The following is a 62951-nucleotide window of genomic DNA, read 5'->3' on the forward strand; positions in this document are numbered from 1 at the left end:
GTCACGGACCAAGCTGCAGCGTGGTGAGCGTTTTGAATGTCGCCAACAAAAACAAGAAACAACAAAAACGACCGTGAAGCTGACTAGGGCTATACAGGCCACAAACACAGACAATGACCCACAACTAAGGTGGAAAAACAGGCTACCTAAGTATGATTCCCAATCAGAGACAACAATAGACAGCTGTCCCTGATTGAGAACCATACCCGGCCAAAACATAGAAACAGAAAACATAGAAATAAAGAAACTAGAATGCCCACCCATGTCACACCCTGGCCTAACCAAAATAGAGAATAAAAGCCTCTCTATGGCCAGGGTGTGACAGCAACGACCATCTTTAGACCTGACGTATCCATTACAACAGACACTATCCAGAGCCGCGGAGAAAGCTACAACCACAAAGGACATTGTGACTTCTGGGGAAGTTAACCAGAGACTCTCTGATGAACTGACTCTCAAGCAGACGGACCGGCGATTCCAACAGAGAAGACAACAACGGCATATGGGCGTAAATATATACATTGCAATTATTTTCGAATGAGTGGCTGTTCATGGGCAAAGGATTAGCATTTCAATGAATATAATTCTCAATTGTGTCATTTAGTCTTTCCCGCTCTTTCTCAGGCCCCACCCCTTTCCTTTGTTGACCAAACTGTCATATCGGCTTCATCCGCTGGGGTCTTTTTCTTTGTGTCATGTAGTAACCCAAATATCTACTGTTTGTTTGTTATATATTTCTGTGCTTTGGTTAGCTAGTAAATAAATAATTAATCCGATTTGCATATCGCTGATTCATCATTTAGGCTAGCGTTCGTGCAGATATCCAAGGGTTTGCAACGTTCAGTAATGAGAACTGATGAGGTAATAATAATTCATTAATAAGCGACTGTTTTGATAAGATATGAAAATATCTGAAGAGTCGATTCAGGAAATAGAGTTTCTAAATATTTTCCCGTGGTGCCCCGACTTCCTAGTTAATTAAATTTGACATGATTAGGTTAATCATGTAATAATAATTACACATTGAGAATGGATTTGATAAAAGACATGACAATGCTCTTAGAAGTCTGTTCCCATGCAGCAGTATGGAGTAGCCTGAGTATTACAGAGGAAATATTCACTACATGACCAAAAGTATGTGGACACCTGCTCGTCGAACTTCTCATTCCAAAATCCTGGGCATTAATATGGAGTTGGTCTCCCCTTTGCTGCTATAATAGCCTCCACTCTTCTGGGAAGGCTTTCCACTATATGTTGAAACATTGCTGCAGGGACTTGCTTCCATTCAGCCACAAAAACATTAGTGAGGTTGTGCACTGATGTCGGGCGATTAGGCCTGGCTCGCAGTCGGCGTTCCAATTCATCCCAAAGGTATTCGATGGGGTTGAGGTCATGTGCAGGCCAGTCAAGTTCTTCCACAATCGATCTCGACAAACCATTTCTGTAGGGACCTCACTTTCTGCATGGGGGCATTGTCATGTTGAAACAGGAAAGGGGCTTCCCAAACTGTTGTCACAAAGTTGGAAGCACAGAATCGTCTAGAATGTCATTGTATGCTGTAGCGTTAAGATCTCTTTTCACTGGAACTAAGGGGTATAACCCGAACCATGAAAAACAGCCCCAGACCATTATTCCTCCTCCACCAAACTTTACAGTTGTCACTATGCATTGGGGCAGGTACCGTTCTCCTGGCATCTGCCAAACCCAGTTTGGCGAGCTTTACACCACTCTAGCCGATGCTTGGCATCGCACATGGTGATCTCAGGCTTGTGTACTGCTGCTCAGCCATGGAAACCCATTTTATGAAGCTCCCGACGAACAGTTGTTGTCCTGACTTTGCTTCCAGAGGCAGTTTGGAACTCGGTAGTGAGTGTTGCAACCGAGGACAGACAATTTTTACGCGCTACGTGCTTCAGCACAAGAAGCCGTTGTTCCCAGACATTTCCACTTTACAGTAACATCACTTACAGTTGACCTGCTCTAGCAGGGCAGAAACTTGGCGACCTGATTTGTTGGAAAGGTGGCATCCTTTGACAGTGCCACGTTTAACGTCACTGAGCTCTTCAGTAAGGCCATTCTACTGGAAATGTTTGTCTATGGAGATTCATGGCTGTGTGTTCGATTTTATACATCTGTCAGCAACGGGTGTGGCTGAAATAGCAGAATCCACTAATTTGAATGGGTGTCCACGTATTAAACTGCAGCATTGAGGACAACAGATTGGATATTTACTGTGGTTGTAGGGGTGGAAACTTTCAAATGTGTGTGGGGTGTTTTAGAATGTGTGTGTGTGTTTGGGGGGTCTAGGACATTCAAACAGTGGGAACAAGAGCTAGATGTTGCATCCAGGAAACTTTTATAGTGTCTCTGCAATGCAAATCCCATGAATCAATCCCACAGCTCTGTGCACTGCAAATAATTAAATAATGACATCTCTAAAAGGTTTACACAGGGACAGATACGCCATTCTCCCTTCCTCCAGGAAATACATGTAAGTGCCTGTGTAATCCTGATGATGGTGGATAGGCCCATAACTGCAGTGTTGCACTTGATAATTGCTGCCACTGCACAAGTGGTCGTTAATGCAACATTGGCTGCCATCTTTCCCTCTCTCTCTCTTAGTGGTGGTGGAGTGAAAGTAATTATGGTGAATATTTATCCGAGAGCTCCTGCTCCTCTCTCTGTTTCTGTGAGAGAAGGCAGGCAAGGCAACCAAACCGACTGCGAATGCCGCACATTAGAAGAGTAGCAGACGTATTGTTGTGGGCTTTAACAAAAAGGAGAACAACGCCAGATCAGGTTCTGCTTCGTCTCTTCTCTCTCAAGAGCGCTGGGATTCTTTTAATGCCTCTCCTGGAAGACATACAGTACCAGTCAAAGGTTTGGACACACCTACTCATTCAAGGCTTTTTCTTTATTTTTTACTATTTTCTACATTGCAGAATAATTGTGAAGACATCAAAACTATGAAATAACACATACGGAATCATGTAGTAACCAAAAAAGTGTTTACATTTTAGATTCTTCAATGTCGCCACCCCTTTGCCTTGATGACAGCTTTTCATTTTCTCAACCAGCTTCATGAGGTAGTCACCTGGAATGCTTTTCCAACAGTTTTGTAGGAGTTCCCAAATATGCTGAGCACTTGTTGGCTGCTTTTCCTTCACTCTGCGGTCCAACTCATCCCAAACCATCTCAATTGTGTTGAGGTCGGGTGATTGTGGAGGCCAGGTCATCTGATGCAGCACTCCATCACTCTCCTTCTTGGTCAAATAGCCCTTACACAGCCTGGAGGTTTGTTTTCGGTCATTGTCCTGTTGAAAAACAAATGATAGTACCACTAACCGCAAACCAGATGGGATGGCATATCGCTGCAGAATGCTGTGGTAGCCATGCTGGTTAAGTGTGCCTTGAATTCTAAATAAATCACCAACAGTGTCACCAGCAAAGCAACCCCCACACCATCACACCTCCTCCTCCAGATTTCCACCGATCTAATGTCAATTGTTTGTGTTTCTTAGCCCAAGCAAGTCTCTTCTTATTGTTGGTGTCCTTTGGTAGTGGTTTCTTTGCATCAATTCAACCATGAAGGCCTGATTCACCCAGTCTCCTCTGAACAGTTGATGTTGAGATGTGTCTGTTATATGAACTCTGTGAGGTGCAATATGATGTGCAGTTAATTGCCCATTTCTCTGAGGCTGGTAACTCCAATGAACTTATTCTCTGCGGCAGAGGTAACTCTGGGTCTTCCTTTCCTGTGGCAGTCCTCTTGAGAGCCAGTTTCATCATAGCGCTTGATAGTTTTTGCGACTGCATTTGAAGAAACTTTCAAATTTCTTGAAATGTTCCGGATTGACTGACCTTCATGACTTAAAGTAATGATGGACTGTCATTTCTCTTTGCTTATTTGAGCTGTTCTTGCCATAATATGGACTTGGTCTTTTACCAAATTGAAATGCATTCCAGGCGACTACCTGATTATGCTGGTTGAGGGAATGCCAAGAGTGTTCAACGCTGGCAACAATGCAAAGGGTGGCTACTTTGAAGAATCTCAAATATAAAATATATTTTGATTTGTTCAACACTTTTTTGGTTACTATTTGATTTCTTGTGCTATTTCAAAGTTTTGATAACTTCAATTTTACAATGTAGAAAATAAAAAATAAAGAAAACCCTGGAGTAGTTGTCTAAACTTTTGACTGGTACTGTATGTTTAAAAGCATAGAAGTTTGAGATTCATGTTGAGCAGACAGGCAGGCTGTTTTCCTGCATATTCTGATTCACCCCCTCCACTGGCTGGCAAATTAACTATTGAGGGGGATAAGGTGGGGAAAATGACAAGAATTTAGACAGAATATTTCACGCTATTGTAGACTGGTGTTGCCAACTGTAGGCTACTTTGCTGGGTCTGATATCTCGTTTTCAGCACAGTACCAGCTAGTTGCTGGAACTGTCCTGAAAATAGAGCCAGCAAAGCAGACTGCAGTTGGCAATAGTAGTCTATGATTGTGAATGCATTTCCGGGTACAGCTTGGCTTAGAAGTGTGGAAAGGGTATTGAAATAGCATACTACTACCAGATAGTATAAGATGAGCTCATTGGAATTATCCATTAGTTGCAAGAATTTAGATGCTGATGACAATGGCCTACACCTGTCTATGAAAACAATGTGGTACAGTACTCTATGAAACAATGTCAATAAAGAGCTTTTATAGATTGACCACAGGGTGGCACACAAACAATATGATATGGCATGGCACTCAGTAGACTCAGCTCAACTTCAGTAGGCCTAGAGCTGATATTATACATTAATAATATTAGGCACCCAAAATCCCCATTACACATCCACATAGAATTGCCTTCCCAGATGTATTTCTTCAGTTGAGTAAACTATTTATTGGAGAATGTAAAATAATTCACTGTACAAAAGCACAGAGGTGTATTCATGCTGTGCTAACACGTCCTGGTCACCTGTGTACTTATATGTACAAACGTGACCAGTGACCAGACCCCATGTGAGAGTGCCCCTAGTTTACAAATGACAAAGTTAAAACAGCCCTAGACAGACAATATATTCACAACACTTGATTAAATGAGCACATAAGCCATCGACATAAGCAGACGGAAATGGCCCCTATAACATGCACAGTAGGGGACTCTCTTTTCATGCCGAGACCCAAATGCAGACAGGAGGCAGATGGTTGGAGTCTTACAATGTTTATTACTCCAAAGGGGTTGGCAAGAGAATGGTTGTGTACAGGCAAAAATTCAAAACCAGATCAAAGTCCATGGGTACAGAGTGGCAGACAGGCTCGTGGTCAAGGCAGGCAGAATGGTCAGGCAGGCGGGTACAAAGTCCAGAAACAGGCAAGGGTCAAAACCGGGAGGACTAGAAAAAGGAGAATGAGAAAAAAACGCAGGTTGACTTGGAAACATACAAGACAAACTGGCACAGAGGGACAGAAGACAATGAACAGTGAGACACGGGCTAAATCTTAGACACATGGAAGGTAGGGTGAATACGGAGGGTACGGGGTAACACAAGGCGGACAGCAGTGGAACTCAGGACTCTGGAGATGCGAAATGGACCAATGAAATGAGGGGACAGTTTGCGGGGCTCTACCCGAAGGGCCAGGTCCTGTGTGGACAGCCATACCCTCTGCCCAATGCGATAGCAGGGAGCTGGGGTCCGGCGACGGTCCGCTTGTCGACAATACCTGGAGTTGGTTTTGAGAATAACCGCCCTGGCTCTTCTCCAGGTACGTCTACAGCGGTGGACAAACATCTGGGCCAAGGGTATGCTGACCTCCTGCTCTTGTTCAGTGAAGAGTGGAGGCTGATTCCCATTTTGAGTTCTCAGTGGGGTGAGTCCCGTGGCAGAACTGGGAAGAGTGTTCCGGGCATACACCACTCAGACCAGTTGACGGCTCCAGGTAGTGGGGTTGGTTGAGACCAGGCGGTGGTCTCCAGGTCTTGGTTGGCTCGCTCTGACTGACCTTGAGTTTGGGTATGAAATCCGGATGACAGACTGGCCGGCGACCCAATAAGGGTGCAGAATGACTTCCAGAACTGAGACAAGAACCCCGATCTGAGACCATGTCTACTGGGAGTCCATGGATCCGGAAGACATGCTGCACCAAAAGCTGGGCCGTCTCCTTGGCAGAAGGTAGTTTGGGGAGAGGGATGAAATGGACGGCCTTGGAGAACCAGTCGACTACAGTCAGAATGGCAGTGTTGCCATAAGACGGAGGGAGCCCAGTGACAAAGTCCAGAGATATAGGAGACCAGGGACGATGAGTGGCTGCAGGAGGCCAGTGGGGGCTTGCTGTGGAGTCTTGTTTTGAACACACAGTGCATGCGGTGACGAAGACAGAGATGTCAGGGACCATTGTGGGCCGCCAGAAACATTGTCGAAGGAAGGCTAGTGTACGACGGGACCCTGGATGACAGGTCAGCCTGGAGGAATGAGCCCATTCCAGGACTGGACTGGATTAGGGATAAACAGCCGGTTAGCCAGGCCCCTTCAGGTCCAGGCTGGGAGCATTGTGCCTCGTGGACGAGGTTCTCAATACCCCAATCCACAGCGGCAGCAAGGCATGAGGTAGGGAGAATGGTTTCAGAGGTCAAGGGTGTGGCAGAGGAACTGTATAAGCGGGAGAGGGCATGAGGCTTCACATTCTTTGACCCTGGGCAGCAGGAGATGGAGTTGAGGTCGCTTGGCTGTACAGAGATATTCAAGGTTTTTATGGTCGGTCCAGACCAGGAATGGCTCTTCTGCTCCTTCCAACCAGTGCCTCCTCTCTTCCAACGCCATCTTCACCGCCAGGAGTTCTCGGTTGCCATCATCGTAGTTCCTTTCAGCAGGATTGAGACGATGGGACAGGAAGGCACAGGGATAAAGCTTCTGGTCCTGGGCAGATCGATGGGACAGCCCCCACTCCAACATCCAAAGCATCAACTTCCACCACAAATTGATGCGAGGAGTCTGGATGGAAGAGGATGGGTGCTGTTGTGAACCGATGCTTCAGGTCCACAAAGGCTTTGTCGACAGCTGGAGACCATTTGAACGATGCCTTGGGAGAGGTGAGTGCCGAGAGGGGGACTGCCAGGGGGCTGTAATCCCGAATGAAACAGCGGTAGAAGTTTGCAAACCCAAGAAATCGTTGCAACTGCACCCTGGACGTTGGTTGAGGCCAATCCACCACTGCTTTCACCTTTCCAGGATCTATCTGAACATTGCCCTCAGCAATGACTTATCCCAGAAAGGTGATAGTAGAGAGGTGGACCTCACACTTCTCGGCTTTCACATACAGTTGGTTCTCCAGGAGGCGCTGAAGGACCTGTCTGACATAAAGGCCATGTTCTTTGCAGATCGGGAAAAAAAACAGGATGTCGTCAAGGTACACAAACAGGTTTAGCATGTCCCGAAGCACATCATTGACCAAAGCCTGGAAAACAGCAGGGGCATTGGTGAGTCCAAAGGGCATGACCTGGTACTCATAATGTCCACTGGCTGTGTTGAAGGCTATCTTCCACTCATCCCCCTCGCGTATCCAAACCAGGTGGTAGGCATTTCGAAGGTCCAACTTGGAAAATATGGTGGCCCCCATGAGTGTGCCTGAGACCATAACTCCTCTCACTCTTGCGTTCCCTTAGGCGTCCATCAATTCTCATGGTTAAGGCGATAAGTAAGTCGAGGTCCCCCGGCAGTTCCTGAGCAGCTAGCTCATCCTTAACCTCCTCAGATAATCTGTGCAGAAAAGTATCAAAAAGAGACTCCGGATTTCAAGTCAGTCTCAGCGGCCAACGTGCGAAAGCCCACCACGTAGTCTGCCACACTAAGTGAGTTTTGACGTAAGTCAAGCAGTTGGCTGGCTGCCTTTCTCCTGGATACCGGAGACTCAAACTTCTCACCTCTGCCATGAATTCCTCCAGATGGCAGATTGTTGTTCCCAAACTGCTGTAGCCCAGAAGAGCACCCTTCCCGACATTAGCGTAATTATATACGAATATCGCTCTGTAGGTGGTAAGCAGGGATCACAGGGAGTCGGGATAGGCTGTACCAACTCACCACAGATAGGTACATGTATGCTCTCGTTGGCTGGCCTTCACTTCATATTCGTCGCCAAGCCCACTGGCTCCAGGTCCTCTATAAGTCTTTTCTTGGTAAAGCCCCGCCTTATCTCAGCTCACTGGTCGCCATAGCAGCACCCACCCGTAGCACACGCTCCAGCAGGTATATTTCACTGGTCATCTTCAAAGCCAACTCCTCCGTTGACCGCCTTTCCTTTCAGTTCTCTGCTGCCAATGACTGGAACGAATTGCAAAAATCACTGGAGCTGGAGTCTTTTCTCCCTCACTAACTTTAAGCATCAGCTGTCAGAGCAGCTTACCGATCATTGCACCTGTACACACACAGCCTATCTGTAAATAGCCCACCCAACTACCTCATCCCTATATTGTTTTTTTTTTTTGCTCCTTTGCACCCCAGGAACTCTATTTGCACACTCATCTTCTGCACATCTATCACTCCAGTGTTTAATTGCTAAATTGTAATTATTTCACCACTATGGCCTTATCTCCCTAATCTTACTACATTTGCACACGCAGTAAATATATTTTTCTATTGTGTTATTGACTGTACGTTTGTTTATCCCTTGTGTAACTCTATGTTGTTTGTGTCGCACTGTTTTGCTTTATCTTGGCTAGGTCGCAGTTGTAAATGAGAACTTGTTCTCAACTGGCCTACCTGGTTAAATAAAGATGAAATAAAAATAATTTAAAAAAAGTTATCTTATGAAGGTATTATTACATTTCTTATCCGGCAGGGGGCAATCTTCTACCATAAAATGTGCATCTATCTTGACATGTTCTCCAAAACACAAAACACAAATTATATTAAATTAATTCAGTAAGTCCTGAAGGTATTGCTTTGCATATATAATTACATTCTTTATAATGTATTGTGAAGTTATATGTTTCTAAGAACTTTCTGTGAGAGAGTATATTTCCTTATTTATCAATAGAAACTGCTACTACCTAGTGGCTACTAGTACACTGCATGCGAAGGGAGAGAGCCCCATGAAGTGGGCAGGGCATGTCGTGTTGACAAACGTTAGCTTCTAGCTAGACTACGTCACCGTCTTGATTTGGGGCGGGGGCTTGCAGGAGATTTAATAGGAAGGTGGCAAAGACGCTGTGAATGTTTACTGTTTTTAATCGAATTGAGAGACATTTAACCACACAACCAATATATATATTACAATACAGAAGGGTTTCACGTATATTTGAGAGATTATATCACCAGACGAAGATGGGTAGCTGCCTTACAGTTGGACCAAATGAAGCCGTGGTTGTCTCTGGTAGGTGTCCCCCCTTCCTGCCATGCTACTGTAGCTAGGAAGCTAACGTAGATAGCTTTCTATCATACAAGCTTAATTGTTAATATACGGTTATTTTAACCTATTCGTTTACCAACGGTTCAGTTAATGTATAGTGCTTCTTCGCCTGCATTGCTTGCTGTTTGGAGTTTTAGGCTGGGTTTCTGTACAGTACTTTGACATCCGCTGATGTAAGAAGGGCTTTATAAATAAATGTGATTGATTGATTGTATAACGTAAACTCGTACATCGCCTTGGTCCGTACAATTGCCTTTATTTTAGCGCCCCAAAAACGTAATACTTCTAGATCAACTGTAATGTCAATACCATTGTAAAGCACAATTTATCCCCTTTCCAACAGAATCAATTACATTACCTAAACGTTGCCCGTTTCTGCATAATTCAAGCAGGCAATAAGCCCCGTCGGTCTTTTTAAAAATTGCTTTTTAAAAGCGAAACTAATGCAGAAGGAGAGATGTGTGTGTAACAGTATAAATTTAGACCGTCCCCTCGCGCGACCCAGGGACCCTCTACACACATCAACAACAGTCACCCACGAAGCATCGTTACCAATCGCTCCACAAAAGTCTCGGGTCTTGCAGAGCAAGGGGAACCACTACCTCAAGGTCTCAGAGGAAGTGACGTCACCGATTGAAACGCTATTTAGCGCGCACCGCTAACTAAGCTAGCCGTTTCACATCCGTTACATGTGGGAAAAGTTTTTTTTTTTTCACTCGATCTGTCCAACTTTTCACCTCAAATGTAAATAAAACACTATAAAGAGTTTATATAATGTGTCATTACATACCTATTTGAAGGTTTGTGTCGGATTTGAATCAGGGTTTTAAGTGATCTTAAACGGAGGGTCCGTTATCGATCAACGCTTGAATAGAAACAGTTCACACCCCAGATTTTGAAGTCAACACAGTCGCTACATTCCCATTCCTTTTCTTTGTAGCCTCCTTTGAATGTTGCGGTTGCGCACATTTGTACGGAATGGGGTGAGTTTACGTTAACTAGTTAATGAAACGGTCATTGCATTGATTTTGCTCGACGGATATTTTATTAAAAAAAATATTTCACCTTTATTTAATCAGGTAGGCAAGTTGAGAACAAGTTCTCATTTACAATTGCGACCTGGCCAAGATAAAGCAAAGCAGTTCGACACATACAACGACACAGAGTTACACATGGAGTAAAACAAACATACAGTCAATAATACAGTATAAACAAGTCTATATACGATGTGAGCAAATGAGGTGAGATAAGGGAGGTAAAGGCAAAAAAAGGCCATGGTGGCAAAAAGGCCATGGTGGCAAAGTAAATACAAAGTAAAACACTGGAATGGTAGATTTGCAATGGAAGAATGTGCAAAGTAGAAATAAAAATAATGGGGTGCAAAGGAGCAAAATAAATAAATAAAATGCAGTAGGGAAAGAGGTAGTTGTTTGGGCTAAATTATAGGTGGGCTATGTACAGGTGCAGTAATCTGTGAGCTGCTCTGACAGTTGGTGCTTAAAGCTAGTGAGGGAGATAAGTGTTTCCAGTTTCAGAGATTTTTGTAGTTCGTTCCAGTCATTTGCCTACCTGGTTAAATAAAGGTGAAATAAATCAATAAAAATTGGCAGCAGAGAACTGGAAGGAGAGGCGACCAAAGAAAGAATTTGTTTTGGGGGTGACTAGAGAGATATACCTGCTGGAGCGTGTGCTACAGGTGGGAGATGCTATGGTGACCAGCGAGCTGAGATAAGGGGGGACTTTACCTAGCAGGGGTCTGCCAGAGGTCCGGACAGCAGACCCTCCGATTTGACACACTGAACTCTATCAGAGAAGTAGTTGGTGAACCAGGCGAGGCAATCATTTGAGAAACCAAGGCTGTCGCTGTCGATGAGGATGTGGTGATTGACAGAGTCGAAAGCCTTGGCCAGATCAATGAATACGGCTGCACAGTAATGTTTCTTATCGATGGCGGTTAAGATATCGTTTAGGATCTTGAGCGTGGCTGAGGTGCACCCATGACCAGCTCTGAAACCAGATTGCATAGCAGAGAAGGTATGGTGAGATTCGAAATGGTCGGTAATCTGTTTGTTGACTTTGCTTTCGAAGACCTTAGAAAGGCATGGTAGGATAGATATAGGTCTGTAGCAGTTTGGGTCAAGAGTGTCCCCCCCTTTGAAGAGGGGGATGACCGCAGCTGCTTTCCAATCTTTGGGAATCTCAGACGACACGAAAGAGAGGTTGAACAGGCTAGTAATAGGGGTGGCAACAATTTCGGCAGATAATTTTAGAAAGAAATGGTCCAGATTGTCTAGCCCGGCTGATTTGTAGGGGTCCAGATTTTGCAGCTCTTTCAGAACATCAATTGAACGGATTTGGGAGAAGGAGAAATGGGGAATGCTTGGGCGAGTTGCTGTGGGGGGTGCAGTGCTGTTGACCGGGGTAGGAGTAGCCAGGTGGAAAGCATGGCCAGCCTTAGAAAAATGCTTATTGAAATTCTCAATTATGGTAAACAACATAACAAGTCATATCGCTTCACTAACGTAGTTAGCTAGGTTGTTACTAGTCCTTGATCATGTCTCTCAGTTCTATTACATTACACATAAGAGTCATTGGAGGAAGGCGTCTTCTGTGGGGAGTTTTGTTGAAAGCAACTCTGTCTGAACATTAACACGCTTTGATTGTGGTAGGATTTTAGAAGCATAAGGACTTGATCTTTCATATCAAAGAAACTATTTTCAAAAAGGAAAATGTTAAGTTGATACACACCTTTTTTATAGGGTTATTGTTCCCACACAGTCATATCTCTATGTTAAAACACGTGTTTACTGTTTACGGAAGACAGAGGGACAACCTGTACTAATTAACTAACTCGCGTGCTCTGAACACCTGTGTGTAACCGAAGAAGGTCGCCAGAAACATATTGTCATTGAAAAATATTGTCGGCTGCAACTATGGTAAAGCCGGTTAAAACAGTGTACATTAAGTGTGTATTTTGCATTTGTGAAATGTAGATGTGATATGAAAGTAAAGGTATTTGTTTCTAGAACTGGATCGCATTTGTGAATCGATAGATTGATTATTTGATTGATTTAGCTGCCAGGGCCAGTCTACCTGTGAATATAGCAGTGGTGTAAAGTCCTGAGGTAAAAATACATTAAAGTACTACTTAAGTCGTTTTGGGGGGTATCTGTACATTACTATTTATTTTTTTGACAACTTTTACTTCACTACATTCCTAAAGAAAATATTGTACTTTTTACTCCATACATTTTCCCTGACAACCAAAAGTACATTTTGAATGCTTAGCAGGATATTTCTTGAACTGCATTGTTGGTTGAGGGCTTGAGGGTAAGCATTTCACGGTAAGGTCTACACCTGTTTTATTCAGAGCATGTGACAAATACAATCTGTCTCAACATCCTCACACTTGGTTTGGAGCATCATAATCTCCGGTGTAATCCAAATGAGGGACAAAAATATTTCAGGTCAAAACTATAGTTTTGAATGAGCTAAGTCATACCAACACTTCCATGTTTTGATTGTTTGAGTTACTACATCCTTAGCTATGTACACTGTAATATGATCCTCACTTAGCTACCAAGTGCAAGGCCAATGGATTTCTAAGCTTGCAGGGAAATTATACACAAGGCTATGTAATCATGTAGCCTACCCTTATAGAAGTCTATGAGTAGCTTATACCTACACATGTTTTACATTTGGCCCTGTAGTAACCTAGCTATTGCATGGCACCAAGACAAAGGAATTGTTGTGGTAACAACTAAAAAGGGTGTTAACTGAGCATCTGTAATGAGTGCTGATGAATGATAGTCATTCCCTGATGGAAATCTTGTGCCACTGCTCACTCACGCCTTGTCTGTTTAATTTCTCAGGTGCCTGTTGTGGCTCAGATGAGAAGACCTACATGGTGGGGGGCTGGGCCTGGGCCTGGTGGCTCATCACTGACATTCAAAGGTGAGACCGTCGGTGACGATGCCATGTTATGCTATAGAATTGTCTTCATCAGTCTATCAGCAATCATGGGTTGTTTTGCAAATGGTCTGGAGGAGGCTTGTTTTATTTATTCAATGGATAAATAAGACCAAATGTTTCCATACAAATACTAAATTGGATAAAAGGGCTGCCTGAGGTTTAGAAACCCACAATAATTTATGGACACAGCTCCAACAGGTTTTTCAGCTATCGTAGATTTCCACAATCATAGCCTATAATTCAGTAAACGCACCAATCATCTGCGGACTAAGAATCAGCCAGGAGGTGTGTGCGTGGAAGACTATTATTTATTTTATTTTATTATTATTTTATTGCCACACTTTCCTGACTGACCTACATTGTGTTAATGAATTCTGGATGTTTCAAATGGAAACATGGCAAAGGGCACTTGGCCCCACCTTAAACTACAGTACACATTCACTATTCTGCCTTTTTTCCCCGTGTGTCACTTGGCCCCATTCTTACCCTTTTTCACAGTAGGTTAGGTGCTGTCCTCTGTTTATTAACTGACTGTAAGGCATTCTCCCCTGGGTTTACATGAAAGCATGCAATGTTTTGTTTAGGGTTTCTTCAGGGTATTTTTGCTCAATAGCCAGTAACTAGTCGTTTGGGGCGTGTCAAGTAAGTGGTGGCAATAGAAGTAGTAAATCTCCAGAAACAATAAACATTCCACTACAGAAATATTCCATCACTGAAATGTTGCCATTGTGAAACTCCTCATGTGACTTCTCAATGATATTTATTCAATGATGAAATAAGATAACAATATTTCAGCTGAGCCTCCAAATTATTCCATTACTTCTGCTCCTGATGTGTTGTCAGTGACATTGTCACATAATACTGATGCAGAGTGTTTTTCTCTTCTCCCTCTGTTATTGTGCTGTTAAAGGGACAATCTGCAGTTGCTATATCCATTTTTGGTTAATGATATGTAACCATTGATTCTTGAATAATTTTACTTATAAAGGCCGCATGAGCTTTGTTCAACTGTCGTACTCCATCAGAACGCAAAATATAAGCTTGTTTTACTATGTTTGTAAACAAAGCGAATGTAAACAAACACTGTATACTATAGCCTCACAAGATGGTTAAAACTATCATTTTGAAATCATGGATGGTCACTCCTTGTATCCATAGCTCTGTCTATGTATTTGAGTGGTTGCATTTTTACAGCCACATCCCTTAGCTTTTTTCCTGAAACAGTGGGGAGAGAACGTGTCGTTATTGTTTCAAATGCAGGTTGCCCCTTTAAGGTCTGCATTAACAAAATACTTTTTTTCCCCTCATATAGGATTACACTGGAGATTATGACACTCCAACCCAAGTGTGAGGATGTTGAGACTGCAGAGGGGGTCGCCATCACTGTCACTGGGGTGGCACAGGTAAAAAAATATATATTTCGTCAGTTGTATGAAACCGACACCATTGAATTGGAAAATGTCTTACCTATTTATAATTTTAATTTGTTATTGATTTTAATATATTTTAATTACAACCTGCAGCTGTAGCGAGCTCTTTGTGTGAACTAACTTATAGCCGTAGATCAAGTTTTTAAATCACAGTGATTCATATTTGCGTATGCAACCAGGCCACAGTCTGTCTTTCCGAATCTCTCCTTCATCTCTTCTCCAGATCAAAGTGATGACAGATCATGATCTTTTGGCAATTGCTTGCGAGCAGTTTTTGGGCAAATCCGTCCCTGAAATCAAAGGAGTGGTTTTGCAAACCTTGGAGGGACATTTACGCTCAATTCTAGGTGAGGAGAATCTCTCCAAAGGAAAATATATATATTTTTATATTATGGTCTTCTGTTGATTTCAGTTGGTTGTTGTCAGCTTTGTTCTCTGTTAGCTGATGTAAATCAGTGGCTAAACCTCAGCGTCACACATACACATAGGTTTTGCTGATGGGTAGTTTTTCAACAACAAAGAATTGCAGATGGGTAGCTTTTCAAACAGTTTGTTCAAGCTTTGTACTAAATATAGCCTGTCTAAATTAAAATAATTTAGAAAAAAGTAGAAATTACAGTCAATGTAATGAGAGCCTGAATGTGTGAAAGGGAAACTTCTAAAACCACAAAACTGAAATCTGAGAATATAGACTGCACTATTGAAAAGTAAACATTATATGTTCTGTATTATGAGATTTTCATGTTTTACTTTATGATGATAATGACTTTAGAGATCTATGTGTTTTTATCAATGCATTTTATCTTTGTAAATACCCATGAATTTTGGTGATTATTTGACTACCATGTGGGATAGCCTTAATTAAGTGAAGTAGGTCTATATCCAGTGTTGTAGAGACTGACAGGCTCTTCTGCTCTTCCCTCTCCCCAGGTACACTGACGGTGGAGCAAATCTACCAGGACAGGGACAAGTTTGCCCAGCTGGTGAGGGAGGTGGCAGCACCTGACGTTGGCAGGATGGGCATTGAGATCCTCAGCTTCACTATCAAGGTGAGTCAATTGGTGGTGCCATGAAGTGTGGAGGGTAAATGCAGTTAAACACATGTTTTTATTTGAATGTTTTTGTTTTATTGGTGTGTTTTATCCTATGGCATTTAATGGATGATGTAAACCTGTTGATTGGGAGGCGACTCCACTTAACTAGTCTTCACCGTTGTTGATTAGGATTGAGTAATGGATTATTAGTAGTTCTAATAGCTGTGAGTTAGCCTAGACCGTCACAGTCCCCGTCAATGAGATCCACTTTTTATTATCAGCTTGTCGTGTCTCTAGTATGGTTAAATGAGATTACATGCTATTTTCAAATCAATTCCATATGTGTAATTATTGTTACGTGATTAAACTAATCATGCAAACTTAATTAACTAGGAAGTTGGAGCACCACTGAAGCATTAGTTTATATAGAGCGGCTATCTCCCGAATCCACTCTTAAAGATCTGAAGATCTTTTATATCAATAGCAATCAATCATTAATTATTCTTTACATTATATCAGTCTCATCTGAACGTCGTAAAATTCTTGGTTATCTGCACGAACACTAGAATAAATTATGAAACAGCGATATACAAATTGGCATTAATTATTTACTAACTAATCAAATCACAGAAATACATAACAAACAGTAGATATTGTTTACTGGATAAGAGCGTCTGCTAAATGACGTAAATGTAAATGTACTAACAATGATAGGAAAGTCCCTAGTGGGTAAAGGCGATATGACAGTTTGGTAGACAAAAGGGAAGGGTGAGACTGAGAGCAGGAAAGACAAAATAGATTAATTACACAGTATATATTTATATTAATTGAAATGCTAATCCTTGCACATGAACGGCTGCTCATTCGAGAATAATTGCAAGTATATATTTACGCCCGTATGTCGTTGTTGTCTTCTCTGTTGTAATCTCTCTGAAACCAGAGTCTCTCTGGTTGCGTTTCCCTGAAGATTAAAGTATTTTGTGGTTGTTAGAATGGATACTAAAGAGTACCATTTGGGAATGTTCTCATAGGATAGATGTTTCGGCGGTTGTTGGTATTCTCGTTCCAGGTTTACATCATTTTTAGCTCCGGACTAGTAATTATATACATCTAAGATTTGCTCTTATTCTGTAGGGATCGATAGTCTCAGAGTTTAACCATTCCCAGCCATGTAGCCAATGCTCCATGTGGTATAGTCCTGTCCTTTGGTAGAGTTGTAGTTTAAACCACTTCACACACCAGCATCTCTAAGACATGTTTTGGTCTTAGAGATTCAGCCATTTGCAACCTTAGCTTACACTGGGGTTTGCGTGGTCTTAACCATTTGCAGCTGGGGTTTGCTTAGTCTGATGTGAATTTCATCAGGAGTTAGTTTTATACGTAACAGTAGAAAAGGGCGGTCCATGGCGCGTAATGTGATGTCTAGGCTCATGGGGGTGTGGCTACTGACTAGTTCATCTTTAGATGTTAACCTGGCAGCTGGGAAATGTACACTTTAAGAGATACCGTTATGTGTGAAACACACTCGTCATAACTGTCCTTTAAGTGTCCACGGATTATTCTCAAAAGTAGCAATATGTTTTAATTCTCTTTTGGGGATTAGGAGTTTGGCCAAGTCTCTGTTCTGGGAGACACTCTCCCTCAATACTGCATGGTAGTTTCTACCCGGTATTTACGCCCGGGGGTGATAAACCTGGGTTAGGAGAGAGTGTGAGAGAGGGTAGAAGCCATAATCTACACCCAGAAAGGGCCACGTCATAACAAGCTCTTTACTGCAAGTGCGACAATCAATTAGATGTTATTACATGTTGATGTTGGACATTTTATTTACGTTTTTGTTCCCTCAAGTATCTCTGGTAGTGTATGGTAATCTGAGCTACTGTGTGTGTGTGTTGTAGGATGTCTATGATAAAGTGGACTACCTGAGCTCACTGGGGAAGACTCAGACAGCAGCAGTCCAGAGGGATGCAGACATCGGTGTGGCAGAGGCAGAAAGGGATGCTGGGATAAGAGTAAGATTCAATTCAATAAATGTAATAATTTCAGAGGGGCAATTATTTTTAGGGTTATGTTTGTCTGTATTAATGTACATACATTTCATTTGAAAGGTTTGTAAGCTCATTTTATTAATTTCCCCTTTTCCTCTCCTCATACGCTTCCACTCTGTTTCTCTCTCCTCATCCTTTCGCCCTATCTCTCTCTCATGTACATTCAAACCTCTCTTTCTCTCTCTCGTTGTCTCACTCTCTCTCACCAGGAAGCAGAGTGCAAGAAGGAGATGATGGATGTTAAGTTCCTGGCCGACACAAAGATGGCAGACTCCAAACGAGAACTTGAACTGCAGAAGGCTGCTTTCAACCAAGAAGTCAACACCAAGGTCTGCATGAACTCCATACTCCACTTTTGAATGTCAGTTAAATGAGTACAGTGCGATAGAAATTCCAGTCTACTAACTTATTCTATGATGTTGGTCCATCTGAGTCTAAATTATCAGTAGGCGTTAGTAATTTAGTAAATGCGACATTTTACGCGATCAGAGAGCCCGGAATTAACATTAAATATAGCCCTAAGCAGCCAAACGCTCCCTCCAGCCAACCCCAACATTAAAAACTCCTCTATCAACATAGACGGCCATGTCATGATCCTGTCTCTCTGTCTGTGTGCTTCAACATGGACGTCTTGGTCATGTCTCTCTCTGTCCCTGTGTCTCCAGAAAGCGGAAGCCCAGCTGGCCTATGAGCTGCAGGCAGCTAAAGAACAGCAGAAGATCAGGCTGGAGGAGATGGAGATTGAGGTGGTTCAGAGGAAGAAGCAGATCACCATTGAGGAGAAGGAGATTTTCCGCACAGAGAAGGAGCTCATCGCCATGGTGAAGAGGCCTGCCGAGGCAGAGGCATACAAGATGCAACAGCTGGCTGAGGGACAGAAGTGGGAACAGCTTTTATATCATAACAGAGCATATCCACAGTACCGTTATACGCTTACCTAGCTGTAACATACAAACTGTCGTTCACTAGTGATTCCACTCAACTTTATGTGCATTGTCTTCTATCACAAAAACATTTTCTACACATGTAGATTGGTAGCACTTCATTTAACTGTAAAAAAAAAGCTTGTTTTTTTAACAAGTGAGCAGTTAAAATGGTAATTACACAATAATAGCATATGAATTAAATTGTTTCTTTTGGAAACTAGCGGATACTTTTTTGTCTCTTTTGGAAAACAATCTAGTTTCCCAGTTGTTCTGATACAAGTGTGTTGTGTCTTTCAGGATGAAGAAGGTTCTGACGGCCCAGGCAGAGGCAGAGAAGATCCGGAGAATAGGCGAGGCAGAGGCTGGCTCCATTGAGGCTATAGGGAAGGCTGAGGCTGAGAAGATGAGACTGAAGGCTGAGGCTTACCAGCAGTATGGAGAGGCAGCCAAGACTGCTCTTGTCCTGGAGGCCCTGCCCAAGGTAACATACTATGGAATTAATTGGTTGTTTTAAATGCAGTGTATTCATGCGTGCATTCGAATGGTTTAGATTTGATCAAATTAAATCACTACTGCCTTGACGAGACCTTCATACAGATGTATTCATATTGAGGTAGTAATGTGTAGATGTACAGTAGACATACTCATTAACATGCCCCCAGATAAACCTAGTAATATTGATACTAATAAAGCAGTAATAAACAGTTATAATCTAGTAACCGTAATAATGCCGGTGTTTGACTTTTTATTTCTGACTCGACAAAGTACAGTAGTATGAGTCATCAGCCAGTAGTTATCTACAGTATCTTTGTCAGCCAGTGTTAAGAGGTGGTAGCCTGCATGTATAAGTGTCAGATTACACATGGTTAAAGTGACTCAGAAGTCAGATGATTTGTTGATGTAATATGCCATTATATACCATAAATGTGTCTTGTGATGTGAGCACAATAAAAACATCTCAATGTGCCCGAATCTTCCTAGATTGCAGCCAAGGTGGCGGCGCCGCTGGCCAGGACCAATGAGATAGTAATCCTGAGCGGGGAGGGAAACCATGTGACGGGGGAAGTGAACCGCCTCCTGGCTGAACTTCCTGTGTCTGTCAACGCCCTCACAGGAATTGACCTATCAAAGGTAATTAGGGGCTGGACAGGAAGTGGAACTTCACTTAGCGTCAGTATAGTATTGTTCACCAGACATGCATGGTGAAAATGGTAGGTAAAACAGATTAGTGAGTCCATAGAAATATAATTACACCCATCATGGAACTGTTCTAATAATTATATGAATTAGCCAATATGTCCTACAGAATCCTATTGGTGCTGCTGGATTGTTCTAACCTACATGCAATTTTTCAGAAATAGTGAAATGAAACGTTAGCATACAATCTCTTTCTACCCTAAATTTTTTTTTTTTTTTGTTCCCTATTCAACAGATCCCACTACTGCAGAGGATGACTGATGCTCAGGCCTGAAAACAATCTTTCCCTTCTACTCTCTGTTTTATGCACTCTCATAGACTGCCTTCAATACCCTTGAAATTATTATTTATTTATTAAATATGAACAAGTGGATTTTTTTAAACCTCTGGTGCCTTAATTTCTACAGGACCAGAATATCTGCATGTACCGCTGCTCCTTTATATACTCTATGTATCTTTTGAGTTCACAACTTTTTGAATCATGAAGCTTTTTACAATAAGTAGATCGCATGACATTGTTATCATTTAGCATGAACTGAGCCTTTTTGATTTTACTCATAAACCTCTCTAGTCTCTACCTTACCATATCATGTCAGTGAACAGCTGTCAAGAAGAGCAACCTCTATGATTTTCTTTCAAAGTTGCAACTCACCGTGCCTATTATATACTTCATTATTACTCAGTAATTATCTCTTCTTGCTCTCATGTGACTATTTTATAGATTATGGAAGTTACTGTACTCTAATGTATATAACTTTTAATTGAACTGATTTAATTTGTGTCCTTTATGATGAGTTATGGGTTTTCACAATCAGGTGACAAGTTGTATCAAGTGCTACATGAAACAAGGTGCTCACTGCTTACTATCCTCAAATAATTTATTTAGGTTTCTACTTAGTCAAAACTCTGAGTAACTGGGAATTCTTCCCACTCTTTAAGAAATCATGTGTTTTCATTTAGTTTTATGTTGTAAACATTGTTTAGTACATTATTCCAAACACTTTCATTTATAGCAACATGAATGGCTTTTTATACTCATCCCAGAAACCAGATTGGCAGTCCTTTTGTTTCTTTGGCTATGATGTATCTTTCTGAATTGGCGTGAAGTAAATTAAAGTACTGAATTGACTTGAAGTAAGTTTGAGGGAGAGATTAAGTACTTTGTGGGATTCTAATGATTTAGTGTAATTTATTGAGAAGTGTTTGTCCTGGTGAAAGTTCAGTATGTGAAATATTGAAGGGTTTTTGAGTCCAAGAAGTAAAATGGTGTAACTCATAGCCAAACGCTAGTCATTGATCCTTATCATTTTTATTATACAGGAATAGTTTTTTTTTTTTTATATGAGCTGTGATATGTTTTTAAGAAGTAATTTTGTTCATTCTGTTGATTTCTTAATTTCATGTTTCAATTGATTAGTGTGACTTGATTATAACATTGACAGACACTTGTTGCAGTTTTATATAGTAATATAAGTACATTTTAAGCCATGTAAGACAGCTCTTCAGGTTCTGTCCACGATGTAATCTTTGTTAAAGATAACTCTGTATATCATACACTTGTCAGAGAAAGATATCACTCCCGTTTAGACAATGCTGTTCAATGTATTTAGTCATTTATCTTGCTTTTAATCATCTATAATTGTGAAAATGGGTATATGTACTGTTACACTATTGTCATTCCACATGACCTCCATGTTTATGATCTGTTTGTTGAGCTCATTCCAAGACTGAATCACAATCTCTGATTTATATTGGCTTTTTGTTGTATTGTGGTTAGTCATCGTAGAGGTAAAAGACTAACTTTCTGCTTGTTGTTTAGTATCACTATTTACGTTGTAATCTTAACCGAGGTGGAGAGTAGCCCTTTGTACAAGGACAGGGAAACGGCAGATCTTGGTCATTTTTATATATATATATATATGTGGATGCCATCATCACTGATTTGGAGACTTGCACTATTCAACATGAGATCATGGAAATGGGAAATCAAGATGGGAAAACTCCCAACTATCATGTAAGTGGACAGATTACAAAAAAGCACTGAGCAAATTATAAAGAATATCATCGCTCAAATGTTTGAGCGAATATCATCGCTCAAAAATCCAGATGTTTGGATTGGAAAAATGTTTCCTTGTCCTTTCCCCCTCCCAGACATATCATAATGTTCGTTTTAATTAGTTAAATGAAAACGACTTGTGAAGGACTGTTACTGTAATGTTTATTTTCGTCTTCCCTCAAGTTGATTTGACTCTACTCCATTGCAGCCATTGTAATCTAAGTAATTTTGCCAATACTGTGAAAAGGTTTCAGTTGTGTAACAGCTGTAATTTGGATTTTTGAGTTGCATTGTGGCTTCATGACCAAATGCATTGTTCTGGCCAAGCTTTTATTTTTTTTGACAATCCACTAAAGATACTTTTTTACTTTTTGGATACTTTTTGTGAAAATAATTATCACTTTACTGTTGTGTCAAATATGCACTCCATCTTTTTGAGTCAATGTAGATGTTTTTATTTTTCAACAGGACTAGATATTTGTGAATGTTACACAATATTACCATATTTCAGTCTTCATCTGTCATGCTAATAAAATTACAACAAATAGTTGTGCTCTTTTTCTAATAATTCAGTATCTTCCATCGATGTGGACAGCTGCAACATTCATGACATGTAAATCCCGATTTTTATTTAACTAGGCAAGTCAGTTAAGAAATTCCGATTTACAATGACGACCTACCGGGAAACAGTTGGTTAACTGCCTTGTTCAGGGGCAGAACGACAGATTTTGACCTTGTCATCTCGGGGATTCGATACAGCAATTTTTCGGTTACGGGCCCAACGCTTTTCGGTTACCGCCCCAGTTAGTCTTGCGATACTTTATTAATTTGAGCCAAAGCCTGTCACTCATTCAATCAATCCTTATCATAATTCGTTTTTAATGCATCTGGAAGAATCTCAGGACTTTCATCTCATCAGGAATCTCAAGGAATATAAATCAGGCATTGAGTATGCACACCTAAAATATGCGTAATAAAGGTCCTAAAACTCACAGAGTGCCCACTGCGCATGTGTTCTCAAAGTTGCTGTTGCAGAAAGCAAGCAAATACCAGAAATAAGGCATTGGTGAGCTAACAACATAACCAAAATATCTATGTTCGATCATCTCGCTAAAATGACGTTTTCGCAAATGCCTTTCTCTTGACTTCGCGGGGAGTAAGTATTTAGCGTATTATTTGTTTTTGGTGTTTCCTTTAGCAAAAGTGTTACTTCAGTAGCCATCAGTAGCTGGCTAACGTTAGCTAGTTAGCCTAGCTGATCGCTAGCAGCACAAAGAAGTGTTCAATGCTTTGGTGCTATGACTCGAGGTATTTAACACTAGCTTGTTAGCATTCATCATTGGCTTGCTTCTTTATTAACTTAGGCTACAGTTACAGAAGGTAGCTAGTTAAGTAACGTTACAGTAGAACTACAATTCTAGGGTTATATTATACATTTGAAAAAATATATACTTTTTGGCACGCAAATATTGTCAGTACAGTAGCTAAGTAGCTAGCAAGTGTTCATTTACATTTTGAATGGTCTGTTGACTATTAGACAATGCTGCTCAAAGATGACACCAGCTAGATCATATTTAAGAATTCTTTGTTCATAACTAGTGAGCTAGTTATATGCATGTCCTGGTATTCTAGATCAGAGAAGCCCTACCTAGGCTACAACCACGTTAAATGACTAGTGTTATTGATATTTACGCAATGATGCAGTAACATTTCTGGTAGACCCAGTCATCTGACTGAATATATTTATTGTAACTAGTAGCTACATGTCCATAATTTTCAAGAACTGGTCAGCTGGATACACTAACCAGCTACAGTGTAAGACGTATCATGCTTGAGTCATTGGGACTTCTGAATTCTGTCACATTTAGCTTCGTTACAGAACTGAAAAGGGTTCTGGGTGACAAGGCACCATTACATACATCACACAACGCTGTTCTGCATTGCTTATTATTGTAAACTATTGACACACATACCTAAATGGTACCCTATTCCCTATATAGTGTACTTCTTTTGACCAGAGCCCTATAGAGTGGTGAGGAGTTTATTGCGTCCGGAAGGAAATTCACCATTCATTTTCTGTATTCAGGGTTCACTCAAACATCCTTTTGAGTTTTGTTCTACTGTTGACAGTTACAGCTGATTTTGAGATTGTACATTGACTTGCTCCTTAAATATAAGTCATCTGACTTATTATTTTCAGTCTGAATCGTTTAATCAAACTTTTCGCAGCTGGTTCCTTATATCAGGGCATAAAAACTACTATCTGTTTCCTGAATTAGCCTAGTGTGCATGTGCGCCCAGCTGGTACACATGCACACTACTGTTGGCCCAAGCTCGTTTTCCCTGGCTAAACTAGCTGGCTAACTGAATGCTAGTTTTCAAATACTGCACCCTCAATTGTGATTCTAACAACACAGCCAGATATGTACAGTACCGTATCCTTTTTTTCAACTGACTATTGTAGTTGTTGATTAAATCAGACTTTATTAATATAATGAGCTATCCAGAAACGTCATGAGGTAATTGGCACAGGAAAATATCAGCTCTACAGATCACAATGACTATAATGAATGGCTAAATTACTTCCGGACACTAATGGTCTTTGGAGTGCCTCTTCCTCGTCACCACCCTATGGGCCTTGCTCGTCACCACCCTATGGGCCTTGGTCAAAGTACTACACTATATAGGGAATTGGGTGTAATTTGGGGTGCACACACAGAGATTGGTGAAGGCAGCTGGAGACTCTAGCCGGTAGCCATCATGCAGTCTGTCCTGCTGTGCCCTGAGAAAGGAGAAAAGGCGTCTCCATCTTAAGCCCGCTGCTATCTCTGTCTAGCTGCAGGCAGCGTGTTTGCTGTTGAAGGCTGGGGTGCAAATGCCGGCTGATTACTGACTGCCATTTTAGAACGGTCACATAATGTACAGTAAATAAATAGCCTCATGGCTGAGTCATTTTACATGGTCAATGTGGTGTTTGACTGCTGATGTGTGTGTCTCTCTCAGCATGGTGAGGAGAGCGTTTCCCATGTTGCATTAGTGGAAGTGTGACATGCTGGCCTGTCTGCCAGCTTCATCAGGTGAACCTACCCCCCGATTTCTCTCCCACACGCAGATGAACACTGGACTTCAGCAATGTAAGTGTTTTTATTTGATATAATTGTGTACTATAATATCAGAGAAATCAGTTTTCTCTTCATATTTCTACTTAATGAGTTGTATATCTGTTCCAGTCATTAGTTGAATGAATTAACTTTGGTTAGGCTAAAAAATGTTGTTCCCTCCCTCTATCCTTGTTCCCATCCTAGGGGATACTACACAGAAGATGAAATCTGCCAACTATCCAACCCCAGCAGAATTGGATGCCTTTGCTAAGAAAGTCGCCAACAATCCTCTGACCATAAAGATCTTCCCCAACAGTGTCAAAGTACCACAGAGGAAGCACATCCGCCGCACTGTGAACGGGTTGGACACATCCAGCTCCAGCCAGCGCCAGAGTTCTTACCCGTCTCAGGTCAGCAGCACCAGAGCGGGCCTCCTGGCCGTCCTCCGCACTTCGCCTGGCAAAGGCGTCCTCACAGACACGGACAGCAGCCGAGCCCATCTGCTTCCCAAACCATCCATGAACCTCCACAGCGGGCCATACGTTGCTCAGAGCACTTTAAACCTCCCCCAGCCTGTCCCCCACCTCCAGGGCATGTCTCAAACCCAGCCCCAGGCATTGGCACAGAAACAGGGCCATCCACAGCATGCTCTGCAGCACAACATGCCTCACCCCATGACTTCACAGCCACCGAATATGCCTCAAACTTTACAGCAACAGAACATGGCCCACACTCAAACTTTACAGCTGCAACAAAGCTTGTCCCAGCTGCAAACGGTACAGCACAATGTCCAGCGGCAGCAGAGTTTGCCTCACACGCAGACTTTACAACAGCAGCAGCAGCAAAATCAGACTCGGCCACAAACCTTACAACAGCAGCAGCAACAACCGCAGCATATTCTTCGTCCTCCAACTCTGCAGGACCAGACTCTTCCCCACCAACAAGCTTTACTACAGCAGGCTCGGGCTCAAGGTCTCCGGCACCTGCCTGAGGTAGCCCAGGCCCAGCCGCCACCTAGTCTGCAACTTTCCCAGGGCCTGCAGCACCCCCACTGCCTGCCCCAGTCACAGCCTCTCCCCCAGGGCCTGCGACACCTGTCTGATGTGGCCCAGCCACCCAGTCTGCAACATTCCCAGGGCCTCCCCCCATCTCAGCCTCTCCCCCAGGCCTCCAGTGCTGGCCCTGGCTCCCCCTCTGCTTCCAATGCCCTGCAACCCCAGCCAGGCCCCCCCTATGGCCCCAGGAAGCTGCCAGATGCAGACGCCCCACCAAACGTAACCGTATCTACCTCCACCATCCCACTGTCCATGGCGGCCGGCCTGCACCACAACCGGCCGGGCACTGACCTGAGCAGCATCGTGCACCAGATCAACCAGTTCTGCCAGGCTCGGGCTGGACTAGGCGCCACCTCGGTGTGCGAGGGCCAGATTGCCAACCCCAGCCCCATCAGCCGTAACCTCCTCATCAATGCCAGTTCCAGGGTCAACACACCCCACAACTTTGGCCTCCTTCCCTCGTGCCTGCTGGGCCACACAGAGAAAGCCCCTGGAGGGTCCCAGGGCCCTGCTGGTGCTAATGGCCTACAGCCCAACATGGCTGTCATGAACCGGATGCCACCTACTTTCCACACTGACACGAAGAAGCAGTTACAGCAGCAGCAGTTACAGCAGCAGCAGTTACAGCAGCAGCAGTTACAGCAATTACAGCAGCAGCAATTACAGCAGCAGCAATTACAGCAGCAGCAATTACAGCAGGCTCACCAGCATCAACATCAGTTACAGCAGCTCCAACAGGTTCACCAGCAGCAGCAACAACATCATCAGTTACAGCAGCAACATCAGCTCCAACAGCAGCAAATCCAACAGCAGCGCTCCTGGAACCAGCACCAGCTGGCTCACATGCAGCATCTGCCTGATGAAGCCCAACCCTGCAAGAACCCCAGGAGGGAAGCCCCCTCTGGGCCTGGCTTCCCTGCCAAGACCCACAATTACCCCCAAAAGCTGCTGGCCCCGCAGCCACAATCTTTCCCCATTAAACACCCATCAGACAAGACAACCCCCTCGCCCCCCGTCACCGGCCCAGCGGGCGGCACCATGCCAAGCTACACCAACGAGCGCTACTTGCAGGTTCCATGGGACAGCGTCCTACAAGCAGCCGAAAGTGACGGTCTAGGCCCACAGGATTTGCCCATGGCCTTCCAGGGGGGCCCGGAAGGGGCCTCCATAGACTGCAGCACACCAGGATCACAGTATCGACCTGGAGCCAGACCCGGGGTCCCAGACCTGGGTCAGACCAAGCTGATGCAGCAGAATGTGTCTGATTACCTGTCTGGGGATTTCCAGGCGTTCCAGCAGAACCCAGGCGCCATGGGGAAGATGCACAGGCCCCCCATGGGTAGAGCTCCAGCCCAGAGCCCAGAGCTAGGTAACAGTAGAAATATCCATGCTCACCACCCAGGCTATAGATAGATATCTATCTCTCTTCACCTCATCAGTCGTGTGTTATGGTTAGTGAATGATTTCAAGGTTACAATCAGGTGTAAACATCTTGCAAGTGATCAATTGAATGTTCTCCCTAGTCGGTTGCTCCTTATCTCAATGTTTTTTTTTTTAATGCGTCCTCAGCCCTTTAAAATGGTATCTGTTAAACCTTAGTGCCAGATGAAAGGTTTTATATTGTTATTCCGGTGATGAGGAATACTTACTCATACCACAACATGGACATCTGCTGATTGTAGTATTTTCTGGGATACGCTATTGTGATCTAGGACCAGTTAGAGAACATAGTAGGGCTACTTCCTTTCCACATAATAAGTGCCAGTTATGCCCAGGTTGTCATGGAACCAATGTCTAAGAGTATATTCTTTCTTCAATCTCTCCCGATATACAGTAAGGTAATGCTACAGCCATTGTGTCCTGTCCTCTTGTGTATGGTAAAGGCCTTAAGATGGAGTGCTTTTGAAGTCATTTTTAATTGTTTATTTTATCCCTACCGTGTGCTGTTACTTTAATTGTCTCTACTTGAATTTCACCGGTGACGTTTTCAGTATGAAGACTTAGAGAATCAAGATGTTATGCTAAACATTTACAAAAGGAACAAAAGCTCACTTCTGGAAAAACATGAAATGTCTTAGAATAACGTGAACCCTGTAGAATCAATCCCCTGATCTTGAAAGGGATTGTCTGTGTGCGCAAAGACCAAATTGATCACTTGCAAGTACAACTGAATATACCAGAGGGTTAATGTTATTTGCTACTTTGTTTCACCATTATACACTACTGTAAACGATTCCTTGTGGATCTTTGCCTGTCTGTGGGGGTTTTGGTAAGCTGAGGGGTCTCCTACGAAGCAGGTTTGAGGAGTTAGAGAGGTAACTTTGGTCAACTGAGTTCATACGAAAGTGGCTCACCTTTTAGCCAGGTAAATCTCTGGCAACAAATCCTTCAGAACTAACCTGCTCTGGGGAAGGCTAACTCCACTCACACTGAATGAAATGACTGAGCCACGAGTGGAGGACCAACAGAGTTAGATTTCCACCCTCTTGCAAAGATGGCGTCATGATCCCTTTCATTTGAGGAAGATTAGTGATTTAAATATTTAATACATTTTTGTTTGTCTTAAAGAGTAATGTTAAAATATATCACATGACATATTTGGTCATGACAATGGATTTTATACTTCACACCCAGTAGCACTTTTAATAACTTAATAAAATGTTATCGATAGGAGTGGGGGGAAAAGGTCCTTGTGGTTGTTCATTGATTAACCACACCAAGTTGGCATCAATGATAAGTAATAAAGATGGTGCTTCTAAAAGCCCATTTCATTCCATAGTCTGTGGTATTTGAAATATTTTATTTTTGATTTCACCACAAATGAAAATGTGGCACTGACTCGCCCAAGGATTGATGTTTCAGCCATGTGCGACATACATGTGCAGTTACTACCCTACCCTGCGGCTGAGCAATATCCACTGTCGTACGAATAAGAGCTGGAGCCTGATGCTAACAGAATCTGGCTAGCTTTAGAAAACCCTGAGTAGATCTAGCTTACTTCGTAGGATACGTCTGTCCTTCACTTGCTAGCCTAACCCTGATTGTATATTTTCTCTGTACTACCTAGAAAGAAGAACTGAGGTCCAGTTCTTTTAAATGCAGGTTACCTCATGCTAGTAGATGGGTCTAGCCATAGAAATAGATTTACTTCTGTTATTCTAGTAATTGTATTTCTATGGGTCTAGCATGCTGCATTTTTCCTCCGTTTAGCTTGGGTGGCGGCTTACTCTTGTGATGGCCCCACATTCCTCCTCCCTGATAACTCTTGAAAAAAAGCCTTAAAATGTTATATTAGTTACCCTCGACACCTTAAATGTTGTATGACTTACTACATACACCATGCTGGATTTCCTCAAACTGCATGGTGTAGAATCCTATATCAAATAGTTATGATACTAGCAATTGTTTCTGCATATGTTTTTATTTAAGGACACTTAAATTGCTAAGTAAAAATCCTCCTTTTAATGGATGAAAAGTATGAATAATATTTAGCAGAGTTTTTTTTATAGGTGTGTGTGGCACTGGGCTGTAACTATGGTTTTCAGACTACGTTTCTTTAGTTGTTTCTATGTGACAAATAGCCTTCAGTAATTTAGATCTTAGCTAATTTATTTCCTTGATCACTGCATTCTGAAGCCATAGGTTTTTCCTCATAGGTGCCATAGGTAAAGCGTATCATCAGACACAAAACAATGCAAACCGACGTCTCACAATTAGCTGCATTCAGTAAGAGATGGAAAGGTCATAAGTCATTTTATGTAGCCTTAAAGGTGCTACACATATGATTTTGCATTGTCATTTCATAAAATGGCCATAATATATCTGCAGTAATAGTGGAATGATATCGTTTCATAGTATTACATACCTGCCCAATTAGCTGTGATATTCGTCTCCCGCCAGAGCAACATGTTGTTGAAATGGGAAAGCTGTTTTGACTTTGGTTGTTTTATTTAGTGGAAATCGGGTCAAGCGGCCAATGTAGAAATCGCTCCGTAATTTCCTGGTTGCTAAAATTCCACACGGTTCCCTCAATTTCAGTTGTATGTGAGAAAACAAGCACTGAATAGTGTAGGGAATCATTGTACCAACTAAATCTCAGTGAAATATATTTTCAATAACAACAAATATATCGTTTTTACAGCTGTTACGAAGCTGGTGGACCAAAACCGAAACTAAAAGGCTCAAGAGTGAGTCTCCTCCATGTTATGGGGAAATGGGTTGCGGGAGAGGGTAGATTTTGTTTTGGAAGTAGCCTAATGCTGTTGCAATTCACCAAGCTTCCTGATAGAACTTGTCCCCTTTGTAGCACCTTTAATCTTATGGATTGAGCTTTCTTCCCTGAGGGCGGTAGCTAGATTCTGTCTGGCTCTTACTACTGTTGTGTGCCTGGCCCTTGACGCTGCTAATGAATTCAAGTCTGAACACACAATAGTGTGTGTGTGATGTGTGTGACTGTGTGTATGTATAGTAATGATGTATGGGTTGTACTAGTGGAATAAAGGTTACTATTTATACTGTGTTGTCATGGATTTTAGAAATGTGAGATGGTAAATCTTTGCAGTGGAAATGGACCAACTGTTGCTACAGTGAACCAAGCAATGTACCTGCCGTTCCATTTTAGCTGATTTGACCTGTTTTATAATGTTGTACAGCTCGAGAAAATCAGGTTTACAGTTACTATTTCATATGAAGTACCTCCACTGGACTTAATATGGAATGTGTGTCCGCGAGAGCGAGAAAGGGTGTGAAGCATAGCCTAGGTGCTTTTGCACACTACACAGTTGTGCACTTCTATCCATTGTTGGGGGCCCAAGCTTCTAACTGTAACTACTGATACTAGACAGAAGTCCGTTCTCACGTGCCACAATGTTTCCAGACACTGTTAGGAGTCTGAATGATTGCTACTGAACCACTGACCAAAGTCACCAAGCTTTTCCCACCACCATGGCCCAAAGCCTAGATACAGGCTGTGTACAAAATGGCACTCTATTCGCTCTATAGTGTATGACTTGACCTAGGGTACTATTTAGAAAATAGGGGGCCATTTTGGACACAAACATTCTTTGGGCAGGTTGGATTGAATTAAGTTTAATGACTCATGCTATTTTAAGGTGGTGACAAGTTGTCTACTGCCCTCTAGACAGTTGTAAGAACAGTATGTGGGACTGTGATGACTAAATTGTGCTTGTGAGTTTCTGCTCCACATAAGTGGAAATGTGACAAATGGCAGTGGTTGGGGAAGCTCATTCTACTTTGTAGAATTGTGTTATTCCAGTTTGCCTATCCTTCAGAAACTATGCCTTGCACAAACATTCTCCCCTAACCAAAATAAAGTTTGCATTTGCAAAACCGATTCTGTTTATTTTATTTGTAACAGCAAGGCTTGATAAGTATTGAATTCTCAAAGGATATTCAAACAATGAGTCATTCTAAACATGTACAGTGCGTTCAGAAAGTACTCAGACATTGTCTTTTTCCACATTTTGTTACGTTACAGCCTTATTCTAAAATGTATTACTTGTACCCCCCCCCCACCCTCAATCTACACACAATATCCCATAATGACAAAGTAAAAACAAACTATCACATTTACATAAGTATTCAGATGCTTTACTCAGTGCTTTGTTGAAGCAGTGATTACAGCTTCAAGTCTTCTTGGGTGTGATGCTACAAGCTTGGCACACCTGTATTTAGGGAGTTTCTCCCATTCTTCTCTGCAGATCCTCTCAAGCTCTGTCCAGTTGGATGGGGAGCATCACTGCACAGCTATTTTCAGGTCTCTCCAGAGATGTTAGATCGGTTTCAAGTCCGGGCTCTGGCTGGGCCACTCGGACTTTAAGAGACTTGTCCCAAAGCCACTCCTGCATTGTCTTGGCTGTGTGCGTAGGGATGTTGGCCTGTTGAAATGTGAACCATCGCCCCATTCTGAGGTCCTGAGCAGGATTTCATCAAGGATCTCGGTCTGTCCTGTTGCTTCGTTCATTTTTCCCTCGATCCTGATTAGTCTCCCAGGCCCTGCCGTTGAAAAACATCCCGACAGCATGATGCTGCCAACACCATGCTTCACCATAGGGATGGTGCCAGGTTTCCTCCAGACTTGAGGCTTGGCATTCAGGCCAATGAGTTCAAACTTGGTTTCATCAGACAAGAGAATCTTGTTTCTCATGGTCTGAGGGTTTTTAAGTGCCTTTTTGGCAAACTGTCGTGCCTTTTACTGAGGAGTGGCTTCTGTCTGGCCACTCTACCATTAAGACCTGATTGCTGGAGTGCGGCAGAGATGGTTGTTCTTCTGGAAGGCTCTTCCATCTCCACAGAGGAACTTTGGAGCTCTGTCAAAGTGACCATCTGGTTTTTGGTAACCTCCCTGACCAAGGCCCTTCTCCCCCGATTGTTCATTTTGACAAGGCGGTCAGCCTTTATGGTAGAGTGGCCAGACGCAAGCCACTCCTCAGTAAAAGGAACTGACAGCCCTCTTGGAGTTTACCAAAATGCACCTAAAGGACTCTGACCATGAGAAACAAGATTCTCTGGTCTAATGAAATCAAGATAGAACTCTTTGGCCTGAATGCCAAGTGTCACGTCTGGAGGAAACCTGGCACCATCCCTATGGTGAAGCGTGGTGGCAGCATCATGCTGTGGGGATGTTTTTCAGCAGCATGGACTGGGAGACTAGTCAGGATCAAAGCAAACATGAACGGAGCAAAGTACAGAGAGATCCTTGATGAAAATCTGCTTCAGAACACTCAGGACCTTAGACTGTGGCGAAGGTTCACCTTCCAACAGGACAACGACCTGTTGCACACAGCTGAGACAATGTAGGAGTGGCTTCGAGAAAAGTCTGAATATTCTTGAGTGGCCCAGCCAGAGCCCAGACTTGAACCCGATCTAACATCTCTGGAGAGACCTGAAAATAGCTGTGCAGCGACGCTCCCTATCCAACCTGACAGAGCTTGAGAGGATCTGCAGAAAAGAATGGGAGAAACTCGCCAAATACAGGTTTGCCAAGCTTGTAGTGTCATACCCAAGAGTACTCAAGACTGTAATCGCTGCCAAAAGTGCTGAGTAAAGAGTATTTAAAAAATAATTATTTAACCTTTATTTAACTAGGCAAGTCAGTTAGGAACAAATTCTTATTTACAATGATGGCCAAACCTGGATGACGTTGGGCCAACTGTTTTCACCTTTAACCAGGTAGGCCAGTTGAGAACACGTTCTCATTTACAACTGCGACCTGGCCAAGATAAAGCAAAGCAGTGTGACACAAACAACAACAGAGTTACACATGGAATAAACAAATATACAGTCTATAACACAATAGAAAAAGTCTATATACAGTGTGTGCAAATGGCGTGAGGAGGTAAGGCAATAAATAGGCCATAGTAGCGAAGTAATTACAATTTAGCAATTTATGCTAGCCGGCCGGTCGGGTGCGGGCAGTGATCGGTTGAAAAGCATGCATTTAGTTTTACTAGCGTTTAAGAGTAGTTGGAGGCCACGGAAGGAGTGTTGTATTGCATTGAAGCTCGTTTGGAGGTTTGTTAACACAGTGTCCAAAGAAGGACCAGATGTATACAGAATGGCGTCGTCTGCATAGAGGTGGATCAGGGAATCACCCGCAGCAAGAGGGACATTGTTGATATATACAGAGAAAAGAGTCGTCCTGAGAATTGAGCCCTGTGGTACCCCCATAGAGACTGCCAGAGGTCCGGACAACAGGCCCTCCAATTTGACACACTGAACTCTATCTGAGAAGTAGTTGGTGAACCAGGTGAGGCAGTCATTTGAAAAACCAAGGCTGTTGAGTCTGCCGATAAGAATATGGTGATTGACAGAGTCGAAAGCCTTGGCCAGGTCGATGAAGACGGCGGCACAGTACTGTCTTTTATCGATGGCGGTTATGATATCGTTTAGTATCTTGAGCTTGGCTGAGGTGCACCTGTGACAAAATATTGTCAGATCTTCATCTAAATCACAATAACAGACAAACACAATCTGACTAAACTAATAACACACAAACAGTTGTATTTTTCACATTTGTATTGAAGACATTGAGTAATCATTCACAGTGCAGGCTGGAAAAAGTAGGTGAACCCTTGAATTTAGTAACTTGTAGATCCTCCTTTAGCAGCAACAACCTCTGTCAAATATTTCCTGTAGCTGCTTATAAGACTTGAACAATGTTGAGGAGGAATTTTTAACCATTCCTCCCTACAAATCTGTTTCAGTTCATCAATATTTCTGGGTTGTCTTGATTGCACAGGCCTCTTCAGATCATGCCACAGCATCTCAATTGGATAAAGGTCAGGACTCTGACTTGGCCATTCCAAAACACGAATCTTCTTCATTTTCAGTCATTCTTTAGGTGATTTACTTGTGTGCTTCGGGTCATTGTCTTGTTGCATCACCCAACCTCTCTTAAGTTTGAGGTCATGGACTGCTGCCCTGACATTCTCCTGTAAAACGTCTTGATACACTTTGAATTCCTTGTTCCCACAATGATTGCAAGGTGTCCAGGCCGTGAGGCAGCAAAGCATCCCCAAACCATGATGCTCACTCCACCATGCTTCACAGTTGGGATGCATTTTTGGTGTGCAGTGCCCTTTTTCCTCCACACATAGCGTTGTGCATTTTTCCCTAAAAGTTCAACTTTTTTCTCATCTGTCCACAGTACATTTTCCCAGAGGCGTTGTGGAACATCCCGGTGGTCTTGGGAAAACGTGCCGCAATGTTTTTTTTTAGACAGCAGTGGTTTCCTTCGTGGTATCCTTCCATGAACACCATTGTTGTTCAGTGTTTTTCTGATAGTGGACACATGAACACAGACTTTCGTTGTTTGTAGAGTTTTCTGGAGGTATTTTGCTGTTACCCTTGGGTTCTTTCTCACCTCTTTCAGGATTGCCCTTTGTGCTCTTGGAGTGATCTTCCAGGGAGAGAAGCAACAGTCCTGAATCTTCTCCATTTGTAGACAATTTGTCTTACCGTGGATTGATGAACACCAAGGTCTTTAGCAATGCTTTTGTAACCTTTTCCAGCTTTGTGCATCTCTATAATGCGTCTTCTAAGGTCCTGTGAAAGTTGTTGGGATCGAGGCATGGTTCACACTAACCAATCTTTCTGGAGAAGAACAGATTTGTCAGTAACCTGGCTTTGTGTGCCTTTATTTAAAGGGCAGGGCACCAGTGACACCCACACCTCCAATCTCATCTCCTTAATTGAAACAACTGACTCCAAATAGCTTTGGGAGAAGTCGTTAACACAGAGGTTCACTTACTTTTTACAGCCTGCACTGTGAATGATTACTCAATGTCTTCAATAAAAAAATGAAAAGTACAAAAAAAAAAAACATAAAATGAGCACAAACGTGCTCTTTACTCCACAGCCATAAAAAAAATAAAACAATGTAATAAAAGTCTCACTATCAAAATAGAAGTCTCACAATACAGGTCCCATGTACACACCTCTTTGTACTGGATCTGCTCTGTGAACTCCAGGTCTCCCATGCCAGTGGTGAACTTGAACAGTGCCAGGGTGGTAAACTGGAGGTTGTTGAAGGGTGGTTTCTTGTAGTGTTTTCTTGAACCACCGACCCCCTACGTGAATGCGGACGTGATGGTGGTGTATTTCTGGCCCGTGTTCAATTCCCATGACGGGGACTCCTCTGTCACGGCCACAACAACGAGACATGTTCTGTTATAATCTCCACCCGGCACAGCCAGAAGAGGACTGGCCACCCCACATATGCTCTCTCTAATTCTCTTTCTTTCTCTCTCTCGGAGGACCTGAGCCCTAGGACCATGCCCCAGGACTACCTGACATGACTCCTTGCTGTCCCCAGTCCACCTGACCGTGCTGCTGCTCCAGTTTCAACTGTTCTGCCTTATTATTATACGACCATGCTGGTCATTTATGAACATTTGAACATCTTGGCCATGTTCTGTTATAATCTCCACCCGGCACAGCCAGAAGAGGACTGGCCACCCCACATAGCCTGGTTCCTCTCTAGGTTTCTTCCTAGGTTTTGGCCTTTCTAGGGAGTTTTTCCTAGCCACCGTGCTTCTACACCTGCATTGCTTGCTGTTTGGGGTTTTAGGCTGGGTTTCTGTACAGCACTTTGAGATATCAGCTGATGTACGAAGGGCTATATAAATACATTTGATTTGATTTGATTTTGATTTGACATGGAAAAGGTTAGAAATGTTGCTGTGGGGAAACAATATGATAAATGCTTGCATACAATTCCATAAACAATGATAAAGTGGATATACCTGCAGAAAATACAACAATAAAGTGCAAGATGTTGCCTAAGATCATCTGAGAAGATGAGAGCGAGAGAAAGCGTTCACTTAGAATCTACTAATGAATTGTTAATGGATCCTTTTCAAAGCTTAAACTCTGGCCTAAACTCTTACATTTTGCATCATGACGTTGTACTTCCCATGAGTTTGGAGCCTCTGGAGTAGTAGAGGAGGCTGATACAGGCAAGGGCCAGAGAGAGCACCAGGGGCCCCACATACTCCCTACACCCACACAACACTACACACACCATGAGGAGCGCTCCCTGTAGGTGTAACGGATGAAACGGCTAGCTTAGTTAGCGGTGCGCGCTAAATAGCGTTTCAATCGGTGACGTCACTTGCTCTGAGACCTTGAAGTAGTAGTTCCCCTTGCTCTGCAATGGGTAACGATGCTTCGAGGGTGACTGTTATTGATGTGTGCAGAGGGTCCCTGGTTCGCGCCCGGGTATGGGCGAGGGGACGGACGTAAAGTTATACTGTTACATAGGAAACTATAGGAGAACAGAGAACATCACTTGGCATCTTCTTCTCCTATAGTTTCCTACAGGGAGGTTTTGCATTCAAAATAGTTTGTCCCATTTACATTACATTTTAATAATTTAAAATGATTGCTTTTATCCAGAGGCACTTACACTTAGTGCATTCATTTTGTAATCCTTAGAAGTCACACATTCTCGCCCCTCTCCAGAAGAAGTAGACTGCTCTTATGACACTGATGAACTCGCCAATGAAACACAGGTAATCAAGTGGTGTATACTCAACAGGAAATATAGGCTTGCAAAGCAGATAGATCAAATGTCAGCCTCTGTTATAAGTCTTTGATAAATATAGTATTTGGCAAAGACAATGCATAAAGAAATTGTGTATCTGTCAGAAAATAAATGTTATATAATTTTTTTTTGGGGGGGGATAAGGTGTATATTAGGTGTATACATATTTGGGGAATTTTTGGTCAGTAAGAGACTCAATTGTCCTTCCTTTCTGTAGGAGCCCACTGGTGAAGATGCCCAGGTATACCACGTAAGTCAGGAAGTTCGTCAAGAATATCTTTTTCATTAAAAAAAAAAATGTTACCTTTATCTTACTGGCAAACTTGTACCACTTCTCCTCGAGAAGTCTGTGAAGAGGATCAGCATGTCAAGATGATTCTAGTGGAAGCAGGGTAGGACATTTAAAGAAAGTCACTCTGAGAACACACCTATACTATACTGTATATGGGTCGTTGCACGAAATTAGTGTTTTTTGATATTTTAAGTAGAAATTGTGAACCAATATTGAATTTTAAAAGCCTGTCATATTAAATTAAGTGCCATTTAATATAGACCACATGGAGAATCCAATAAATCTGTTTTTTTATATGAATAAAGGCTTGCTAAAGTGCCAAAATTCAGCGTTTTGACACCTTCCGCCGTCAACTGTGTCACTTCTAGGAAGATTTTAACACACTCAATCCCAAAATGTATGCAGTTTCACCATTACTGAAAAGCCTTAGTTATTGTGTTGCTTTGACAATGTAATTTCTGAAGACTATTATTTAAATAATACGTTATATTTAACCATGTTGTTGTTATGTTGCTACCATGCTGTGTTGTCATGTGTTGCTGCCTTGCTATGTTGTTGTCTTAGGTCTCTCTTTATGTAGTGTTGTGTTGTCTCTCTTGTTGTGCTGTGTGTTTTGTCCTATATTTATATTGTATTTATTTTGTATTTTTAATACCAGGCCCCCATTCCCAAAGGAGGCCTTTAGGTAGGCTGTCATTATAAATAATAATTTGTTCTTAACTGACTTGCCTAGTTAAATAAAGGTTAATTAAATTAAAATATTAAAATAATGTGATTAGTGATTTATTCATATCTGTCCCTCATTTTAAGGTCAACCCTGTTACGTGACCCCAACAGTCATTTTAATATGGTGAAACTATTATTTGTAAAATATTTTTTTCAAAAGAAACATTGAACATCAAATAGTCAAATCATAAAGTTAAAGCAGGTGAGCTAGTTCTACTCTTTTGGCAATTTTCTGGTGTTTTGTGGTGGAAAACTGAGCGGGGTCGAGGAAAACACATCAACCCTGTTACCCATAGATAGACAGACTAGAATTGTTTTAACAATGTAATTTTTGGGGTGAAGCTTGTATTCAATTGCCAGTCCCGGTTGCACACAACAAGCTTCCACTCTCCCATCACAAGGGGATTTATGTCTGATTTACGAAGAAATCTTCAACCCTGTTAGTTTATTTGGCAATTAATAGGCACTTACTATAGTGTATTTTTTTATTTCATGTCTTCAGATGTGAAAACATGTTTTTTATGAAGTTGAACATTTGCTCTTTATGTTAAAATGAGGTGAAATCAAACATTTTTGTTTTACCATGTTACACTTCTCAAAAGGCACTGAATTGGTGGAACGAATCTTATAATCATTGAATACAACTTAAAAATCAAATATTTACATGTCAAAATTATTTCACTAGAGTATTAGAGCAAGTTGATCCAGACGAGGGCCAGAGAAAGAAGAACCTGTGGTTCCATGTTGGCTGAACATCTGCTTCTTTCTGTACCAGCAACTCCACGTTTTTTAGTCTTCTTCTTTGGTGGGGTTTATTGGCGGTAGGCATCCAACATTATGGTGCATTACCGCCACTTACTGTACTGGAGTGTGGACCAGACACAGGGAGAAACTAAATCCTACCTAACAGCCCCATTGCTCTTAAGAAATATAAAATATTCCAGACTATATCTAATGAGGTTCTACTCAATATACTCCTGTATCCCCTTGTCCCTCATACTAGATCTCAGCCTCTCTCTTTCCCTCTGATACTGCCCACACTGTAGCAACACATGACGTCCTCCACTCCTCGACTTTCCTCTGTACTTGAAATAAATGCCTGCCCCGTAGTATCTCTATTCCACTTCTCCTGCCATCTCTGCACCATCACTATACAATATCAGGCTTTTGGCTTCTGCCTTGCTCATTGAAACTACAACATCCCCACTACTAAGTGCTTGTTTAGCCATGACATCAACTGCCTCATTCTCCACCGACCCCACATGGGCTGGTACCCAAGTAAATCTTACCTATATACCCATCTCTCTATGCCATGGGTTTGTAGTACATCATAAAGCAAGTCTTGTCTGCTACGTGAGCTAAAGGACTGCAGACTCATCAGCACTGCACATGAATCAGAGCATACTTTCTCCAACCATTGCAAGGCTAACAGTATGGCCATCAGCTCTGCCATATATACAGCCAGATAATCTGTAATACATTTGCAGATTGCCATCCCACGTTCCTGCACTACAAATGCTGACCCAGTACGTTCTGTTCTTGGATCTTTTGAACCATTTGTGTAAATGGCCACAAAATCCTGATACACAGTATCCAGACGTGTATTAAACAAATCAGATGGATCAACACCCTCCCTATCTTTCTGTAGTCTCTCCAACACTTGTAGATCAACTAAACTCCACAAAGTCTAAGCTCCTCTCTATGGCCACATACAGGGCTGTCTGACCTGCAGAGCAATGCCAATCAACCAACCAATCAATCAATAACTCAGTGATGGACAATATATACCTACCGTATTTGTGTAGTTCCAGCATTTGCACTTGGGCATTTACCAAAGACACACTTTGAATTTTGTAGGAGATTGTAGTCTTTAAAAACTTTTTCCCACTGTTGTGTTCAGCAGGTGCGCAACTTTCACTGGGGACATTCTGAAATTGCAATTTTGTCCCCCTCAGTTTTATCATTGGAATGAGATACAAATCAAGGCAACAGTGTGCTTTAGGACCATGCGGAAGCCACCGAGCGGTTGGGTACGCTGTTTGGAGTGTTAATCCAACTGGTTAAAATAATTATAATAATTCTGTTCCCCCTCACTTCTAAAACCAAAGTTGAATACTGTTGCTTTAAGAATGTATCGGGCATGTTGTGCATGTATTGATGTGTGAGGATTGGAAAAGTTAGTTTGTTCGAGTTGTTAACATGTTCATCTGAAGTAAAGCGTGAGGGAGTAAGAGTAAAACTGCAAAGACAGTTTAATTGCAGAACAAGCCTCCAGGCATTTGTAACATTTTGGCGATGAGGATGGCCGAGTTTAGCTTACCTCCACCATCTGTATTTCTCATGGTCCACAGAGATCCACCTGTTCCAGTTGTGTATGGTAGCTATCAATCTGCACGGAGCTGACAGTGCTGAGGGACAATGTGTCTTCTCTACTCTACAGCCAGTGGATAACAAGTTTACATCGCCAGTCCAAGCTCTCGAGGAACACTACAGTGGCTCACGCAGTGTGATCATGCCAGTGGCGACCCGTCATTGAGGGCAGGTGGGGCAGAGCCTCTTGGCATTCTCTCAACCAGCTTCATGAGGTAGTCACCTGGAATGCATTTCAATTAACAGGTGTGACTTCTTAAAAGTTCATTTGTGGAATTTCTTTCACTCTTAATGCGTTTGAGCCCATCAGTTATGTTGTGACAAGGTAGGGGTGGTATACAGAAGATGGTCTTGGTCTTACCAAATAGGGCTAAGTCCATATTATGGCAAGAACAGATCAAATAGGCAAAGAGAAAAGACAGTCCATTGTTACTTCAAGAAATGATTGTCAGTCAATCCGGAACATTTCAAGAACTTTGAACGTTTCTTCAAGTGCAGTCGCAAAAACCATTAAGCGCTATGATGAAACTGGCTCTCATGAGAACCGCCACAGGAAGTTAAGACCCAGAGATACCTCTGCTGCAGAGTACATGTTCATTAGAGTTACCAGCCTCAGACATTGCTGCCCAAATAAATGCATCACAGAGTTCAAGTAACAGACACAGACACATTTCAACATCAACTGGCCTTCATAGTTGTATTGCTGCAAAGAAATCACTACTAAAGGACACCGATAAGAGAAGAGACTTGCTTGGGCCAAGAAATATGAGCAATGGACATGCCGGGAACTAGGGCCTCTTTCTAGAGCTCCGACCTGAAGATCACTGACGTCATGATTCAACTTTGTTTTTCTTTTTCTTTCTGTTCAGCACTTTGAGATATCAGCTAATGTACGAAGGACTATATAAATAATTTTGATTTGATTTCAGAGTTCCCAATTGTCTTTAAAACACCATGAATCGAGAGAATGCCAGACTTTGATGACAAAAGTTGCCCACAATAACTGTTCAAGTGAGCACAGCACAACCAGGTGAGTCTAACATTGTATTGTATGCTGCTGCATAAATTATGTTATATCCCAGGGAAATATGTATACTGTAGCTAAGTAATACTAAGTGTATGTTGTGTAGTAAGTTAGTAGCCCGTGTGCCTCACCCTAATAATTTGGTCCCTTTTCCCCCTCATAACTTAGCCTACTGTTCTGACTCAGTGGTGCACATGTAGCCTATAGCCTATTTTAAAGAAATGTCACCATTGAATATTGTAAGAACTTTCATTGTCTGCTCATATGCCCCCTTATTTATCCTACGGTTCTGAATTGGTGTACAGTGAGAATACTGTAATAACGGCCCATGTTCTGAATTCTGTCGCTGTACATTTCAAAAGGGCTCAACAAATAGTTATATTGACTACGTCGTCTTAGCTCGCTCATTAATATCTTAATCAAAATGACGGATTGCCTGCTATCCGTTCATCGTTCCCTCACGCCATAGTTTGTACATCTCAATTGTCAGTATATATATGTCAGTATAAGTCAGTCATATCAGCTATGATTTTTTTTTTTTAAATGCAGTAAATGAGTCTGAATAAACTGTTTCGCTGCCAGACAAGGCTCCGCTGATAGTCAGGTGTAGCAGTAAGGATTCACTCCGTGGTGCTGAAAGAAAGCTGTTTTTGGGACAGCTTTATGTAGGCCCTAACAGTGTGTGTGACACTGGAGAAGTCAATTAAATGTATTTATAAAGCCTCTCTTTACATCAGCCGATGTCACAAAGTGCTATGCAGAAACCCAGCCTAAAACCCCAAACAGCAAGCAATGCAGATGTAGAAGCACGGTGACTAGGAAAAACTCCCTAGAAGGCAGGAACCTAGGAAGAAACCTAGAGAGGAACCAGGCTCTGAGGGGTGTCCAGTTCTCTTCTGGCTGTGCCGGGTGACAATTACAACAGTACCTGGCCAAGATGTTCAAATGTTCATAGATGACCAGCAGGGTCAAATAATAGTAGTCACAGTGGTTGTAGAGGGTGCAACAGGTCAGCACCTCAGGAGTAAATGTCAGTTGGCTTTTCATAGCCGATCATTCAGAGTTAGTCGGCAGGTGCGGTAGAGAGAGAGTCGAAAACAGCAGATCCGGGACAAGGTAGCACATCCGGTGAACAGGTCATGGTTCCATAGCCGCAGGCAGAACAGTTGAAAGTGGAGCAGGCAGTCATCAGGCATGGTCCTAGGGCTCAGTTCGAGAGGTCGAGAGAGAGAGAGAGAGACACGAACCCGAGGGCGGTGCCAACCCGGACAGGAAGATCACGTCAGAGATTCAACCCACTCAAGTGAAACACCCCTCCTAGGGACGGCATTGAAGAGCACCAGTAAGCCAGTGACTCAGCCCCCGTAATAGGGTTAGAGGCATAGAATCCCAGTGGGAGAGAGGGGAACCAGCCAGGCAGAGACAGTAAGGGTGGTTTGTTGCTCCAGTGCCTTTCCGTTCACCTTCACACCCTTGGGCCAGACTACACTGAATCATAGGCCCTACTGAAGATATGAGTCTTCAATAAAGACTTAAAAGATCGAGACAGAGTCTGCGTCTCTCACATGGATAGGCAGACCATTCAATAAAAATGGAGCTCTATAAGAAAAAGCCCTGCCTCCAGCTGTTTGCTTAGAAATTCTAGGGACAATAAGGAGGACTGCGTCTTGTGACCGTAGCGTATGTGTAGGTATGTACTGCAGGACCAAATCGGAAAGATACTTGGGCTGGCTCCAATCTAATGCTTTTTAGGTTAGCAGTAAAACTTTGAAATCAAATCAAATCAAATTGTATTTGTCACATACACATGGTTAGCAGATGTTAGTGCGAGTGTAGCGAAATGCTTGTGCTTCTAGTTCCGACAATGCAGTAATAACCAACAAGTAATCTAGCTAACAATTCCAAAACTACTACCTTATAGACACAAGTGTAAGGGGATAAAGAATATGTACATAAAGATATATGAATGAGTGATGGTACAGAGCGGCATAAGCAAGATGCAGTAGATGGTATCGAGTACAGTATATACATATGAGATGAGTATGTAAACAAAGTGGCATAGTTAAAGTGGCTAGTGATACATGTATTACATAAGGATGCAGTAGATGATATAGAGTACAATATATACGTATACATATGAGATGAATAATGTAGGGTATGTAAACATTATAATAGGTAGCATTGTTTAAAGTGTCTAGTGATATATTTTACATCATTTCCCATCAATTCCCATTATTAAAGTGGCTGGAGTTGAGTCAGTGTGTTGGCAGCAGCCACTCAATGTTAGTGGTGGCTGTTTAACAGTCTGATGGCCTTGAGATAGAAGCTGTTTTTCAGTCTCTCGGTCCCAGCTTTGATGCACCTGTACTGACCTCGCCTTCTGGATGATAGCGGGGTGAACAGGCAGTGGCTCGGGTGGTTGTTGTCCTTGATGATCTTTATGGCCTTCCTGTGACATCGGGTGGTGTAGGTGTCCTGGAGGGCAGGTAGTTTGCCCCCGGTGATGCGTTGTGCAGACCTCACTACCCTCTGGAGAGCCTTACGGTTGTGGGCGGAGAAGTTGCCGTACAAGGTGGTGATACAGCCCGACAGGATGCTCTCGATTGTGCATCTGTAGAAGTTTGTGAGTGCTTTTGGTGACAAGCCGAATTTCTTCAGCCTCCTGAGGTTGAAGAGGCGCTGCTGCGCCTTCTTCCCGATGCTGTCTGTGTGGGTGGACCAATTCAGTTTGTCTGTGATGTGTACGCCGAGGAACTTAAAACTTACTACCCTCTCCACTACTGTTCCATCGATGTGGATAGGGGGGTGTTCCCTCTGCTGTTTCCTGAAGTCCACAATCATCTCCTTAGTTTTGTTGACGTTGAGTGTGAGGTTATTGTCCTGACACCACACTCCGAGGGCCCTCACCTCCTCCCTGTAGGCCGTCTCGTCGTTGTTGGTAATCAAGCCTACCACTGTTGTGTCGTCCGCAAACTTGATGATTGAGTTGGAGGCGTGCATGGCCACGCAGTCGTGGGTAAACAGGGAGTACAAGAGAGGGCTCAGAACGCACCCTTGTGGGGCCCCAGTGTTGAGGATCAGCGGGGTGGAGATGTTGTTGCCTACCCTCACCACCTGGGGGCGGCCCGTCAGGAAGTCCAGTACCCAGTTGCACAGGGCGGGGTCGAGACCCAGGGTCTCGAGCTTGATGACGAGCTTGAAGGGCACTATGGTGTTAAATGCCGAGCTGTAGTCGATGAACAGCATTCTCACATAGGTATTCCTCTTGTCCAGATGGGTTAGGGCAGTGTGCAGTGTGGTTGAGATTGCATCGTCTGTGGACCTATTTGGGCGGTAAGCAAATTGGAGTGGGTCTAGGGTGTCAGGTAGGGTGGAGGTGATATGGTCCTTGACTAGTCTCTCAAAGCACTTCATGATGACGGAAGTGAGTGCTACGGGGCGGTAGTCGTTTAGCTCAGTTACCTTAGCTTTCTTGGGAACAGGAACAATGGTGGCCCTCTTGAAGCATGTGGGAACAACAGACTGGGATAGGGATTGATTGAATATGTCCGTAAACACACCAGCCAGCTGGTCTGCGCATGTTCTGAGGGCGCGGCTGGGGATGCCGTGTGGTCCTGCAGCCTTGCAAGGGTTGACACGTTTAAATGTTTTCCTCACGTCAGCTGCAGTGAAGAAGAGTCCGCATGTTTTAGTTGCGGGCAGTGTCAGTGGCACTGTATTGTCCTCAAAGCGGGCAAAAAAGTTTTTTAGTCTGCCTGGGAGCAAGACATCCTGGTCCGTGACGGTGCTGGTTTTCTTTTTGTAATCCGTGATTGACTGTAGACCCTGCCACATACCTCTTGTGTCTGAGCCGTTGAATTGAGATTCTACTTTGTCTCTATACTGACGCTTAGCTTCTTTGATTGCCTTGCGGAGGGAATAGTTACACTGTTTGTATTCGGTCATGTTTCCAGTCACCTTGCCCTGATTAAAAGCAGTGGTTCGTGCTTTCAGTTTCACGCGAATGCTGCCATCAATCCACGGTTTCTGGTTTAGGAATGTTTTAATCGTTGCTATGGGAACGGCATCTTCAACGCACTTTCTAATGAACTCGCACACCGAATCAGCGTATTCGTCAATGTTGTTGTCTGACGCAATACGGAACATATCCCAGTCCACGTGATGGAAGCAGTCTTGGAGTGTGGAATCAGATTGGTCGGACCAGCGTTGAACAGACCTCAGCGCGGGAGCTTCTTGTTTTAGTTTCTGTCTGTAGGCAGGGATCAACAAAATGGAGTCGTGGTCAGCTTTTCCGAAAGGAGGGCGGGGCAGGGCCTTATATGCGTCGCGGAAGTTGGAATAGCAATGATCCAAGGTTTTTCCAGCCCTGGTTGCGCAATCGATATGCTGATAAAATGTAGGGAGTCTTGTTTTCAGATTAGCCTTGTTAAAATCCCCAGCTACAATGAATGCAGCCTCCGGATATATGGATTCCAGTTTGCAAAGAGTCAAATAAAGTTTGTTCAGAGCCATCGATGTGTCTGCTTGGGGGGGAATATATACGGCTGTGATTATAATCGAAGAGAATTCCCTTGGTAGATAATGCAGTCTACATTTGATTGTGAGGAATTCTAAATCAGGTGAACAGAAGGACTTCCTGTACAGAACAGAAGGACTTCCAGAAGGAGTTCCTGTATGTTGTTGTGGCCACACCACGTCACGTTAACCATAAAGCATACGCCCCCGCCCCTCTTCTTACCAGAAAGATGTTTGTTTCTGTCGGTGCGATGCGTGGAGAAACCAGCTGGCTGCACCGTCTCCGATAGCGTCTCTCCAGTGAGCCATGTTTCCGTGAAGCAAAGAACGTTACAGTCTCTGATGTCCCTCTGGAATGCTACCCTTGCTCGGATTTCATCAACCTTGTTGTCAAGAGACTGGACATTGGCGAGGAGAATGCTAGGGAGTGGTGCACGATGTGCCCGTCTCCGGAGTCTGACCAGAAGACCGCTTCGTTTTCCCCTTTTTCGAAGTCGTTTTTTGGGGTCGCCGGTTGGGATCCATTCCGTTGTCCTGGGTGAAAGGCAGAACACAGGATCCGCTTCGCGAAATTCATATTCTTGGTCGTACTGATGGTGAGTTGACGCTGCTCTTATGTTCAGTAGTTCTTCTCGACTGTATGTAATGAGACCTAAGATGACCTGGGGTACCAATGTAAGAAATAACACGTAAAAAAACAAAAACCTGCATAGTTTCCTAGGAACGCGAAGCGAGGCGGCCATCTCTGTCGGCGCCAGCCCTAGCCTTAACAGGACGCCAGTTTAGAGGCTACTACTGGAGTAATATGATCAAATGTTTTGGTTCTAATCAAGATTCTAGCAGCCGTCTTTAGCACTAACTGAAGTTTATTTAGTACCTAATATAATGTTTACATACCCTACATTATTCATCTCATATGTATACGTATATACTGTACTCTATATCATCTACTGCATCTTTATGTAATACATGTATCACTAGCCACTTTAACTATGCCACTTTGTTTACATACTCATCTCATATGTATATACTGTACTCGACACCATCTACTGTATCTTGCCTATGCCACTCTGTACCATCACTCATTCATATATCTTTATGTACATATTCTTTATCCCCTTACACTTGTGTGTATAAGACAGTAGTTTTGGAATTGTTAGTTAGATTACTTGTTGGTTATTACTGCATTGTCGGAACTAGAAGCACAAGCATTTCGCTACACTCGCATGAACATCTGCTAACCATGTGTATGTGACAAATAAAATTTGATTTGATTGATTTGAGTGTTATTATTCTCCTCAATTAAGTTGGAAAAATAGGATGATCAAGCAGCAGTGAGGGCTCTTTGATTCTGCACGGTACTGTCTTTCCAAGCTGATCAGAAGACTTCCAGTTTGGTGTAGCGCCATTTCCGTTCAAATTTTCTGGAAGCTTGCTTCAGGGCTCGGGTATTTAATGTATATGTTACCCTTCCAATGAGCTTATCATATAAACTACAACGTGAAAAGTACGGTTTACTTCACTTTTAATCATGTCAGCACAGGTAACAGCAATTTACAGTCTTTCTTTAGTTTTTCATTCTTACTCTTCCTAATTCACTTAAACTATATTTCTTTATTTCCCATGGGCTTCACCAGAGTCCCCCCTACTGGCTGGAATACAACTGTATTAAACCCCTTACAACCCTCCCCTGCAAGAACTAAATGTTGTCCCAAACATTTCCCTGGCCTCAAAACAAACAGAATATGTAAGTACTGGTCATGAGAACAACGGAGAAAACTGGCCTAACAGCCATATAACTATCTAGACATGTCCTGGCTGCCTTTATGGGCAAAGACGCAACCCCCACTAAACATTAATACACTGTGATTAGTAAAGGTAAACGAGAAAATATATACACATCAGAACATCTCTAGTTGGTATCCTGATAAGAGCTTGGTAGCCCTAAAGTGTTATAGGTTAGAATGTCTCTGGGCCTCCTCTACCGGGCTGAACGGTGGGGCAAGGTCATGGGTGACCCCAATGAATCAGTGTCCACTTCGTCATGAAATGATTGAGTCTCTGAGGCCTCAACTGTTTCCATATTTACCCCTGACTCAGTGCTCTCCCCATTTTGCTGGGGTGGTTCCCTTCTCCACAGACCTCTACTGGGTGTTTCAACAGGTTCCTCAAATGGTAGGGAATTACATGACAAGAGCATATTGCGGTGCAGGCCCTGCCTGTACCCCTCTCTGGTTTGACCTCATAGACAGGGCTGTCATCACCTTTCCTGGTTACCACCACATGTATTTGGTCCTCCCAGTGTGATCTTAGCTTTCCCAGCCAACCACGTTCTGACATGTTCCTCACCAGTGCACGATCCCCTGAGACCAGAATCCAACTCATTTTCTTCCGATCGTAGTAGTGTTAAGGGATTATTTTATCAATAATGACTAATTATGTATACATTTCAATCAGGACTGACTAATCAGAATACTATTATGTTACTGTATAGATGTATTAATTTTATGTTAATCCTAGTACTGAATATATTATAATCAAGAATTAGAACAATGACTCTCTGTTCCTTGGTAGAAACAAATGAACTTTATCGTAAGACTGGCTAGAATGCTTATCTACACAGGAAGACCTTGGCTTGGTCATAAATTATCTAAATTGGTGAGAGACGATGTAGGAAGGCTTGAGAACTATACTGCCATTGTACCGGAGTGGAGGAGAGACAGGACAGTTCGAAAACTAATGACGTCATTTTCAGTTTATAACCTGTGGTAAATTGTATCATGTTCAGTACTCTCGAGAATACACGCTAGTGCTTGATTTTGAGACTGGTCTCTGCCCATTTTATGCAAATACGTTTCTTACAAATCCTTAGAAATGGCTGAGTGTATTAATTTAATTGGGTATTAAACATATAGGAATTGAATTCCTCTATCAAGTAGGCTTTTCCCTTTGCTGTTGATTTCTCCATGCTTCTACTGGCGATGTCATAGGCTTCCGCCATCTGTTGCTGCCACTTCTTAGCATCATCCTGGTATGATGTCTCCTGTTCCTTTATCCGTAACCCAAAGACAAGGTCAACAGGTAGCAGTGGAGCCCTTCCAAATAGCAGGAAATACGGTGAGAACCCAGTAGCATCACTGGTAGTACAATTATATGCATGAATGACCTTGTTCAGATAATCACCCCAGTTGGCCTTTTTCTCTTCATCTAGTGTGCGCAACATTGACAACAGTGTACGTTTAAATCTCTCCACAGGATTCCCCTGTGGATGATGAGGAGAGGTTCTGGAATTGGCTATTCCTGTACAGTTCTGCAAGGCTCTGAATAACTGATTTTCAAACTGTCTTCCCTGATCATGATGGATTTTAGGGAAAAAATCATCTAAAAGCTTTTTTGCTGCAGTTTTTCCTGACTTATTTCTGGTGGGGTAGGCTTGTGCAAATTTGTAAAGTTATCTAAAAAACTCAAATGTACTCGTAGCCCCCTCTGCTTTTCTCCAAATGCACATAGTCAATTGAAATCATCTAGAAAGGAGCTGTAGCTCGTACATGTTGCATTGAGGCCCTTGTCATTACACTGGGTTTCTTTTGTTTGATACACTTACACACTTTGGTGATTCTCGTGCTAAGTTCAACACTCTTTCTGTTCCTAGATGGGCCATTTCAGTGTGTAAGTACTTGTAAATCAGTGTTCTATACTGACTAGGTACCACAACTTGTGTCCTTTTTGCTGTTTTCCTTTGTAATAATCTATCCGCTGAGACATGGAGCCTGTTCCACTCTTGCAGTAACTGTTTGACTTTGTATGACTCTTGTTGACATTCTGTTGGTTTAGACTTAGTCCTTTGACTTTTCAGTTCCAAGATTCTCCATACAACGCATCCTTTAACTGCACCTGCATCAGATCGTGTGGAAACAGTCGGTCTTTAACTGTTCCCCCCACCACCACCACCACCACCACCACGACAGCTCATCTTGCACTGATGGCCTTAGTGTGACCGTGGAGATACACGTTACACAGTCATTCCGTTGTGTCTGAACATTATTGAGTGTTGTTTTTACCATTTCAAGTGAGTGTTTCTCTGTGCATTCTTCCATGTAATGTTCAGCATGCAAAGGAGAGCGTGACAGAAAGTCTGCGTCAGTGTTTACCTTTCCAGGACGATACTTCAGTGTGAGACTGCCGCCCAGCAATGACCGGTGGCATTCAGTCTTGCTGTAGTTAGTACATATGTCAAGGGGTTATTGTCACTGTACACTATCACAGAGGGAGCATAAAATAGGTCATCTCGGAACCGCTCAGTCACTGCCCTCCCAATCGCTCTTCGGAGGCATCAACATGCAAGATAAAAGGGTCCTTGAAATCTGGGTAAGCAAGCACAGGTGGATTAGTCAACACACTCACCAAGTGTTCTAATGCTCTCTGGACTCCTCTCCCACAAAGCCTTGATGGTATGCCTTTCCTTGATCTAAAACTGTAAACCATGAGTTTCCTCCCAAACAATCAAGTATTTCCTGTATACGGGGTATGGGATGCCTGTCCAGAACGGTCTTCTTGTTCAATCCCCTGTAATCAACACAAAGTCTTAAACTCCAATCCTTTTTCCGTACGCAGACCAGAGGTGATGCGTATGATGAAGTTGACTTCCTGGTAAAGTTTTTGTTCAGGAGCCCCTGAAGGTGGCTTTTCACCTCAGCATACAAGGGGCGTGGCACACCGTTGGATCTCTTTGTCACTGGTATGTTATCAGTCAATGTTATCTCCATTCTGAGATTTTCAATACACCCTATGTCCATGTCATCTTTGGCGAAAACAGCCGATTCCTCTCTGAGCATCCGTTTGACTAATTCTTGTTGTTCTTGCCTCAAGTGCTGAACCTCTACAGGTTGGTCCCACCACTCTATTTGGCTGTTGTCAGGGCCAGGCTCCGGTGGGGATCTGTCCTGAACCTGTGCTACAGTAACCTTTTCTGCACTGGGCACAGGAACCGGGTGACACACTACTACTCTCTGTAATGTCCCTATCACTGCTTGTCTTGGTAAGGTAGTGTCATGTTTGGTAGTATTCACTACTGCAATGTCAACTTTTCGAGATGGCCGTTTTGATGTTTTCACGACCTGACTTTGTAGGTCCAGGCCCCAGATCACTCTCACTTCCGGTTCAAATAACACAATTTCATCATTGAAGGGAGCCCCTCTTGGGATACAGGGATGAATCCATTTTGTTTGTCCACCTGGAATGACAACGTTACGTCTGCCTGCTGGAAGCAAGCATTCCTCCGTGTACTCTGAGTGCTGTAGCAGATTGAGTAGAGTCTTTGTCTTTCCCTGTCCTAGCTTAAGTGCATTTCTAAGCATCTTTACTGTATACATCAGCTCTGAGGGCTCCTTGTTACTTTTTGTTTGAACTATTTCTTCAATTACATTAAACCAAAAATATTGGTTTTTCCAGTATTTCATTTGTGAATAATATCAGAACCCTCAACTGTTTTCCCGCAACGACCTCAGCTTTGGAAGCAAGCAAACTAAAGCAAATGTCCATCCAACCCAGAAAGGGAATTTCAGTGCCATTGGCTGCCCTCAGATCCAGTATCTCTGTATTGCCCATGATTTCTGCCAGTAGTCTAATTTGTGTGTGTGGCATATTATGTTTTCGCCATTTCTCACTTATGATGGATACCTGAGCCCCTGTGTCCCATAGTGCTAAGGTCTTTACACCTTCCATATAACACCACACCAATGAGCTGTGCTATATTACAATGCCCTGTGGTAGCTGGGGTAGTTGTGGTCAGTCTTGCGGGCAGTCTTACATGTAGATGGGTGCTGTTTCCAATGATCCTGTTGGCACACTTTGGATAGGCAGCTTTATGACACAATGAACACAACCTCAACTTTGAGATTCTCTCTACCTTTGCACTGCAGCCACTGCAACACTGGATGGAACTAGATGTATCGGAGGCCACTCCCCGTTCCATGGATGTGACCCCCCAGCCTTTTCCCGATGGATGTGCGTTGTCCCTGATCCTACTGCCCTTGGTTTTCTGTTGGAGCGATTCCTAACTGACCTGTCACCCTGGCCCTGCACTGACTGTACTAATGAGGCAACCTGACAGGTCAGTTCTTTGATTGCTTCATTGCTCGCATCAATTTTACTCAGGAGAGGATTATACTTATTTTGTTTTCGGACTGTGGTCTGTGAGGGCTCTGCCTGTGCACATTCCTCTCCGCTATCTTCACTCTGTACTGCGTTCACTCTGTACTGCGTTCACTCATGTGGGTGTGAACTTACGGGAAATCCAGGCCTTTTGCATGCGTTCGCTTTCATTGCCCTGGGCAATTTGCATTTTCTCAAGCAACAGTTCATCACTGGTGTTAATATTCTGGAGATGCACTCTCATCTCTGCCCTGACATGATCATTTATTAATCCTGTAATCGTGTTAATCCTGTACTCTTGACAAACTCTGTGCCATATTTCAGTCCTGATTGGGCAGAAGCTGAGGCTGATAACACTATCTGTCTCAGGTCAACGACTCGGACTAGGAAGTCCAAGGCAGACTCTCCCGGCTCGTGTGTTGCTTTAGTCAACTTGTGATACAGTTCAGTAGCATCCTTCTCTGCATAATGTGTCCTCAAGATTTGCCTTAGTGTGTAGAGTGTCATGTCTGTTTTTCCCTCCAGATAACTCCTCATCTTAAGCCCTGGGCTCACAGCTCTGATTACTGCTTCTATGATTTATAATTCATGGTATCCTTTTCTCCGTCCATTTTCAGTCTGATGTTCTAGGCTGCCGAAGCTGAGCTTATCTTTCTGATTCTGATCTCCGATCTGTCCATTCATTTTAAAGTCTTTATAATTGGACATACTCACTCCATTCTCTCTCTGTGGCGGGTGCCTTTCTGGAGCAGACTCTCTGCTGGGCTGAGGAGCCCCTCCCTCTTCTTTTCGTTCTGCCGCAGCTCCCGTCTCTCCGCTGTCCACTTGCCTCGTTGGCGCCGACTGGCTGGGACTTGTAGGCAGACTTTTCACAGTATCCTCAGACTCCCGACATTCCTTTGATTTCGTCTTTCAGTTGAAGCGGCCAAGACATTCCCTTATCCTCTGACTCCATTAAATCCTCTTCTCACAGCAATCTTCCATCAATTTGCGCCGCAAAGCGCAATGGCTCTTTCCTTTTACTTCAGAGTAATCTACACCTCCTATTCCACAACGTACAGTGTCATAAATTGTCCTCAGTTAAAGTCCATAAACTCATCCAACAACGTTTCCCTCTCTCGACTCATATTGTCCTACTCACGTGGCAACAACGATAATGCAGGCAATGGCAAGATAGCTACACTCCGTTAGGTGGTTAGTCTGCTAACGTTAGCTAGCTAGCTACTCTCCCAATGTCTCTCACTCGTTGTCCGTTCCAGGAATATGGGCCTGTGCTCACATGAAAATAAATCTCAGCGGTGCCTCCAAATTTGTTACCCTTCCAATGAGCTTATCATATAAACATACAACGCGAAAAGTACGGTTTACTTCACATTTAATCATGTCAGCACAGGTAACAGCTGTTTACAGTTTTTCTTTAGTTTGTCATTCTTACTCTTCCCAATTCGCTTAAACGATACCCCCTAGTGGCTGGAATACAACTGTATTAAGCCCCTTACATATACCAGGGAGCTAGTTTATTATGACAAATGTTTTTTGTTATTAGGGGTGCGACAACAACTAGGGTATTACGCAAGGTTAAATTAAGTTCCTCAGTTAGGTGGTAAACCGATTGTTGTACTCTGACGTCTGTGGGTAGGCGGAGGGAGTCTGGAAGGGCATCTAGGAATCTTTGGGTTGTACAGCTTTTGATGATCCTTGGTTGGGGTCTGAGCAGATTTGTTGCGATTGCAAACGTAATAAAATGGTGGTCCGATAGTCCAGGATTATGAGGAAAAACATTAAGATCCACAATATTTATTCCATGGGGGAAAAAAAGGTCCAGAGTGTGATTGTGGCAGTGAGTAGGTCCGGAGACATGTTGGACAAAACCCACTGAGTCGATGATGGCTCCTAAAGCCTTTTGGAGTGGGTCTGTGGACTTTTCCATGTGAATATTAAAGTCACCAAAAAGTTGAATATTATCTGCCATGACTACAAAATACGTTAAGAATTCAGGGAACTCCGTTAGGAACGCTATATACTGCCCATGAAGCCTGTAAACAGTAGCTATAAAAAGTGATTGAGTAGGCTGCATAGATTTCATGACTAGAAGCTCAAAAGAGACGAAAACGCAGTAAAAAAACAATGAAATTGAAATTTGCTATCGCAAATGTTAGCACACACCTCCGCCTTTGCAGGATGCGCAGGGGATATGGTCACTAGTGAATTAAACACAGAAATTCATCAGGCTTAAACCATGTTTCAGTCAGGCCAATCACATCAAGACTTTGATCAGTGATTCGTTCATTGACTATAACTGCCTTGGAAGTGAGGGATCTAACATTAAGGTGCCCTATTTTGAGATGTGAGATACCACAATCTCTTTCAATAATGAAAGGAATTGAGGAGGTCTTTATTCCAGTGAGATTGCTAAAGCGAACACCGCCATGTTTAGTTTTGCCCAACCTAGATCGAGGCACAGATACTGTCTCAATGGGGAAAGCTGAGCTGACTACACTGACTATGCTAGTGGCAGACTCCACTAAGCTGGCAGGCTGGCACTTACTATTGGAAAACAAATGGAAGTTTCTCTCGCTGACCTACATAAACTACAGAGTGTATCTCAGGGGGCGCGGCTTCACACACTGGCTGAGGCACCAGTGCAAAATGCGCAGGAAACCACTGGGGGGCGACATTGTTCTAATTGTGGCTCCAGTGGGCATGCTACAAGGGCATCTACATGTCCACCAAAGGGGCAATGCTACAAGAACTGCAACAAATACAATAATGTTGCCCGTTGTTGTCGTTCATTAGCAGCAGGACAGCGTCCAGCAGATGCAGGTCGAAGTTCACCAGTCTCCATTAACTCTGTACATGATGACTCAGTTGCGTTCAAGCAATGTGACTGCTACATTAAGGGTGTTAAAACCTCCCTGGTGATTGACACTGGAGCAAAAGTGCCACTTTTGAACAAAGCCACATATGACTCATTCTTCTTACATGTACCACTGCATAGACCAGCAGTATCCCTCAACATCTACAACCACATGCCGATCTCAGTCATTAGGACTGTCTCACTGCTAGTCTGTTACAACAACAAAACTACAGGAGCCACCCAGTTTTACGTTGCTACAGATGGCGCTAACATCCTCAGACTGGACTTATTTCATGCCCGAGGGTTCAAGCTGTCAGATTCAACTGGTGCACATGTGCAGCACTTGCCTAGACCAGTGCCTATGGAGTACTCACAACTGTTTGAGGGGCTAGGTCACCTTAGAGGTTTTGTCCATGAGAGTTGAGATCTCACTGCATTCATAACACACAGGGGGTTGTTCAGGTACAAATGCACGCCATGCCAGCTGTTTCCAGAAGATTATGACTCTTCTTCTGGCAGGCATACATGGAGTGTCAATCTATCTGGATGACATTGTGGTGCACGATGCATCACAGACAGAGCACGATTCTTGCTTGCAGCAGGTGTTTCATCAGCTCTTCGAGAACCGGGCTAGATTCAACACAGAAAAGTGTGTGTTCAGGGTGTCAGACGCTGGGATTCTTGGATACAAGCTTTCCAGCCAGGGCATCACCCTCATCCTGTCCCAATTGGATGCCATTCTCACCTTACCTGAGCCTCAGTCTGCAGCATAGCTGTAGTCATTCCTCAGCATGGCAATATACTACTTATAGTTTCTTCCAAACTACGCTTCGCATGGCACATGAGGGGCACCTGGGCATCGTTAAGGTGAAGCAACGGTGCAGGGACACGGTCTGGTGGCAAAATATTGAAAAATACATTGAGTCCCTTGTGATGAGCTGCACAGCATGCCTGATGAGTGGGAAATCAGGCATACCCACTCCTGCACCCCTGACACCAATGGAATGGCCATGCCATTGTCCTCTACCACCTCACAGATGATCATCCAAACACTCAAACTATTCTGTCAGTGGTGGTTGCCCAGCACCATTACGACAGACAATGGCCCCCCGTTTGTCTCGAATGATCTATCTTTGTATCTTGAAAAGCAATCGATCAAGCACACCCGGACAGCTGTGTACCACCCTCAAGCAAATGCTTGAACAGGAACCTGAAGGAAGGAATACGGCCTCAGCCTACTTGGCTGAGGGATGACCTTTTGATGTGGCTCTGAGCCTTACCCTACTCCACATCAGGGTTACCAAACACTCCACAACTGGGGTGTCTCCTGCCTCCCTGATGATTGGCAGGGAACTGAAACTCCATTTGGACTGCCTCTGCCCAAAACAAAAGAACAAGCCTGCTGCAGCAAGGCAAGCCTCTGTTGGAGCAGCACAGCAACAGATTAAATAATGTTATGACACGTCTCACAGAGTGAAACAACAAAGCCTGAAGGCCCAGGACTGGGTGAGGATCAAAACTGACAACTGCCAGAACAAGCTCTCCAAATTTTGGTCCAAGCCCCTGAGATTGGAATGGCAGCTAGGGCCTGCAACATTCCAACTTCAGGGTGGATTTCCCAGTCCATGCCGCTGAAAAACATCCCCACAGCATGATGCTGCCACCACCATGCTTCCCCGTATGGATGGTACCAGGTTTTCCCTAGATGTGATGTTTGGAAATTCAGGCCAAAGAGTTTAATCTTGGTTTCAGCAGACCAGATCATCTTGTTTCTCATGGTCTGAGAGTCCTTTAAGTGCCTTTTGGCAAACTCCAAGAGGGCTGTCATGTGCTTTTTTACTGAGGAGTGGCTACTCAACAATAAAGGGGGTGGCAGGTAGCCTAGTGGCTAGAGCGTTGGACTGGTAACCGAGAGGTTGCAAGATCGAATCCACAAGGTGAAAATCTGTTGTTCTGCCCCTGAACAAGGCAGTTAACCCACTGTTCCTAGGCCGTCATTGAAAATAAGAATTTGTTCCTCTTGAGACTCTAGGGGCAGTATTTCATTTTTGGCTGAAAAAACGTTCCCGTTTTTAAACAAGATATTTTGTCACGAAAAGATGCTCGACTATGCATATAATTGATAGCTTTGGAAAGAAAACACTCTGACGTTTCCAAAACTGCAAAGATATTATCTGTGAGTGCCACAGAACTGATGCTACAGGCGAAACCAAGATGAAACTTCAAACAGGAAGTGAGCAGAATTTTTGAGGCACTGTTTTCCAATGTCTCCTTATATGGCTGTGAATGCGCCCGGAATGAGCCTACACTTTCTGCCGTTTCCCCAAGGTGTCTGCAGCATTGTGACGTATTTGTAGGCATATCATTGGAAGATTGACCATAAGAGACTACATTTACCAGGTGTCCGCCTGGTGTCCTCCGTCAAAATTGGTGCGTAATCTCCAGCTGCAAGTATTCTTCCATGTGATTCAGAGGAGAAACCAAACTTCCACGAACGATATATCATCGAAGAGATATGTGAAAAACACCTTGAGGATTGATTCTAAACAACGTTTGCCATGTTTCAGTCGATATTATGGAGTTAATTTGGAAAAAAGTTTGGCGTTTTGATGACAGAATTTTCGTGTTTTTTTTGGTAGCCAAACATGATGAACAAAACGGAGCGATTTCTCCTACACAAAGAATCTTTTTGGAAAAACTCAACATTTGCTATCTAACTGAGAGTTTCCTCATTGAAAACATCCGAAGTTCTTCAAAGGTAAATGATTTGATTTGAATGCTTTTCTTGATTTTGTGAAAATGTTGCCCGCTGAATGCTAGGCTTAATGCTATGCTAGCTATCAATACTCTTACACAAATGCTTGTTTTGCTATGGTTGAAAAGCATATTTTGAAAATCTGAGATGACAGTGTTGTTAACAAAAGGCTAAGCTTGAGAGCCAGCATATTTATTTCATTTCATTTGCGATTTTCATGAATAGTTAACGTTGCGTTATGGTAATGAGCTTGAGGCTATACTTACGATCCCGGATCCGGGATTGCTAGTATCAAGAGGTTGTTTCTCATGGTCTGAGAGTCCTTTAAGTGCCTTTTGGCAAACTCCAAGAGGGCTGTCATGTGCTTTTTTACTGAGGAGTGGCTACTCAACAATAAAGGGGGCGGCAGGTAGCCTAGTGGCTAGAGCGTTGGACTGGTAACCGAGAGGTTGCAAGATCGAATCCACAAGGTGAAAATCTGTTGTTCTGCCCCTGAACAAGGCAGTTAACCCACTGTTCCTAGGCCGTCATTGAAAATAAGAATTTGTTCTTAACTGACTTGTCTAGTTAAATAAAATAAAAATAATAATAAAGAAAGGCCTGATTGGTGGAGTGCTGCAGAGATGTTTGTCCTTCTGGAAGGTTCTCCCATCTCCACAAAGGAACTCTTGGGTTCTTGTTCACCTAACGGGCCAAGGCCCTCCTCCCCCAATTGCTCAGTTTGGCAGCCAGCTCTAGGAAGAGTCTTGGTGGTTCTAAACTTCTTCCATTTAAGAATTATGGTGGTCAATGTGTTCTTGTAGACCTTCAATACTGCAGAAATATTTTGGCACCCTTCCCCAGATCTGTGCCTAGACACAATCCTGTCTCTGAGATCTACGGACAATTCCTTCGACCTCATGGCTTGGTTTTTGCTCTGACATGCACTGTCAACTGTGGGACCTTATATAGACGTGTGTGCCTTTCCAAATAATTTCCAATCAATTTAATTTACCACAGGTAAACTCCAGTCAAGTTGTAGAAACATCTCAAGGATGATCAATGGAAACAGGATGCACCTCAGCTCAATTTTGAGTCTCATAGCAAAGGGTCTAAATATTTATGTAAATAAGGTATTTCTGGTTTGTTTTGTAATACATTTGCAGAACAGAAAAACCTGATTTCACTTGGTCATTATGCAAAATTGTGAGTAGATTGATGATGGAAAAAAAATATTTAATCCATTCATCCAATAAGGCTGTAATGTAACAAAATGTGGAAAAAGTCAAGGGGTCTGAACACCTTCCGAATGCACTGTACATGTGTTTTTCTATCCAACTGGCTGCCTTTTTGGATTACCTGCCTTTTAGGCGCCTAACTTCCACTGACCTTATCACAAAACATTGTCATATTATTAAAGAGTTGTTAAAAAGTTAATTACTTATGTTGTAAGAGTCTGTAAGAAATTAGTACAAAAATTAAGCATCTATATTCAAGAGTGCGCATCAACTTACGCAGTAGACTCCTTATCAGAACTTGTCTCGCTGATAAGTGGTTTGTCCAGTTCATTTGAGTTGTCCATTGAGGTCCAGTCCTTTGGGTGTGGTACACTGTTGTTAGGCTTGAGGTTAGATAAAGCAAAGGGGAGGGCCGTACTGAACAGGAGGAACAGGTCTGTCCTACTCCTCCCACTCACTCGCTCACTCGACGAGGAATGGCATTGTTGTTGTTCTAGAATATCTATGACGTCTATTTGTTTTCATGTTTTTCATGATTAAAATAAAAAAGCATTGGTCATTCGTACAGAAGCATTTCATTTGTATATTATTTTGGGTGTGTAATGTACAGTGTCTATTTTGTACACACCAGCATTGTGTGCCAAATACAATTTACTCCTCAGGGACATTAAAGTTCATCCTATCCTAATTGAAATAGTTTAATATTGATACCTGTAAGGTTACTTGAATATCTTAATCTAATTCTATCTTCATATGTAGTCTATTGGTGTGCCATCATCTTTCACTAATTCAGCTAAAGAATGATAACTGAGATTTTGAAGTATGTAATAAGGTGTTACCTCACAAGTGATCAGTGACCTGACAAGAAATACATTTGCTCATTCACTCGTTTATTGTCTAATCTTGATTCTAGAGAGATAGATTCATTGCAAAACCGTCAAGTTCATTAGCATATGATACTTTGTGTTCTATACTGTACCTTTCTATGTATGTGTTGCCATAGTTATTGTACTAAACCCTTACATTGCCCTAACCAACTCTGATATGACCAACTGATCTGCCCCCAGAACCATAAATCTGCCCAATTCATGTGAGCCTATGTCTGCCAACGGCAGTGAATGTGGTTTTTGTCATTAGTCCCATAATTCAAACCCACAGTTAACAAATTAAGAATACATTTAAGAGTAATACATGTGCTTAAATTAAACAAATGTTTTTATTAGTAAAAAAATAATGAAATATTGAAACAACAAATGAACAATTTAGAAATGAAATGAAATCATACATGGCCATGAAGACTACAGTTGTAACTTGAAAGTAGGACAAAGGTAAAATATGGATTAACTGTAGATGTAAACTGAAGATTATACAGGTTATCAGAAATTACAAAAAATTGCAAACTATGTATGCTAAATCACACAATATTCAGTGATAAAACAAACAATGGTAAAACAAATGTGATAAAACAAACTATCCATCAGTGAATAACACAAGAATAGTTCTACAGAGGAAGCTATATGCTGTCACGCATGATGTCGACTTTAATTCCATAAGGAGTTGCCACTTTCAGCGAGGTCGAAGGAACCCAGAACCATCTGGTTTTAAGGAGATGCGGCCCACTTTTGGACGTGCGCCTCGCTGTTTACAGTCCCGGTGAAACATATAGCAAATGCCTATAGGTCAGTGGAAGCTGGTGAGGGGAGGACCAGTCATAATAATGGCTGGAACAGAGCAAATGGAATGGCATCAAACCATGTGTTTGATGTACTTTACAAGAGGTTGCAAGATTGAATCCCCGAGCTGACAAGGTACACATCTGTCATTCTGCCCCTAAACAAGGCAGTTAACCCACTGTCCCTAGGCCGTCATTCAAAATAAGAATTTGTTCTTTAACGGACTTGCCTAGTTAAATAAAGGTAAAATATATTTTTTATACAATTCCACTGATTCTGCTCCAGCCATTACAATGAGCCTGTCCTCCCCAATTAAGGTGCCACCAACCTCCTGTCTTTCCTCGAGATTAAGTTCTTTCCACAAAGTCGACAGACACCACATACCAATTTTGTTGATGTCAACTTTGTCAGAGATTCCATTATCTCTAGATAACGCTAGCTAATATCTGTCTAGTAGCTAGCTATGGCACGTGCTTGCTTGCTCTTTACATTTGTTTCAATCTGGAATATCAACAAGGCAACACTCCATCTTAACTCCTCCTCCACATTTACAGCACTCTTAGAAAAAAAAGGTGCTATCTAGAACCTAACAGGGTTCTTCGCCTGTCCCCATAGGATAACCCTTTGAAGAACCATTTTTTGTTCTACATGGCACCCAAAAGGGTTCTGCCTGGAACCAAAAAGGCTTCTACCTGGACCCTAAAAGAGTATGGATTAGTTGAACAGTGAAGAAGAGAACCTCCGACAGTTTCTCCCTCTCTCCTCATGACCAGAATGTGTGGCATCCCGCTCAGGCATGTCTTTTACGTCGGCTTCTTTTGTTTTTGTATTTAACCATTATTTAACTAGGCAAGGCTAAGTGAGCTGTGATTAAACAATAAGTGATTAAGTCAGTGAGCTGCTGCCATGGTGTTAAACCTCAGGCGATGGGTCAGTGAGCTGCTGCCATGGTGTTAAACCTCAGGCGATGGGTCAGTGAGCTGCTGCCATGGTGTTAAACCTCAGGCGATGGGTCAGTGAGCTGCTGCCATGGTGTTAAACCTCAGGCGATGGGTCAGTGAGCTGCTGCCATGGTGTTAAACCTCAGGCGATGGGTCAGTGAGCTGCTGCCATGGTGTTAAACCTCAGGCGATGGGTCAGTGAGCTGCTGCCATGGTGTTAAACCTCAGGCGATGGGTCAGTGAGCTGCTGCCATGGTGTTAAACCTCAGGCGATGGGTCAGTGAGCTGCTGCCATGGTGTTAAACCTCAGGCGATGGGTCAGTGAGCTGCTGCCATGGTGTTAAACCTCAGGCGATAGGTCAGTGAGCTGCTGCCATGGTGTTAAACCTCAGGCGATGGGTCAGTGAGCTGCTGCCATGGTGTTAAACCTCAGGCGATAGGTCAGTGAGCTGCTGCCATGGTGTTAAACCTCAGGCGATAGGTCAGTGAGCTGCTGCCATGGTGTTAAACCTCAGGCGATAGGTCAGTGAGCTGCTGCCATGGTGTTAAACCTCAGGCGATGGGTCAGTGAGCTGCTGCCATGGTGTTAAACCTCAGGCGATGGGTCAGTGAGCTGCTGCCATGGTGTTAAACCTCAGGCGATAGGTCAGTGAGCTGCTGCCATGGTGTTAAACCTCAGGCGATAGGTCAGTGAGCTGCTGCCATGGTGTTAAACCTCAGGCGATAGGTCAGTGAGCTGCTGCCATGGTGTTAAACCTCAGGCGATGGGTCAGTGAGCTGCTGCCATGGTGTTAAACCTCAGGCGATGGGTCAGTGAGCTGCTGCCATGGTGTTAAACCTCAGGCGATAGGTCAGTGAGCTGCTGCCATGGTGTTAAACCTCAGGCGATTGGTCAGTGAGCTGCTGCCATGGTGTTAAACCTCAGGCGATGGGTCAGTGAGCTGCTGCCATGGTGTTAAACCTCAGGCGATGGGTCAGTGAGCTGCTGCCATGGTGTTAAACCTCAGGCGATGGGTCAGTGAGCTGCTGCCATGGTGTTAAACCTCAGGCGATAGGTCAGTGAGCTGCTGCCATGGTGTTAAACCTCAGGCGATGGGTCAGTGAGCTTCTGCCATGGTGTTAAACCTCAGGCGATGGGTCAGTGAG

The 62951-nt window shown here is 43.1% G+C and overlaps 2 protein-coding genes across 4 annotated transcripts; both read left to right on the top strand.

Moving 5' to 3' along the window:
* The first annotated feature begins 9130 nt into the window (after window positions 1-9130).
* On the top strand, window positions 9131-22608 carry LOC115141804 (flotillin-2-like). The gene is made up of 11 exons (XM_029681010.2): window positions 9131-9362; window positions 13271-13352; window positions 14683-14773; window positions 15024-15147; window positions 15731-15849; window positions 17733-17846; window positions 18092-18211; window positions 18548-18762; window positions 19106-19289; window positions 19790-19939; window positions 20241-22608. Exons 1-11 carry the CDS (start codon window positions 9203-9205, stop codon window positions 20277-20279), a joined length of 1398 nt encoding a protein of 465 aa, XP_029536870.1. The 5' UTR covers window positions 9131-9202; the 3' UTR covers window positions 20280-22608.
* Window positions 22609-22698: 90 nt separating this feature from the next.
* On the top strand, window positions 22699-38335 carry LOC115141803 (protein FAM222B-like). 3 transcript variants are annotated; one of them, XM_029681008.2, is made up of 5 exons: window positions 22699-23127; window positions 25065-25195; window positions 25367-27586; window positions 37174-37250; window positions 37500-38335. In XM_029681008.2, exons 2-5 carry the CDS (start codon window positions 25111-25113, stop codon window positions 37569-37571), a joined length of 2454 nt encoding a protein of 817 aa, XP_029536868.2. In that variant the 5' UTR covers window positions 22699-23127; window positions 25065-25110; the 3' UTR covers window positions 37572-38335. The 3 variants fall into 3 exon arrangements, with proteins under 3 accessions (XP_029536868.2, XP_064856418.1, XP_064856417.1); XM_065000346.1 differs by having other exon boundaries at window positions 22699-23217; window positions 37174-38335; XM_065000345.1 differs by having other exon boundaries at window positions 37174-38335.
* The last annotated feature ends 24616 nt before the right edge of the window (window positions 38336-62951 follow it).

This window comes from Oncorhynchus nerka, linkage group LG14 (assembly GCF_034236695.1).
Source record: "Oncorhynchus nerka isolate Pitt River linkage group LG14, Oner_Uvic_2.0, whole genome shotgun sequence".
NCBI classification, from domain to species: domain Eukaryota; kingdom Metazoa; phylum Chordata; class Actinopteri; order Salmoniformes; family Salmonidae; genus Oncorhynchus; species Oncorhynchus nerka.

What these genes read in the sequence shown, in the direction of transcription:
- LOC115141803 (XM_065000346.1), top strand. Translation starts at nt 25,111, where the DNA reads ATGCTGGCCTGTCTGCCAGCTTCATCAGGTGAACCTACCCCCCGATTT. An exon ending in GAACACTGGACTTCAGCAAT is followed by an intron (nt 25,196 to 25,366) that starts GTAAGTGTTTTT and finishes TTCCCATCCTAG; the next exon opens with GGGATACTACACAGAAGATG. An exon ending in AGCCCAGAGCCCAGAGCTAG is followed by an intron (nt 27,587 to 37,173) that starts GTAACAGTAGAA and finishes TGTAATCCTTAG; the next exon opens with AAGTCACACATTCTCGCCCC.
- LOC115141804 (XM_029681010.2), top strand. Translation starts at nt 9,203, where the DNA reads ATGTTTACTGTTTTTAATCGAATTGAGAGACATTTAACCACACAACCA. An exon ending in TCCTGGAGGCCCTGCCCAAG is followed by an intron (nt 19,290 to 19,789) that starts GTAACATACTAT and finishes GAATCTTCCTAG; the next exon opens with ATTGCAGCCAAGGTGGCGGC. An exon ending in CAGGAATTGACCTATCAAAG is followed by an intron (nt 19,940 to 20,240) that starts GTAATTAGGGGC and finishes CCTATTCAACAG; the next exon opens with ATCCCACTACTGCAGAGGAT.